Source organism: Uranotaenia lowii, chromosome 1, assembly GCF_029784155.1.
Source record: "Uranotaenia lowii strain MFRU-FL chromosome 1, ASM2978415v1, whole genome shotgun sequence".
Lineage (NCBI taxonomy): Eukaryota > Metazoa > Arthropoda > Insecta > Diptera > Culicidae > Uranotaenia > Uranotaenia lowii.
The window spans coordinates 187,339,705-187,411,793 of NC_073691.1; the positions used below are offsets into that span (position 1 = coordinate 187,339,705).

At 38.4% G+C, this 72,089-nt stretch overlaps 1 protein-coding gene and 1 pseudogene across 1 annotated transcript in view; both read right to left on the reverse strand.

Moving 5' to 3' along the window:
* Positions 1-1,546: 1,546 nt before the first annotated feature.
* Positions 1,547-47,220, reverse strand: LOC129738223 (ATP-binding cassette sub-family C member 4-like; annotated as a pseudogene).
* Positions 47,221-59,751: 12,531 nt separating this feature from the next.
* Positions 59,752-72,089, reverse strand: part of LOC129740421 (ATP-binding cassette sub-family C member 4-like) — a 13,185-nt gene continuing 847 nt past the window's right edge. Inside the window, exons 2-6 of the mRNA XM_055732096.1 lie at positions 66,221-66,795; positions 65,838-66,063; positions 61,398-63,295; positions 60,234-61,333; positions 59,752-60,169 (exon numbers count right to left, since the gene is read on the reverse strand). Of these exons, the coding sequence (XP_055588071.1) occupies positions 59,902-60,169; positions 60,234-61,333; positions 61,398-63,295; positions 65,838-66,063; positions 66,221-66,766 (4,038 nt within the window). The 5' untranslated portion in view covers positions 66,767-66,795 and the 3' untranslated portion in view covers positions 59,752-59,901. The remainder of the gene's footprint in view (positions 60,170-60,233; positions 61,334-61,397; positions 63,296-65,837; positions 66,064-66,220; positions 66,796-72,089) is intronic.

Consider the following 72,089-nt stretch of genomic DNA (forward strand, 5'->3'; position numbering starts at 1 on the left):
TGTCAAAATTGTCAAAATTGTCAAAATTGTCAAAATTGTCAAAATGTCAAATTGTCAAAATTGTCAAAATTGTCAAAATTGTCAAAATTGTCAAAATTGTCAAAATTGTCAAAATTGTCAAAATTGTCAAAATTGTCAAAATTGTCAAAATTGTCAAAATTGTCAAAAATTGTCAAAATTGTCAAAATTGTCAAAATTGTCAAAATTGTCAAAATTGTCAAAATTGTCAAAATTGTCAAAATTATCAAAATTGTCAAAATTGTCAAAATTGTCCAAATTGTCAAAATTGTCAAAATTTTCAAAATTTTCAAAATTGTCAAAATTGTCTAAATTGATATTTTCAAAATTGTCTAAATTGATATTTCAAAATTAAAAAGTTCATCGTATTCACAATTGACAAGAATTGGAGAATTATTTGACAAGAATTGTAGAAATCAAAATTGTCAAAATTGATATTTTCAAAATTTAAAAGTTCATCATAATTACAATTGACAATAATTGTACGAATATTTTATTTTGAGCACATTGTGCTTCGCATTTCTGCGCTGTTTTCTAATAATTTATTTAAATGTACGGGATAATTACTGATTGAGCTGCAATTGGAATTTCTACACGAAAATTATATTAGCGGACACCAGAATCCACCATGAAAGGTGAATTGTAATAATTCGTCTAGACGTTTCGTTACACGTAGTTTGAAAAAAAAAAAAAATCACACGCACAACTTGTGTTTGTTGTTAATTGAACAAGGCACGGAATTCGCACCCGTTTCAGCAAAAATTATGTTCAAAAGATAATTCTGAGTAGAAAAAAGTACGTGATATTACAGTTCATTATCTAAAACTGGAACTTTCAAATAAATTATGTGGTTTCAAAGTCTATGTCTATAATTGATTTTCGTTAAATTACTTTTTTTTTCTTTAAAATTAATTTTTTTTCCAACAAAACAATCCAACGCAATGACGCATGTAAATATTTATCCGGCCGGAGTGTCCAAAGCGAGGGACTGCAAAAAACGACGATTTCACCTTTCGTGCGTTTAAGCCGTTAGTTCTAGCACACCTTGCCGTTCGCAGGACTTTTGCTCTCACTCCTTTTTTTCTCGAACTCTAAGGTCTCCTAGTTGGCTCACTATCATAGGTGGTGCTATCATCTGCATATCTTAACGGGTTTTTTTTCTACCTTCGGGGAATGAAGGGGAAAACCCATTCTACACTATTGGTTGCAAAAATTGTTACATTTAGATAATATTTGTTTCATATTTTATTTTATACTATTCTTCAATATTCATCTTTCCCTAACCTCAATCTGTTGAATTGTCGCACATTTTGAAAAAAAAATTTAGGTTTGTCGTTGTTGAAGTTCTGAATCTAGTAAATTTCACAAACCCGTGAAATGACGGGGAAAAAATTCAAGCTCTATGCACGAAAAATCCAGCCGCATTCACCGTTGAGGTGTCGTGAAAATTAAAACGTTCGAGTTGGCAGCCAGAACGTGAATCAAATGCTGGGGAAAAGCTTGGTTGCATGTATTTTGTTTTCGCCGTTCAAGAGCACGTTCCTGCATTCTTTGGCTCTAGAACGGTTCCGGTTGCAACCATTTCTATCGAAACGAGTTTAAAATTGCTGTCGATCAACCCAAACCGACTGCAACTAACCATCGAAATATTGGCCTAAAAAACGAAATCATGAACACAAAGAGCAGACTCAAAAACAACACCAAATGTCCTTATTATCATTAAACTTATTATGATTTTTTTTTCATTTTCTATAATTTCTAAAAAAAAAATCTCAAAGTCGCTCTCTTAGTTAGGTTTGTTTCGAACCAAAGAATGAGTTATTTTTGAATTCCGTGTAAGCTGATATCAACATTGGCTGTTCATTTTGTCAGTTCCGGTAAATAAGACGGACTAAGGAAGCGCAGATTTGGAAGGTTACTGTTTGTTTGCTTTAATATGATGCCAGTTCCGGTAAATAAGACGGACTGAAGAAGCGCAGATTAGAATGGCTGCTGCTTTGTTTATTTTGAGATAATGCTAGGTCTGGTAAATAAGACGGACTGCAGAAGCAACGATTTGAAATCTACTACTTTGTTTGTTTTCAGATGATGTCAGTTCCGGTAAATAAGACGGACTGACGAAGCGCAGATTTGAAAGGTTGCTGCTTTGTTTTTTTTAAGACGATGTCCGCTCCGGTAAATAAGACGGACTGATGAAGCCCAGATTTGAAAGGTAGCTTATTTATTTGTTTTGAAATGATTCCATTTCCGGTATATAAGACGGACTGAAGAAGGACAGATTTTAAAGGCTGCTACTTTGTTTGTTTTGAGATGATGTCAGTTGCGGTAAATAAGACGGACTAAAGAAACGCAGATTTGAAAGGCTGCTGCTTTTTTTGTTTTGAAATGATGCCAGTTCTGGTAAATAATATAGACTGAAGAAGCGCCGATTTGAAAGACGGCTGCTTTTTTTAATGATGCCTGTTCCGGTAATAAGATGGAATTAAGAAGCGCAGATTTTAAAGGTAGCTGCTTTTTTCGTATCGAAATGATGCCAGTTCTAGTTAATAAGACGGACTGAAAAGCGCGATTTGAAAACGCTGTTACTTTGTTTTTTTTATTATGTCAGTTTCGGTAAATAAGCCGGACTTAAGAAGCTCAGATTTGAAAGATAGCTGCTTTGTTTTTTTTAAGATAATATCAGCTCCGGTAAATAAGACGGACTGAAGAAGAATGATATAAGTTCTGGTAAATAATACAGACTGAAGAAGCGCTGATTTGAAAGGATACTACATTGTTTGTTTTCCGATTATTTCAGACGGACTGAAAAAGCGCAGATTTGAAAGCCTGCTGCTTTATTTGTTTTGAAATGATACCAGTTTCGGTAAATAAGACGGACTGAAAAAGCGCCGATTTGAAAGGCTGTTGCTTTATTTGTTTTGATATGCTTGCTAGTTCCGATAAATAAGACAGATTAAAGAAGCGCAGATTTGAAAGGTTGTAGCTTTGTTTGTTTGAAAAAAAAAGCCAGTTCTGGTAAAAACAGGGACTAAAGAAGCGCAGTTTTGAAAGACGGTTGCTTTTTTTAATGATGCCAGTTCCGGTAAATAAGATGGAATTAAGAAGCGCAGATTGAAATGGCTGCTGCTTTTTTCGTTTCGAAATGATGCCAATTCTAGTTAATAAGACGGACTGAAAAGCGCCGATTTGAAAGGCTGTTACTTTGTTTTTTTTTAGATGATGTCAGTTTCGGTAAAGAAGACGGACCTAAGAAGCGCAGATTTGAAAGATTGCTGCTTTGTTGTTTTTTTAGATGATGTCAGCTCCGGTAAATAAGACGGACTGAAGAAGCACAAATTTGAAAGGCTGCTTCTTTATTTGTTTTAAAATGTCGCCAGTTCCAGTAAATAAGACGGACTGAAGAATCGAAAAAGGTTTCTGCTTTATTTGTTTTGATATGATGTCAGTTCCGGTTTATAAGTCGGACTGAAAAAGCGCAGATAAGAATGGCTGCTGCTTTGTTTGTTTTGAAATGATGCCAGTTCTGGTAAATAAGATGAACTGCAGAAGTGCCGATTTAAAAGGCTGCTCTTTTGTTTTTTAAATTACGTCAGATCCGGTAAATTAGACGGACTGGAGAAGCGCAGATTTGAAAAGTTTCTGCTTTATTAGTTTTGAGATGAGTCAGCTTCGGTAATAAGACGGACTCTATGAAGCGTAGGTTTGAAAGGTTGCTTAATTTATTTGATTTGAATTGATGTCAGTTCCGGTAAATAAGTCGGACTAAAGAAGCGCGGTTAAAATGGCTGCTGATTTGTATGATTTGAAATTATGTTAAATTCTGGTATATAAGACGGACTGAAGAAGCCGCAGATTTGAAAGGCTGCTACTTTGTTGTTTGTTTTTAAATGTTGCCAGTTCCGGTACATTAAACGGACGGAAGAAGCGCAGATTGAATAACTTCAAAACAAACGAAGCTCGGATTAAAAAACAAAAAAAAGATCAAATGAAGTGGAAATGAATGAAAGAAAAACTCAAAAATAAATTGGGTTTGGAAATTGCTTATCGCATTTTTTTTTTATTTTAGATAAGAGGTGAGTAGGAATATGATTGTGGAGATGAGATGAAGTATGTACTGAATAAAAATAAAAGTACAAAAAAGTAATAAAACAAATATATGGCAACACTGATATAGAAGCTCCAAAGTGTAAACAAAAACATAATCAGTTATTGGTAGCATTTTGTGTTTCAATCACAGTTAAGCCTCGTCCACACTCGGCAACTTGAAGTGCGATGGACGATGGGCGCGCTCGCAATCCCGGTATGCGATTTCTCGTGTGTTAAACAGAGAAAGCAATAGCCTTCACTCTAATTTCACTCCGATTAGCTGTCATTCTTATGGAAATCTGTGTAAGAGTAAAGAGCAGGCTTTATTCTTTTTAACAGGCCCAATCCCAATTCCGGTTGATGAGACTTGTTTATGTTTACATATTGGTTGCTGAAAGTCCTCCCATACTTGTCGGGAGACTTGAGACATGCATCTCTTCGTCTAGTTCAAAATGTAAACATAAACAAGTCTCAGCAACCAAAATCGCAGTTCAAGTTGCCGAGTGTGGACTAAGTTTTAAACACTTATTGCTGCAGGAAGCACGACATCCAAAGAGCTAATCTTTTTCCCGAAGCCAAAGAAGGACTAGTAAATGTGTAGTAAATGAGGGTGATAACTATAGGTTAATCCCCCAATGAATAAAGCTTAAAAAAGTTATTGGTCTAATCTTGTGAGAGACGGACGAGTTCGTGCGAGATTCTTGAATTATGATTCAGATTAATCGTTAGTTCACGACAATATCTTAAAATTTATCCGATCTCAGAAGACTGTTCTTGTGGCATCTCTTCATCACCATTTTATTAACAGCTCTAAAAATTCAATAGAAACACAAAACTAATGTTTTTTTTTTCTTCTCTTTTTCAGGTAAGTGATTACCCATCTAATGATAGTGTAAGTGAACATTTCTATCATTTCTAAATATCTACTTTGGGTCAGAGTTAGTGTTTTAGTCAACCTCCATCTCGAGGTTTAAATTATTAAAAAAAAAGTTGACAACGTTGACAAATTTGACACATACCTTCCCTAAACCATCGTCCCTCATTCCATCGGCGAAAAGTCGACTCTGTTGTTCCTGGAGCTCTTCTTCGGCCGCCTTTTGCTGCTCTTCCACCAACGATGCCAGCATCGAGTAGCAGTTGTCCGCCTCCAAGCTTCGATACGACCCTTGGGCCTCAACTCGGCCGGCATTCATCAGCACCACATGTTCCCACCTCTTTGAGATACTGCAGCTGATGAGTCACCAAAATGCAAATTTTATCCTGTTGAATGAAAAAAAAATAGTTAGCCCATCATATCCAGTCTTAAATCTGTCAAAAGTCGAACTTTGAGATATTCCTGAATACACTGTTCAAAGATCAGTTTCCCAACATGAGTATCGACAGCCGAAAGTGGATCATCCAGCAGATAAATGTCCGCTTTCCGGTAGATTGCCCTGGCCAAACTGATGCGAGCCCTCTGGCCGCCACTCAAGCTGATCCCTCTTTCCCCAACTATTGTTCCATCGCCTTCAGGAAGCAGCTGAAAGTCCCTTTCCAAGGCACAAACCCGCACCACCTCCCGGTACCGTTTCTCGTGATAGTCCTCGACGAAGACAATGTTATTCTTCACAGAACCTTCGAAAAGCCAGGGCTCTTGGGAGCGTAGCTGATGTCGCCACTGATGTCCAATCGACCCTCGTCCAGCTCCAGCCTCTCCGAGAATCACCTGAAGCAGGGTAGACTTTCCACTTCCCACCGGACCGACAACGGCACAGAAGCTGGATTTTTCCACCGTTAGAGAAACCGCTTCGATTCCCACGACTGAAATTCGAAAATATCTAATTTACTGATCTCATTATTTGAATCTTCATTGGATACCTTCGATGTGATCCCCACAAATATCTTTATTCCACGAAGCAGTTCCTTTTCTCATAAAAACGCCTCTCCTGGCAAACGACTTCTTATTGACGAAGCGTTTACTTCTGGCTTTTGGAGCAAAAACACCGCTCATAACCATTCCATCTCCATTCACGGACTTCCCCATTGTTCATGAGTTTAGTTTCGACACCCATTCATGGCGCCATTTTCACCCAAACCAGCTTCGATTCTTTCCGAAAACTTCCGCTCCGGTAGCAGCAAGAACTCCTGAACTCGTCTGATCGAAACCAGCCCTTCGGCCACCGAAGTCAACGCCAGGGGCCAAAAGTGCAGCATCGAACTGTACAGCAGATTGAAGTACGACGTCACGATGAACACCTGCTTGGCCGTAAAGACATTCCCGGAGTAACAGTACCCAACCAGGCTCAGAAAAATCGACACTCGCGAAACCAAATTGAACGAGAGCAGCCCGGCCCGGATGAAAAGGCGTAACCCCGGATGCCGCGAACTTCGCGCTTTCGGATCCCATCCACCATCCGCCGGAAGCTGTCCTCCCAGGCATACATCTTGATCACCTGGATTCCCTGGATGATTTCGTTCATGAACCGAACCCGCCGATCGGTCGGGTCGCCGTCTTTATCCGGTAGCTGGCTGCCTTCTTTCCGACCCAGGCTGCAAGTTTGGGAGGGAAATGAAAATTATTGCGAATATATGTACATACATTACACTAGTTCACTTTTCGTCTTTTTTCGCAGATCAAAGCCGGACTCGTATGGATTGTTCCTCATGCATTTTCAAGTATTTCTGCCAAATTTGAGACCTATTGAACTAATTTCTGTTCTGCGCAATGAGTTTTTGTGAAAAAAAAGTCCATTTTTCTTGAAAATTTTCTTATGAGAGTTCTAGCAAGCCCCTGTTGATATTAATTTTTTTTTTTCGATTATAGTCGTTTTACCATTTTTATGGCATTCGCGGACTTTTGTTGATATTAAATGATAATTTTAGAATGCATGGTGGTTGATATTATTAGCTATTTTAGGGGTCTGTTTAAATAATTATGATTTAAAAACTGATGCATAAATATTTGAATAACTTTGCTCCTATTCTTGCGATAATTAAACTTTATACATCAAATGATTGATGATAAACAGCAGTGTTCGGCATCGCTAACTGAAAAATTAGCGCCGCTAATTAAATCGATAACTCATACAAAGTTAGCGATCGCTAATTAAATACGCTAAATGTGCCAAAAAAGTTATCGCTTAAGCTTAAAGGCGCTAATCGCTAATCGCTAACTGTTTTCCAACATTGAGGCCGGAACAAATATTAAATTTTTCTTTAGTTACGCACTTCCCCCTTTAGATTTTTTCAACTCCCCAAGGGGGAATTAATGAAGTTTCAAGTATTTAATTTAAAATTAAATAAATTATATGAGCAAAACCAAAACTGTCAAAGATAGGAGTTTTAACGAGTCTCTATGTTCTAAAAATTAAAACAAACGATTTTAGAACAAATAAAGAAAGAGCAAAAAAACAGAATGTGGAAAATGGGAACTATATCTCTCTTTTTTTTTTATTTAAATTTGTTTAAAAATTTACTCGATTTATTGATTTTATGCAAAGTAGATAGTATGCAATTTTATTGCAAATAATGTTTTGTGCAATTCATTTTTTTTTTGTTTTGGCATTATATTACATAATCCTCATTTAAAATCTTTAACTGTGTTCCCCTTTTTCAAATTTGCAGGAGCAATGTCAAACGTTTATACAATTTCTATTTGAACTTTAAACAAAGGCTTCAATAGTGATTTTATCTTATTTTCATATGAACTGATCTGTAAAATCTCTAGAAAACTGTATTGTGAAAAGTAAATAGCTCAACCACTTAAAAACAAATGCTGATGAAGATTGTTGAAAATAGTTCTATATTTTTTAACATTTTTTATTGTTATTTTCTTCTGTAAAAGTTGCTAAAAAAAAGTTCTTAAAGAGAGAAAAATGATATTAATCGCAACGCACTAAATTGGACTGCGCACTCATGACTGCGACATTTGTGCGAACTTGTACATTCGTGCGACCTGTCAAATCAGTGTAAAATCTGTCGGAGTTCTACACGCTAACCTCTTTTCAGTAAACCTTTGTACGGATAACTGCGACTGCAAAACATTGCATGAAATCCAATTTTTAATGAAAGAGATAATAGTAAATACATCTTTTCTCTAACTCTAGCACGCATCCTCCAATGAATCCAATTAAGTAATCAGAATGGTGCACAATGTCATTTGACTTGAATAATGAAAAAAAGTTTATTCTATCACTAAGAATTCGAGAGATTGAATACAAATATATGGGAGTTAGCGATCTTCAATTAGCGGAACCAAAAAATAGCGGAACTTTTCAATTCGCTAAATCAATCCAAACTTAGCGGCAAAATTAAACCGCTAACAAAAAGTTAGCGGACTAACTAGCGAATAGCGGATTAGCGCTTTTGTGCCAACACTGATAAACAGGCTACATGAACAAGAAAAGATTTTGCGAGAAATTTTTTTTTAATTAACTGTAGATTTTTAACTTTCAACTTGTAAGTAAAATTTCTGTTCAAGTTGGTTATGATTTTTTAAATTTTTTCAGTATGTTTTGAACGGATATCTAAAACAGATCCATTAAAATGCTAATAATATCAACCACCATGCAACCTTAAATTATCGTTTCATATTAAAAGGGGCTTGCTAGAACTCTTATAAGAAAATTTTCAAAAAAAACGGACTTTTTTCCCATCCAATGTCCAGGTCGGCAATGAATGAATGGGAAAATAATCATCATCGGATTTCAAAAACCGACAGTATAAATTTAGTTGGTTGGTCCAAAAAACTGACCTGTGCGAATTTTCAACTCAATCGGACTTGATTTAGAGGTTCCTCCAAAAGCTCAAAACTTCGATTGTTGTACCCTTAAAATTACCAAAAGGGGACTGAAGGAAATCCGAAAAATCAAAATTTTAGTTTTAACCTAAATGACTTAAAATTACATAGAACGTCGAGGTCTGATGTTATCTCGAATAAAATGTTTGACAAAGAAATCGAATTTGTGGGACTCAGTTTTTCGAAAAAAAGATCGGAACCTTTTAATAGTAAATAATTGACAAAAATAACAAAAATGACAAAATTATAAAAAATACAAAAATTACAAAATACAGAAGATACACAAAAAATAACTTAACACATTGAGGATGAAATTCTGCTTAACTATCGCCCAATATTTTTCGAATGGGCGAAGTTCAGGTGCGTTGGGTGGGTTCTTATCCTTAGGCACAACCCTGAATGTTGTTAGTGGCATACCGCTTCATGGCCTTTTTTCATAATGGCAGGTTACCAAATCCGACCTAAACAGCACAGACTAATCATGTTTTTTCAGAAAAGGCAGCAAACGCTTTTGAAAACATTCTTCCACGTGAATTTCCTACGATCCCGGTGGCAATTTCAAGCCACAGCTACAAATAGTTTTTCCAAACGAGATATTTATTGGTGAACTTTGATAATTTAACATGCTAGAAGATATCTGTCACCTTTCCCCTTCCGGTTGCTGTATAAATCATTTTTTTGTCTTTATTTAAAAGGCTGGTTCACCTCTAAATAAATCAATTAAACTTTGCCAACAATGTCGCTTCAGATTCCGACATCTTGTTTTTTCCGTAAGGGTTTGCTTATCGTTGCGATTTTTAATCACTATCTTCTTATAGATAAGTGGACAGCCGAATCGTTTTTTAGCTTCATGCACGGTTTTAGACAATATTCCCAACTTATTTGCGACATTCCGAAATGAGAGTTTCGGGTTGCGCTTAAAAAACGCACTCTCTGCGGCTCCCGGTTTTCGATTTCCTCAGATCCAGGCTTGCTAGTTGCTGACAAAAGTTCCCCGAACACTTTTATTACTTTGGTGACTTGGTCACATTCAACGATTTTGTTATTTCTGCGTGCGTATAGTTGACATTTTCACGACGCATGTACAATATTTTGATTCTAGCTCCTCTTGCTTGGACGCCATTTTGATAACTAAAATTCAAATGTCAAAATCCAAATATAAGCACTATTCTACAATCTACGCACACACGCCTACAAAATAATGGGGTGTTCGGGGTTTTTTATAAGGAATGATTAGTAAAAATACGGCGAATTTAGGTTGATCACTTTTTTCCGAACCTTAGTTTCGAAAGGTGTATTTAAAAATTCGGCTCCTTTGTATAATGCGAACTTCTATGGTTAAAATTTTATGAAGCTTTGCACAACTTTCTTGGGAATCTCACATGTCGCTTCTAACCACATTTTTATCGAATTTCTACACAATGTAACAGGGAGAAGTAGGCGTTCATCGTTTTTTTGGAACAAACGCGTTTTTTTTTGCGCTCTTCAAAATTTTCTAGAAAATAAATCTAATTCATGTGGAAAATAGTAGAAAAAATTAGGAAAATTTACCAGCTAGCTACGGGAACTGATGCGCATTTGATGCAACTGTTTTAAGATGTGTTTGTAGTTCTCGGGTAGGTGTGTACTGAACTGCGAATACGAATTTATTTCCGGTGCTGACAGTGTCAAGTTTTGATTTAATTCAAAAATTCAGTGAAGAAATATAAAAATCTTTGGAAAACAGTTAGTTGTTAAGTGTGATAATTATGATCCCGGACATTGTGATCATCATTCGTACAGAGAAAACATCTTTTATAGTGGAGAACGAAGTTTCTCAAATGAGTGAAGGGTTAAGTGAATTTTTGCAAGGCGTTGAGGGCAGGAATATAAAAGCACTCCACTTTGACTGAATTATGCTTTTCGGGTTATGCAGAGATGAAGGCTGAGGAAGAAATGACGCCATGGCAAAGTGTAAAAGTAGTGCTCGATGGGGTCCCGAAAATGAGTGCTCAAATTTTCTTAAATGATTCCTGGAGGAAGATTTCAGAGATCAATGTTGTTCTCGTGGCTTGAAGCTGACTCGACAGAAATATTCAGGTTTAATATGGAAATAGTTACTTGTGGAAAACTGTTTTCTATGCCTGCTTTGTTATTTTTTTATGATGTAGATTGCAAATGCACTTGAAAGTAGCATTCTAGTGTATTATATTGGATGGATTCTTGGTTTTTGGCATTAGAAATTTGCGGTTAGATTTGATGCACATCGATGCGTCGTGGGCCGCTTAAAAACTCCTGAAATCTTTAGTGGTATATGAATAAGTATCTTTTCACTATAGAAGTGCTGAGGTGAGTACAAAATGGAATTTTGGATGGTGATAAGGTAAGATGTAAAACATGATTAAAAACGTGTTAAAATTGTTTGATTATAAATAGCCAGTGTTCGGCATCGCTAACTGTAAAATTAGCGCCGCTATTTACATCGCTAACTCATACAAAGTTAGCGATCACTAATTAAATACGCTAAATGTGCCGAAAAAGTTATCGCTTTAAGCTTAAAGCGCTAATCGCTAACTGTTGACCAACATTAAGGCCAGAACAAATATCAAATTCTTCTTTAGTCACGCCCTTTACATTTTTACAACTCCGCAAGGGGAAATAAATAAAGTTTCAAATATTTTATTAAAAATTAGATAAATTTATCGAATTTTTATAAAATTATATTAGCAAAACCAAAACTGTCAAAGATAGGAATGTTAAACAAATCTCCGTGTTCTACTAATAAAAACAACCAAATTTTCGAACAATTATAAGAGCAAACGAACAGAATGTGGAAGATGGGAGCTATTTTTTTTTAATTTAAATTTTGGATAAAAATTTACTCGATTTATCGGTTTTCTGCAAAGTAGATAGTATGCAATTTCGCAGCAAACAATCTGTTGTGCAATTCATTCCATTTTGTTGTTTTTGGCATTATTTTATACTATCCTCATTTAAAATCTTCAACCTTTCCCCTTTTTCAAACTTGCAGGAGCATTGTCAAACGTGAACATTTATACAATTTCTATTTGAATTTTAACCGAAGTCTACAATGGTGATTTTATCTTATTTTTATATGAACTGATCTATAAATCTCTATAAAAATGAATTGTGAAAAGTAAATATCTCAGCCACTTGAAAACAAATGCTGATGAGGAGATATTAAAATAGTTTTACTTATACTGTTTAACACCGTTATTGTTATCTTCTTCTGTAAATGATGCGAAAAGAAAGTGCTAATAGAGAGAAAAATGACACTAAATACATCTTTTCTCGAGTACGCGTTCCTCCAATCAATCCAATTTAGCAATCGGAATGCTGTCCAATGTCACCTTAGAATAAAAAAAAGTTTATTCTATCACTAATAATTTGAGAGATTGATACAAATATATGGGAGTTAGCGATCTTCAATTAGCGGAACCAAATAAAAGCGAAACTTTTTAATTCGCTAAACAATCAAAACTTAGCGGCAAAATCAAACCGCTAACGAAAAGTTAGCGGACTAACTAGCGAATAACGGATTAGCGCTTTTTTGCCGAACACTGTAAATAGCTTAACTCTATTATTGGGGATAAAAGGGGGAATGGACAGGACATCAAACGATCGGAAGACTGATATACAATGGATTGTGGGTTCAAGCCAGCCGGAGTATCTCGGCAAATTTGGAATTCCGATGAGGATACTTAGTTACCTTTTCTGGATTCTTTATTTGTTTCAAACAGTTTGAAGGGAGTAAGATGAGTCAAACCTGTTCCAAGCCAGTGGTAACGGACCCCTTGGTTTTAATGCAATTATTGTTGATGAGTTAAGCATGAACAATATTTGAATGTGCGATCGAGACTTCCCGTACCGCCTCGGATCGAAAGACCCATCAGCCACTGGTGGGTCAAACATACATACATACATGCATACATACAATTTCTACACAATGTAACAAAATTTATCAACCGTTAGCCCACAAATCTATTACTAGTCATTTCCAACTTGTTGCTCATTGATACAGACTGAGAGCAGGTGTTGAAATTTAAGCGAAATTCAGGGTTGCTGGCGCACCAGGAAAACTGGGGAAAAACTTCGAAATTTCACTATCTTACTGAGAAAAGCAAGCTCAATGCAACTAGCGGTACCGAAATTATTAAAAACAAAAAAATTGACGTGACGTGACGGGCGAAAAAATAACTTTCCCAAAAACAAATCGCAGAAACCAATTTTCTCGTCTTACATTTTAGCTAAAAACTATATTCTAGAGATTTATAGAAAATAAGTGTTTTGACAAACTTCTCTTACACTAAATCAAAAAGTTGAAGAAAAACTACGTTGAAAATGTGACGTGATGACGAAGGCATTTTCGAAAACAGGGTTTTCGATGGAATGTCACGTCACGTCACGTCACGTTTTCATAGCACTCTAACAGAATTCTCTTTAAAACATGATTTCAACAGTGAAAAGTCACGAAGCATCTACAATAATGTTTTGTACTATGAAGTGTTGCAAACTTTGCGTATTTTGATAAAAAATATCGATTGAAATCGTTTAAAATTACACTAAATGCTTTCTACAGCGCTTCAGCAATTTTAAAACATATCGTAATTTTAGATCTCGGCTTGATTCATCTTTCTGTAGAAGACGGCAAATCGTTTAGTCTTTACCACAGCGTTCCAGATTAAAAAAAAACTGTTTTGTCGAGTTTTTTTTTTATTTTTCCGTATCTTCTTAAAATGAAATTGTTGAACTTTAACATGTTCAGCAGAACTGTGTATTTTGTTAAGATTAACTACTTTGTGGAAGAAATTAAAGACCTTAAATCAGGCATGTCAAACTGGGGGTTCGCGGGCCGCATGCGGCCCGCTGCCTTGGTCAATGCGGCCAGCGTAGCCCCGTCTTAAATTATCACAAAATTCCTTACTACACAGAAGTACACTGGCTCTTCTGCCACAAAATCTTAAAAATATTTTTTTTTGCTACGAGAGGAAATAATATGATTTTTGGAAATTAAAGATTTTTAATGCGGCCCGCACACTTAAACGAGTTTGACATGCCTGCCTTAAATGCGCTATAAAAAAGTAAAGCATTTTGAATATATTCATTTTTCGTGACCTAACGTCGCAAAAAAACGTGCACCAGCACCCCTATATCAACTCGCCCGTGTTCACCAATTTAGATATGAAGCCCTGGAGCCAAAGGGGTATAAGTGACAAAATTGAAAAAATGAGATAAGCATTTATAACGAATCTTTAACTGCCAAACATCATATGTTATTCAACTATTTTCTTATGTTTTGGTCTCTGTGAAAAAACCCTACTAGCCACATTTTGTATGAACGCAAAGAGGTATACAGGGTCCGGCAATTGAAGTGCTACATTGGAACTAACATATAATTTGATCAAAACAAAAACTTTTTCTTTCAAATTTAATACGATTTACATCACAACAGATCATATTTTCAAAATCCATTGGCGCCTTTCGATTTTTTTGTCCTTGAGCTTAACCACTCGCTGCAGAAGCTCAAGGTACATATTTTAAAAAAAAACCGCAGGTGGTTTTTGTGGTATTTTATCCCAGAACTTTCAACCCGTCATGTTTTGTGGAGTAGACTCCGTACTCGAAATTAACCCTAGAAAAAAAACCCACGCAAAAATTGGGACCTCTTTCCTTGGTAAGCCAATGTGAAGTTCTGCTGAAAACCATCAACTAAAACCAAAATTGGGACGTGTCCACAGTTCGAGGACATGCCGTAGAACTATTTTCGATACGTAAATTGATTGATCCACTCCTCTTCAGGGTGCTCGGTTGATCTTCATCAGGAAAGTACGAGCGATTCCGACCCAGACCTTTAATAAGACAGATTTCTGTCGTCTTGTGGCCTTTAATACGTTTGCATAGGTTCGTGATCTCTTTGGCAACCAAAATCTGTAGTTCTGTTTTTTCACGAACCGCTGAACGGCGATGAATTCATCGGCAGAAAACACGATATTCTCCAAATTTTTCATGCGCGGACCGCGTAAGCTGCGCCTTCGCCCTTTCTACCCGCTCTTGCTTCTGTTCAAACGAGAGGTCTTGAAATCTTAGCATCTTGTAAGGCTGGGCCTAAAGATCATCTTCCCAGATCCGACGGCGATTTTGATCCGGTGTATTAAAATCTATCGCCAATTTAGTGTTACTACGCCAAGAAATTCTCTCAGGGTGCATCTTGATGATCTTCACCATGGTAGGTGTCGCCACTGTAGCTTGACGATCCCCACCATACTATACTTGAGTACTTCTGATCTCCAGGTATCTTCCAAGTGCGAGCCAAAATTTAAAAAAATACATACACTCATTGGACAACTCACGAAATATGTCTTTCTACCGTTTCACAGCCTAGGACTAGACAATCAAAGTACTACTTTAAGGTTCCAGGACTATTTTTACAAAAAAACACTTGATTACAAAATTAATAAAAATATCCTCTGACATCTTAGACATAATGTTAACAAGGTGACAAAGTGTCATCTAACTCGGTTTTGTATACTTCGTAATAATCACTCTCAAAGTTTTGTAGCAGTGAGAAGCCCTTGTTTTTAAAATGAATAATTCATTGCAGTGAATAATTTTTTCATGTTAAAACATGCAAGTGTTACTTATTTTAAAAATATCTAAATGAAATTGTTCGAGTTTTGTCGTGTTTTCTAATAATTTTGTAAGGGAGACCCCCGTTTCTATATCGAAAGAGGTTTTTTTTTAAATCAACTTTTGTTTAAAATCATACTTGTGATTGAATTTTTAAGAAAATCACCCGAGTCTTCTTAGAATTGTGTTACAGTTAAAGTACGTTTTGTATGAGAATTTCTGTTCCCTGAAGACGAAGGGCCTTCAAACTGCTATACTAATAATCCTTGGCCATAAAAACTCTCGGATACCAAATTTCCCGTCATTCATGGGTACAAATGGGTACAAAATTTGATCAAAATCGGCCAGCAATAGTTCGAGTTATTTCGTATTTGACATTGATTTATTATGGGAGCCTGCTTATTTAAAAGTGACATTGGCCATTGACTAGAATGAATTTTCTCATTATGTCACAACTTGCATAGTATATGAGAGTCCCGCAATTCATAAGCGGATTCTGCATAGTTAATCAACTTCTTCTGTCGAATTATGCTTTTGAACACATTTTAATGAAAATCATCTAAAAATTGTTCGCGGTATGTCATATTTTACAATGAATTTGAATGGGAGTCTCCATGAAATGTTATACAAAAAATCCTAGGCCCAAAAACTATTGAGTACCAAATTTAACTTCATTCTAACCACCCGTTTTGAGTGATGGTGTCACAAAAATAAGCCTTCATTTTTTATAAATATCAATATAATAAAAACCGAAACAAAAATCATGATTTTTAATCGGGAAATACATTGACATTTCGAAACGAAAAATAGCTAGCAACCCTGGAAATTGGAAATTGTTATGTTTCTGCAAGTAACCCCCACACAACAATTTCTGCGAGTCGCGTGAAGTGGCTCTCGAAATTTAATTTCTTCGTTCTCATTCCAGGAAAGAATTTGAGGGAAGAAACTTATGCTTCGAAAACCGATAATAGCTAATCCGAGCTAACACTTCTAGCTTGAAAGGGTTACTGGACATTAATCACTTAAATATTATAACTGAGATCAAAAACACCAGAAAAGGGTAAATATTTTTCAAAAAACTACTACATACAATCCCATTTACTAAAACTGAACTGAAAGGCTATCAATCAATGCCAACTTAGGTCTCGAATGCACTAAAAATTTAAAAAAATCATTTATCCTGTTGCGTGATTTATCTCAAATCTAAAAATACAATAGAAAAACTACCGTTGTTTCATCCCCAGCACCTGGTCGCGTATCGCTTCATTGTTTAGCATAAACGCCACATCAAATCCTCCATTCTGGCTACAATTTCCGCATGCAATATAAACATCCAATTTATGGAAGCGTCTCACATCCTTCCACAAACACACACTCACTGCTGCACCAAACGCCGGATCCGGAATAACCGAAACACGAAACCACCCCCATCCCACCCTTCTTGGAAGGAGATTTCCCAAAACCATACATAATGCGACTCGCTTCAGCAGCAGGAAGCATATCGGTATAAATAGCTAATTCATAAAATCGAAGAAATTGTATGAACCTTGTGGTCCCTCCCTCCCCAATCATGTTCAATTCTGAGCTACTCCAATTCCATTCACACGCGTCGTGCGAGACTCCATGTGGAATCCATATTTTCCGAATTGCTTCTTAGTTGGTTTGTTGTTGTCGTTTCTTCTTTCACCTGCTGCGGTGGGTCAGGTGTGATGTTATTTTCACCCGCCGCCGTACCACCCACGCTATACTGTTTAGTCCCAGTAGTTCCAGTTCGGTCGACAATTTTCCGGCTGTTCCGCCCTTGGGCTAGAAGTTTATTTTTCGACAGTTTCCCTTCCCTTTTCCTTTCCGATTGGCTGGATATAACGATTCTTTCTTCAATAATCGAGCCTCCGAGCCGAGTGAGAAAAGTTAGTAAACAGTCAAACTTTCCACCGACACGCAACTTTGTATGATTTTGTGTTTTTTTTTTCATCTTTTTTTTCGTGTGGTTATTTCTCGGAGCGGGCGGGATACAAACTAGGTAATATCAATACCCGGAAAGTGGTGAACTTTGAGCTTTCATGTAGTGCGATCAGAATTTCATAGACTCTTTACTGGATTAGTTCAAGCTCTGAATTATACAGTGAGGTCTTTTCGGAATAATAGCGTTAACCGGCCGCTAAATAGTTTCTGAACGCTTTAAACGGGTCTTGGTGAATTCAGTGTTTTTTTAGTGGATGAGATCATATATGCAAACTCAAATTAATCCTCAAGAGTTTTCAGTGTAGTTATTGAATATTTTATAACTGTGATCGGATAACGGAAAAACATGTTGAATTTAATCACCAAACTGTAAACAAATTTTTACCTAGCCCCCGGTAATTTTTTAACGAAACATTGTATAATGTTACCGTATGCTGGTTTTTTTTTAAAGCATTTGTCGACCACTCGGTAATTTTAACCGAACAACCGGTTGAATATTCGTTAATTTTATGCTAATAATCTGGAGGTGTTAACTGAACGACCATGATTTTTTTTATGGATTTCCATCCCGATTTTTTTTGAAAAGCTGTCCCCAAACATGGCGGTAAGCTACTAAAAAATCTCTAAGATGAATTTCGACCGATCTAACATTAGCGTTACATGCTGCTAAAGGAACTCCTAGATTAAATGTTACTGCGTGAAAGAACTAACTATGTACACTGCCGGCCAAAAGTTTGGGATCACCCGCCTAAAAACATGCAAATTTTGATCGTTCATATCTCAGCCGTCTTAGGACATGTTGCAAATCTTCTGAACTCATTTGAAAGATAATGAGCAATAGCTATTTCGGATGTATTTTGCCCAGATATAATGTTTTAGTTTTGCACCTAAAACTTAACCTAAAGTTAGAGCATTTTCAAAAAAACGCACTCAATATTCGAAGCCGATCATCTCGCGATAGGGTGGACCAAATTTCAAAATTTGAGTTGCATTAGAATCCTTATTCTGTACTTCTCAAAACACAATCAAAAAATTTTGTGCAAAAATTTAAGAATGTACTATTAATTAATAAAACAGACACTTAAGTTATCGTCCAAAAGTTTGGGATCACCCCTAGTATGGTGTATCGACCAAAAGTTTGGGATCATTTTTTCAAAAACATGCAAATTTATCTCATTCATATCTTTCTCATCTAACATCGTATTGCAGATCTGAAGGGTGCATTTGAAAGCTTAGGAATTGTTGTTTTTTCATAAATTCATTAAAAAATTATATTTTAAATCCATAACCATAAAAAATTACAATCATATGTGTGAATTTTCAAAAAAACAATAAGTTTCAAGTAAATTGTTTATGGTTATCACTTTAAAATAAATTTTTTGTATGAATTTATGGAAAAACAACAATTCCTAAGCTTTCAAATGCACCCTTCAGATCTGCAATACGATGTTAGATGAGAAAGATATGAATGAGATAAATTTGCATGTTTTTGGCCGATACATCATACTGAGGGGTGATCCCAAACTTTTGGACGATAACTTAAGTGTCTATTTTATTAATTAAAAGTACATTCTTAATTTTTTTCACAAAATTTTTTGATTGTATTTTGAGAAGTATAGAATAAGGATTCTAATGCAACTCAAATTTTGAAATTTGGTCCACCCTATCGCGAGATGATCGGCTTAGAATATTGAGTGCGATTTTTTGAAAATGCTCTAACTTTAGGCTAAGTTTAAGGTGCAAAACTAAAACATTATTTCTGGGCAAAATACATCCGAAATAGCTATTGCTCATTATCTTTCAAATGAGATCAGAAGATTTGCAATATGTCCTAAGACGGCTGAGATATGAACGATCAAAATTTGCATGTTTTTAGGCGGGTGATCCCAAACTTTTGGCCGGCAGTGTATGTAACTTGTAAAAGCAAATAGGAGATTTTTTATCTGTTATAACGAGAAGCCCGACACACTTCCATTTTTAAGTGGGTGGCTTAAGCGTCACTTCCGGATTGAAAACCACCTACCCTGTTTTGATTTGCTCAGCTGATGAGACTTGGTTGTGAGTTCCTTTCGATTCCCTATTTTAGGAAAGAAGCGGAAGGGTCTCCAAAAAGGGTTTCGTACTTTGGCCATTTTGAGGCCGCCCCGAAGGCGAGACGAAACCCTGCAGTAATTCGAGGAAAGGGGAATTAGTTAATGTTCGGCCCAATGATAAACTACCAAGGTTTAAGCCGTTGGACAAGACTCCGCCCTCTAACTCGGTTTAGCGAAAGAATGATCATGATTGGATTCGCGGCCAGCCCCCCCAGTAAAAGATCTAAAGTGGAAAAACGCGAACAAAAATGAAATAACTTGTAACCTCCTTCCCCAATACCTTGATTAATCATGTATTTGAAGTTCTCATTCTCTTCGAGACTTATCGGAGCCGACTTTCATTCCATTTATTGTGCTTTCTACTGAGATGCTTGTTTACATTTATAGAGTAAGGTGGGGTAAAAGTACGAGTCGGGTAAAAGTACGTTTTGGGATTATCACAAACCGAGAACAGTAAAATTCAAAACTCTAGCGTTGATTGATAGTGATTTGGACTGCCAACAACCAGCCATAATTTTTTTTTCGTAGAAATTGAAGATACTCCTAAAAATGAGGTAAAGTAGCATTTTTGCTTGAATGATGTAATATTTCAAATAACGGCAAACATGTTTGTGCAATCAAAAGTCTGGCTTTCATTGAAAGTTTTAATGTGTCTTTTCAGTTGTTTTTAATTACTATTAAATGCCGAAGAAAGAATTTAATTACTATGTCTCTATTCATCACAATAAACTGTGAATCATCAGAAACCTTGAAGGGGCAAAAGTACGAACTGCAAATGGGGCAAAAGTACGAAGGGTGATCGGTACTACACCGATCAGGAATTAGAATAAGTTTGTGTTGTAATGTGTCTTATGTTCACTTGACACTGTAACTCATTTGTTCGTAAAACCAATATTTGTGATCGTACCCTAGTGTATAATCAACTCTCTCGCAACATAGCGATGAACCCAGAGAGAGCTACATACAATAGTTTATTAAGCCATTTTAGTTGTTAGAATAGAAAGTAACATTGAATCGAACGCACGGAATTTTACTTCATCTCCAATAAAGCCTAATTGAATTAAGTCCAACTAAGCGACTTCTCAATAGTGGATCCGAAATCGGCAATTGTGGTAAACAAATCGCAACTATAACGTGCATACTGTGTGGTGCTTACTCGCAAACCTACCCCAAAGAGGAAAACAAATTCTTCCCCCAGCGGGTGAACAGCTGACTAGTGAAGTGCCGAAGACTTACCTGGACATTCTTGCTGCTGGTAGATGCCGTCGACGAGAGACGGGAAGAAATCCCTCGAAATCCGAACCCCCCCATCGGCCGTGCCCGAACATTTGGTCCTTCGAAGCCGGATTCGAGGACAGGAAGCTCATCTGGACCAGCAGAGGAGATCATCAATCGCCATCTTCCGAGCGCCATAGCAGTTGTGGTTTGTAGATTATCCACACCAAGGTAGGCCCTTTTGTGATTTACTCACCGCGGATTAGATTATTTTGGCCTATCTCTCACTTGGCCAACGGATAATTTTGTAAATTAGGCGCAAACAATTAACCGACACCGCAATTATATCCAAACAGTCGATTAATTAATTCGTAGAATCAAAACAAACGGGAAACTTTTACAGTGCCGTTCAAATGTTTAGAAACACAGTTCAGCGCAAAAGTTTCGCAACAAGGAAAAATTAAAAAACTTTTTTAACCAAATTGCATTTTGTGGCCAAAAGTCGGTTTAAGGCGGAAGTGCAAGTGCATTTAGGGTGGTGCACTTTACAGTGCCGTTCAAAAATACATCGACACTTGAAAAATTGAAATTTTTTGAACAAATTGGAATTCACTTCCAGTGGTCACTGAGACACTGAAATATTGCTGAGACGCATTAAAGCAAGTGGCTAGACAACAGTACCGTACAAAAGTATAGCGACTCTTTAAAAATTGGATTTTTGAAAAAAAAAATCAAAATCGCTTTACCTGTTAATTTTGAGTAGCGTTGCTAGGTGGCGTTTATACAAGTTGCTGACTACAGTACCGTTCAAAAGGATAGCAACATACACTAAATAAAAATATTTTGGAGATTTTTATTTCAAATCGCATCCGAAAAGTCAATCGTTGGTGGTATTTACGGTCTTTTTTTGGTGCAATTACGTGTGATTTGAGTGGTGTTGAGTGATGGCTAACAAGGCGGAGAAAAAACTAGCAGCGGACCTTCTTACGAGACGACGAGCGTGTGCTGAGCGAGATGTGGTGGAGAAGTTCATCGCGGACTACACCTATGAACGGGATTGCTGCCAGGTTTCGGTGCGTTTGGAGGCTCTCAACAAATGCAACGAGTTGTTCTTGAACGTGCAGAACGACATCGAGCTGGGTGATCACGAGGATAAGTTTGAAGGTCATCTTGAGTTCCGGGCTGATTTCGAGGATCGATTTTGCAGAGCGAAAGGTTTTTTGCTGTCTAAACTGGAAAGCAGGGAGCATCTTCTGAGTTCGACGATCATGCACGCATCGACTTCTCATAGCATGTCTTCCAGTTTTCATCATCGTCTGCCAAAAATCGATTTGCCGAAGTTTAGTGGAGATGAATCACGCTGGATATCGTTCCGTGACAACTTTCTTTCAATGATTCACTGCAACGAGGATATACCAATCGTCAACAAGCTACAGTACCTGTTGCAGTCGCTGGAAGGAGAGGCAAGAAAACCGTTCGAGTCTGTGGATATCCAGGCCGATAATTATTCGTCGACGTGGGACGCGCTCAAGAAGCGTTACGACAACAAGCGGTTCCTCAGAAAGGAGCTTTTCCGTGGCCTATACAACCTTCCACCGATACAGCACGAGTCCGCACAAGACCTCAACACATTGGTTGATGACTTCCAGCGACACGTTAAGGCTCTGGGAAAACTAGGGGAACCGATCGAGCATTGGGACACTCCGCTTATCTTCATCCTTTCAAAGAAGTTAGATTCGACGACGATTCGTGCATGGGAGCAGGATACTCGACAGAAGGACGAGGTGAAATACGACGAGCTCATCGAGTTTCTAATTCAACAAGTCCGGATGTTGAAATCCGTAGACAGCGATTTACAGCATCGTTCCTCAGGCTTTACCGTTTCCAAGGTGGCCGGACAAATCCCGAAGAAACCAGCTCCCATTCGATCTGTCGTGAACACAGCTACGTCCGAAACTCAATCCAGCACTTCGCCATGCCACTGTTGCCTGAGACAACATCCATTGCATCAATGTCCAGCATTTCAGCACCTGTCAATCTCCCAGCGGCGAGAGATCGTGACAAACAAAGGTCTTTGTTGGAATTGCTTTCGTGCAAACCATCAGGCAAGATCCTGTAAATCGAAGTTTCTGTGTAGGATTTGTCAAGCGAAACACCACACCATGTTGCACGACCACCAAACAGCACATCTAGAGCAACCCACTACTGAGGAACCACATCCCGTACAAGCGAATCCAGGTTTTAGCGGTTCAGTAAACCCACCATCGATAAATCTATCCGTGCATTCAAATTCGACGGTTCTATTGGAAACGGTCACGCTGTTTGTTGTCGACCGATACGGCAGAAAGATTCCTGCTAGAGCTCTGCTAGATTCTGCAGCGATGTCCAACTTCATCACCAAGAAGCTGGCAAACCAACTCGCCACCCGTCAAAGGCCCGTGGACATCTCAGTTGCCGGAATCGGAGAGTCAGTGAAGCGCATCAAACACAAGTTAGCTGCCAAGATCATATCCAAGAACAGCGACTTCTCCACCACACTCGATTTCCTCGTCATGAAGAAACCAACATTCCATCTTCCCACATCCCCGATCGACACAACTGCCTGGAAAATACCAAAGGTTCCATTGGCGGATCCTCATTTCAACGTTCCAGCAACAATCGACATGATCATCGGTGGAGAATGTTACCACGAGTTCCACACAGGCGTACGCCAATCTCTTGGTTGGACAGTTTCCGGCAAAGTGGATTCCAGCTCCACCACCGCACCGCAAGCGTGCTACCTCTCCACCGTTGATCAAACCCGAGAAACGAAATCTAGGAAGTTCCGGCCAATGGAAACCACCGATGGGATCCAGAGAATGGAAGCTGAACCCTCCACCACTCAAATTCACGAAGGAGGATACATCGCCCGTCATTCCAGACTCAATTATCCGCAAATCACTCTTGGAGATTCTCGAACGAAAGCCACATATCGAAACTCCACCAGAAATGCACAACACAAAATCCTTGGAAGTCACGCTCAACCCGGAAATAAGCACCACATCGATCCTGTTGACGACAAACCACACTGCTATCTGACACATCACCCGGTGCTCAAGGAAACCAGCAAAACCACCAATGAACGCGTGGTATTCGACGGATCCTGTGAGCCCAATTCAGGGTACGCGCTCAACGATACGCTGCTCGTCGGTCCCGTCGCTCAACACAGTCAGCTGTACAACACTCGCTCAAGCGCCGCTAAGGTCAACGACGAAGGAGAAGACGCTGCCTATGGATCTTGCTGCCACGTTGTCCCTTTGGTCAAGCAGCCGTCTGTTACCTGTCTGGAGTTATGCGCACCTGTTCTGCCAGAGGAGGATACTGATGGACTCAGTAGGAGACGCGTTCCGGAAGTGCACATCACAGCTAGTGAACTGTTCAGGAATCTACATTCCTCCAACTTCCCCGAAAACTCTGGTTGGTATTACGACCATGCATGGCAATCCTCATCCTTGGAAAGCTGGCCTTATTCTGCCGCCTCGCGGCTTCATCCAGGTCGAGATGGAGTCATTAAGCCAGCCAAGCGAGATTGTCATCTAACTCACCGCCAGCAGTCAACAGGTCAACGCGACAACCCCGACAACTAGAAAGCTACAAAGACCGGTAGAGCACGCCGAACGTGCTCAACGCGCTATTGGAGCGCTAACAGGTGATTAGCGTTCCTATCATTCCATCCATATCGTTCGATCTACCGGTTCTTTGTCGATTGCAGATCCTTTCCTATATTATTTCTATATCGTCACCGAGCATTCATCGCCATGCACCGAGCCACGTCAGAAGCCGAATCTTCTAAGACCGGTAGAGCACGCCGAACGTTGCTCAACGCGCTAAAGGAGCGCTAACAGGTGATTAGCGTTCCTATTACTTTAATCCAAATCGTTCGATCTACCGGGTCTTTTATTCGATTCCAGATCGCCCACTGTCTTACATCGTCGCAGATTCGCTTCGTTTACCAGCGAGATCGCCCACATACATCCACATGGTAGCAGAATCTTCAAAGATCGGTAGAGCACGCCGAACGTTGCTCAACGCGCTAATGGGGCGCTAACAGGTGATTAGCGTTCCTATAACCTTACCCTACGCCGTTCGGTCTACCGGGTCTCTTTTGTATTCACAGATTCTGCACCAGTGCCGAAGCAGATTCCTCGATGTGCGACGTGTCAGCTGTGTCTTGATCCAACCGCCCGCGCCGTGTCTCCTGGTCCACCCGTGTACCCTGCCCAACCGTGTCGCATGGTCCAACCGACTGAGGAGGCCGCAATCAATTGGTCCGAAATTCGTTGAAACAGCAGTTTCAAGGTGGCCGGAATGATCGGTACTACACCGATCAGGAATTAGAATAAGTTTGTGTTGTAATGTGTCTTATGTTCACTTGACACTGTAACTCATTTGTTCGTAAAACCAATATTTGTGATCGTACCCTAGTGTATAATCAACTCTCTCGCAACATAGCGATGAACCCAGAGAGAGCTACATACAATAGTTTATTAAGCCATTTTAGTTGTTAGAATAGAAAGTAACATTGAATCGAACGCACGGAATTTTACTTCATCTCCAATAAAGCCTAATTGAATTAAGTCCAACTAAGCGACTTCTCAATAGTGGATCCGAAATCGGCAATTGTGGTAAACAAATCGCAACTATAACGTGCATACTGTGTGGTGCTTACTCGCAAACCTACCCCAAAGAGGAAAACAAATTCTTCCCCCAGCGGGTGAACAGCTGACTAGTGAAGTGCCGAAGACTTACCTGGACATTCTTGCTGCTGGTAGATGCCGTCGACGAGAGACGGGAAGAAATCCCTCGAAATCCGAACCCCCCCATCGGCCGTGCCCGAACAAAGGGTCTACTGAAGTAAATCTGAACGGAAAATTTTAACTTCTTTTTTAAATCCTCTGGAAACATCAGCGCATATTTTTGTTTCTACGAGACTTGCTCGCCCGAAAAATTGCTCAAACACGATGAGAACTCGATTTCGAAAACCTGCTAAATACGGACAGTTAGTGGAGAACTCCAAACTCGCGCAGGTTATTTGCCCATGTATAGGATTTGTTCCAGAAGTGAACAAAGAAGCTGCTGCTGTAAGCAGAGATTAATGCAAAATAATTTTCCTGTTGACTTCATGCAGAATTGTGGATTTTTGAATGGTCGTACTTTTACCCCACATCTTTCGAACTTTTGCCCCAGAGGTGGGGTAAGAGTACGTTTCGATAGCAGTTAAGCATTTTCACTACTGCTATCAAATGCGTCGATCGATTATCTTCGTAATTTTGTAGAAGAGAGATAAAAGGCTAAAGAATCAAATGCTGTTCTTGGCTTTTTGGAAAACAACCGGCAAAATTTTCTAAAAATAGGATAGCACTAAGGTCGTACTTTTACCCCACCATACGTGTGTTAGGCCTACACAGCAAGAAAAATTCGTGTAATTTTAGATGGAAAACGATGCACGAAATCGGAACATCGATTTTGATCTAAAGTTCTATCACTGTGTATTTTTAACAAGAATGTAATTTTTGGAGCGTGTAAATTTAGATCGCTAAGACCAAGCCCACCGGGCGTTCCTATTTCGGTCGGTATTTTAGATGGTTTAATTGGTTGCCTTTTTATCTACTTACTGATTTTCGCACCCATTGTAGCCATCCAGGTTGGTATTTTTATTTGTTTATTTTCTCATAGCGATGACCGGTTGTGTTGCTACCGGGTTGCTACATAAACGCATCCAGTAACAACCTACTGCTCGAATGGTATTTCTCGAATCAAGTTAGTGACTGTTGGTGCGATGGTGGGTTGATAGATATGTTGCTAAATGTACTCGATTCGAGGTTTAGCAACCATTGGTGGGCTTGGTCTAACAAAGCATGTCAATGGAACCGCCTTTTGTCGTACACAGCGATGTTTATGGTATAATTGATAAATAATAACACACTGATAACTTTTACTGAACATATTTATTTTTAAAACGAAGCATAAAAAAAGTTCACCCACCATCATGAGCAGTGCCAGGTTGGGATAACGGACTTCGTACAGCCTATTTTTACCGGTCAGCGTCGTCATCAGTATTCTCGAATGCTTGACATTTGTTTCCGGACAATCAATTTTCTTGCCGAACTGTAGGATCGCAAACTGATTCGAACTTTTATGGCTGCTCGGACAAAAACAAACACAAATGGCACAAGTTGGGAATTTCCATTTAATTTTAAACAAACATATATAATTTTACACTGTTTGTGATATACATTTCATTGGCCGCTTGATTTTTACATCACAGAATGTAAAATTATAGCAAAACAATTTATTTCTATTCGTTTTTTGGAAAAAGGCTAAAATTACATCAAAAGGAGTTGAAATTTATATCTTTCGTGAATTACACTTGTAAAAAAATAGATCTCTCGTGTTTTAGATTCCGTATACCTTTAGAAATTTTTTGCTGTTTAGCTTAGCTTTCCCTTCTATCTCAAACTTTACTGGATGTGTTCCTGGTGGAGACGTTAGGTGTTTTGTACGATGTACACGCTAGAAACTATTAAACCATTTACGATTCAAAAATAACTATTTTTAACCTTTTCCCAGGAAATGCATAAAGAACTCATAAAATGACTTTTCGGGGAGAAGTTGAAATATGGTTATTTTTTAACCGTAAGAAAGATACCATAGCAATTAGAAAATGGTTATTTTTTAACCGTAAGTGCAGTTTTCAGAATATTTATTCCATTTCTTTTACGTTACACTTATGAATTATAGCCCATTATAATGTTTTATTTGCCTTTTACTATAATATTGCAGTTTGGGCAAATACTAAAAGCAGCCAAATCACCCGGTAGAGAAGTTCCCCCAACGAGCGCTGCGGATGGCCAATGCCATAATTAATAGTTTGCAATCCGTTAACGAGAGGGGGATCCATTCATCCACGCCCGGTGGGAGATTTTTTCGAACATTCCGGCCCGTTCCAGATTCTTCCGGATGGTGAGAAAAACGATCCCTAGTCTGAATAGTCTGAAAACTTGGTATCGCGAATTCTCGCATCAATAGCCTTTGTCTTTCCCTTCCAAATCCGAGATTAGAAACCAATCTTTTTCTTTCCAAATCAAGGTTCACAAACGCGTCCCGAAGGGGGTTGTGCAAACTTGGCTTCGTATTCTACTGGCTGAACGGGCGACCCGTGTCCTGCCGCAATGAATGTCGCTAGCTGACTGATGACACATCCACTTGTATGAATAGACAAGAGCTCAAGGAGAGAGAGATGGCATCTACGCGGGAAGATCCATCGGCCGATAGAGCTATGGGTGATAGTGTGTGTAGCAAAGTCAATCATCGGCTACACATCTCCCCCTTACACCAAACATAAAAAAACAAATTTTTTTTTTTGGTTGATGACAGTTCTATTGTTGTTGTTATTGTTTGATGACAGTTCTATTAAACGCTCTTTTTTAATTGGCCTTTCTTCTCGAGGTGCTATATAACATAAAATTCTCATCTCCTCTAGAAAGCAAAACAGTATATACTGATTTTTATGTTGTGCCGTTTCGGTAGTCGGATTTTCGAATCGACAAATTCCCTTTTCTTGTTTGTAGTTTAACGACAAGTTAAACAAATTGAGCATCTTCTACATGATTTCAATAATTGATCAATTTCTGTTGAATCATGTTTCATCACGTAGATCGTATTTATGAAATCACAAGTCTCTCGAATTGCTTCCAGAATATTACGGTCAATTCCGGCCTAATATATTAAGCGTCTTTGGACTTCTCATTCCAACTTACTAATATAAAGTCTGCTTCATTTAATATTGGAACAAATTCTTTTGCTCATTGTGGCGCTCCTAGTGGACGGATTTGGAAACTTTTTTCACCCACGTGTCGGGAAATTCATTACCTTTCACCATGTATTTATGTCATAACACCAAACGATAGCATTTTGTAAACAACTGCCATGGAAGCCGAACGGAGAGATCAAATTGTGCACAATTTTTTTACGAGTACGAGTACGAGAATTTATTCGAAACAGCCATAAATAATTTTTTTAATTTTTTTTTTATGAAAGAGTAAAGAAAATGCTACATTTGTATGAAAAACAAATTATGAATTCGTTAATAAATGACTGAACTACACGCAATTGTTTGTGTTCCAATATTAAATGAAGCAGACTTTACATCCGTCGAACTTGGTCAGCACTTGGTCGTACAGCTTTCGAGCACGGATTCTGGCCACATTGTTCTGCTTCAGCGTCCGATTTGGCTGTTTGCTGGCTCGGAATGACCTTATTCCTTCCCGGAGACGAATTCGTCGCACCGTACTGTGAGCGGCCTGGAACTTATAGGCCAAATCGCGGTCTGAAAGATTGGGATTCCTCTTGACGGCCTTGATGACTTTCCCACGCAGTTTCCGGTCGACAGTTCCACTCCGACGCTTCGAATGCGGCTTCCGAGCCGTCGTCAATGTTTCCTTGTACTGCTCGATAACACGCCATACGGTATTTCTGGGCATTTTAAGCTGTTTAGCTAGCTTCGATGCCGACAACAATGGATTTTCAAGAAAACTGTGCACAATTTGATCTCTCCGTTCGGCTTCCATGGCGGTTGTTTACAAAATGCTATCGTTTGGTGTTATGACATAAATACATGGAGAAAGGTAATGAATTTCCCGACACGTGGGTGAAAAAAGTTTCCAAATCCATCCACTAGGAGCGCCACAATGAGCAAAAGAATTTGTTCCAATATTAAATGAAGCAGACTTTAAGTAAGTATCATTATTTCTGTTGAACGTCTCGTCACAATTTCCTTCTTGTTGGACCTCCTATCTATCCATTTCTATGTTGAAAATCTTTCGTCTCAACTTTTTCTGTTGGACTTCCCGCTTCAATATTTGCTAAGTTCAAGACCTTCTGTCTCGAATTGAGACAGATTAGATTCTCTGATAACATTCAAATATCGTAGTATTTTTAAGTCTCTTGGCAGACGTGAATTTTCTTACATTCTTGATTCAGCCATTCTTCTAGACCACGTTCCACGGGTGTCTGAATCTAACCAAACCGCTTTCAATATCAGACTCCTTTAACGCATAAACTATTACATATGTCGTCTGGATGCATAACCCATTTTTCATCATTAATGAAAAACTAAAGAATTTCCATTGTATCTTCCTTTTCACACTATCATGGTAAAGATTCAATTTAATTTCAATACTATCACTAATTATACGGCTACTCGGAAGAATGAAGTCTCACCCAAAGTATTCTTTATCTTTCTTTATAAAAGATTCATAAATTAAAGGATTAATTAAAGGATAATTTTCAAACCAATCTTTTGTACTAAATTCTACAAACTAGAGATTCGGAACCAACTTTCCTCATACTTAAATTACCGTTTTTCTGCATGAAATGCATGACTGCATGAAAGACTGGTTATTCAAACACGGTATACCATAAAAAAATTCACCATGTTTGCCATCTCGAGCTAACGTAAATTCGTAGAAAACCTTCTTGTTGGTCCTCCCGATCCAACGAAATTCGTAAAGTGAACCTTGAGAACACTCCTCATGTTGGTCCTCCCGATCCAACGAAATTCGTAAAGTGAACCTTCAGAACACTCCTCATGTTGGTCCTCCCGACCCAACGAAAATTCGTAAAGTGAACCTTTAGAACACTCTTCATGTTGGTCCTCCCGATCCAACGAAAATCGCAAAGTGAACCTTCAGAGCACTCTCCATGTTGGTCCTCCCGATCCAACGAAAATTCGTAAAGTGAACCTTCAGAACACTCTTCATGTTGGTCCTCCCGATCCAACGAAAATTCGTAAAGTGAACCTTCAGAACACTCTCCATGTTGGTCCTCCCGATCCAACGAAATTCGTAAAGTGAACCTTCAGAACACTCCTCATGTTGGTCCTCCCGATCCAACGAGAATTCGTAAAGTGAACCTTCAGAACACTCTTCATGTTGGTCCTCCCGATCCAACGAAATTCGTAAAGTGAACCTTTAGAACACTCTTCATGTTGGTCCTCCCGATCCAACGAAAATCGCAAAGTGAACCTTCAGAACACTCTTCATGTTGGTCCTCCCGATCCAACGAAAATTGTAAAGTGGACCTTCAGAACACTCTCTATGTTGGTCCTCCCGATCCAACGAAATTCGTTAAGTGAACCTTCAGAACACTCCTCATGTTGGTCCTCCCAATCCAACGAAAATTCGTAAAGTGAACCTTCAGAACACTCTTCATGTTGGTCCTCCCGATCCAACGAAAATCGTAAAGTGAACCTTCAGAACACTCTCCATGTTGGTCCTCCCGATCCAACGAAATTCGTAAAGTGAACCTTCAGAACACTCCTCATGTTGGTCCTCCCGATCCAACGAAAATTCGTAAAGTGAACCTTCAGAACACTCTTCATGTTGGTCCTCCCGATCCAACGAAATTCGTAAAGTGAACCTTGAGAACACTCCTCATGTTGGTCCTCCCGAACCAACGAGATTCGTAAAGTGAACCTTCAGAACACTCTTCATGTTGGTCCTCCCGATCCAACGAAAATCGTAAAGTGAACCTTCAGAACACGCTTCATGTTGGTCCTCCCGATCCAACGAAATTCGAATACTACATAAACTGAACTCTACAAACAAAAAAACTTCAGTTGGAACTCTTATCGCAACGGGAACTTAAGCCTTTTGTGATACTGACAAATAATAAAAGATACATTCGAGCCTAAAAGCTCAGACTCTAACCAGAAATTAAAAGATAAGTTCAACGAAAGTACGAATCTTTCTTTGAAGAGTGATATTAAGCTCACAGAGTTATTAAAGGAAGATTCTGCGCAGACAAAAAAAATCCTGTTCTCAGCTCTGTCTCAATGAATCATCTAAATTTCGGTTTTGATTACCCATTCTATCGCAGAGCACTATTAAAGGGTTTTTTTTTATTTTTAAAGTCATTTTAAATTTTTTTTAATCGAAAAATTTCATCAAACGATCATAAACTTATCTTAAATTCACATTACTATCAGGTTTTTCAGCTGTCCAAACTTTAAAATGTAATTTACATTTAAAACTACATAAGCTTCGTAATCAGTAAAACAATTATCTTCAATTGCCTCGATGTACCTTATTCGAAATTCTCGTACTTCAAAATAAAACAAACAAAGCATATAAGATTAAATTATTCTTACCTTCCCTTCATTGTACACATTTCAAACAGACATGTTGAAATCGCGCATCTCTATATTAACAAATACATATGTATTGCGATTCTGGCAGAACGATTTCACCACATTTGCTATGAAAATATCAAGAGCATAAGAACGTTAGCTTGCGATGAATTTAGCGAAGCTTACGGCAATGAGAGGAAACGATTAAATCTGCGAATTTTATGGTCATGTTCGCCAGCCAAACACATTTCTCGGAGAACGCAAAGAAAACGGTGGAAGAGCGAGAGGGTGGCGTGTGGTAATGTTCGTTCAGTTTCTCAATCGAGTTAGCATGTATGCGTATGCGAAGGTACTCGCATACTACCTGGCACTGACCAGAAGAATGAGTGCTAGTGAGAAAAAATTACGGTATGTGTGAAATCTATTATCAAACTGTGACTACGAACCGAACGGTTTTCAATAATGGACTGGAAAAAAGAAATCGAAGAAGAATATGTCTGTTTCTTTCCCCACCATTTGAAACTACAAGCAAACGAGCTGTTAATCAAACAGTGGATCTTTTTGTTAGAAAAAATCTTTTTAAAATCAGACATCCAGCTGTCTAATTTCAACAATCTGATAAAACAAAATGCTCCTGCCACATCAATCAGATCTCCAGCTTCTTTCAAATTTTATTAAAAGTCAAAACTTACCACTCCAACCGGGGCACCAAATCACACACACTATGTTTCACAACTCGCTCATAAACACACAAAATAAAAAAATCAGCCCCCCGTTCAGCCTGACTTAAAAAATTCTCCTGGCGGGATTCGCCATTGTGCAAACTTGGCTTCGTATTCTACTGGCTGAACGGGCGACCCGTGTCCTGCCGCAATGAATGTCGCTAGCTGACTGATGACACATCCACTTGTATGAATAGACAAGAGCTCAAGGAGAGAGAGATGGCATCTACGCGGGAAGATCCATCGGCCGATAGAGCTATGGGTGATAGTGTGTGTAGCAAAGTCAATCATCGGCTACACAGGGGTCATTCAGCTGATACAAAAAAAGTGTGTGGTCTACGAAATACGGCGTCTCAAGCCACATGTTTGAAGTTGGAAGTGTGTTGGTTGGTCTAACGCCTTCAACAGCGTGTTTATGGTTTTTAAGATTGATCGCCAAGGATGGCGCTTTAAATATGAAAGTCGAAATGTTTTCGCCTTAAAAAAATTAATTGACGCTTATTTATTTTGGTTAAACTATTAAGGTTAGAATTATGTGAATATTTACAGTCGTTTAAATTTCAAATTAATGTGCTTTTGATATAAGTCTTACAAAGAAAATGTTTTGCTTTATTAACACGTTACACTGTGACTTTGCACTCCCTTCTGTGAAATATGAGCAACTGCTTGCTTTACATTAAAGAAGTACACTATTTTTTGCGCGATGCTTCGTTATAAACACGGTATCAGAGATAAAATATTTTAACATTTTTTAAATGAGAATTTCTGAACTTAGGGATTTTCGACAGGGACTTCTGGTTTGGAATGAGCCGTAAAATAAATTGAAGTGGCATGAAATCTCTACATTTTGGATACAAGGAAAAGGACTTAACGAGTAGAAATAGATAACTTGATCCGATGCAATCACAAGTCGAAATCTAAATTTGCGAGTTGTCTGTACATAATCCGCCTCCACACTCCGTTCCCCAGCACGCCACTATAGATGGTTCTTCACACTCGTCGCTCGAATATTCCGAGTGTGCGCAGGTTCTACTCGAGCAATATCCATGTCTCGTGCCCGTAGAGGACAACCGGTCTAATGAGCGTCGCGTACAGGTTACACTTAGTGCGAAGTTGCTTGTGGAGTCCGTAACTAAGTTTTAGCGTTTCAAATCTCTCGTAACTCAATCTTACGTCTCAAGCCTTATTTTTGTCGTCTCATGTTTTATCTCAGTTAATCACGATCAACCAAATCATTTTCCGGCCCCAAAAAAACCCATTGTATCAACTTTCACGAAAATCGAAAATCAACGATACGAAAACTCCTCTGCATATGGGAAATCACGTCAGCTGGCTTCCTACAGATAATGGCTCCTATCCAAAATTCAGTGGAGAACTGCCATTTGAAAAGATGCGAAAAACAATCAAATTAAATTATTCAACTTTGAAATCGTCCTAACTTTTGATTGACGCATCTTAGAGGTTCGGAAAAGTTGCTTATAAAATCTTTTGCAAAAAGTTGCAGCTTGGAGAATTTTAGTTTAGTGCAACAGTGAGGCTGTATGATTTTTTGAACAAAACAGTCCCTTTCTATATTAATTTCCATACAAACTTCGAATTTTTCACATCCTTTTTCGTCAAATCATATAACCTCGCTTTTTGGCCAGATTCTGACCAGTCTATTGTACATATTTGCTTTTTTTTATTTATTTTTTGCTAACTGTAATCAACAGAAACAAATTTTAGAAAAAAAAAATCAGTTGTATAAATGTTTATTTAGAGATCATTGAACGATTTAGTGAATAATTTTATAGGTATTGAGAAATTCACTTAGTCCAGAAGATTAGACTTGCTATTAAAAAAAAAATGACTTGTTTACTGTAGCAATCAAAAACTTTCGAACAAATATTTAAAAAAATCAATATTGAAAAGTTTTATTAAGAAATGATAGGCCTTAGGGACAATACCTCGGTCCTAAAACGGGAAATTTTTATTCTGCCATTCCTTTATCTCAATTTCAAACTATCTTTTGACTACTAGGACGTGGCCGGCGCCGTTTTTTGTGTTATTTATCCACCTTAAGTGCACGGATTCACCGCAATTTCTGCCCAAGTTTGTGCTCACATGCATTCTTAGATTGTTGAGTTCGATAAATCTCCAATGCAGCGTTCTCTATATCCGGACCCCATGGCTTCGTATGAATTGTTATGGTGTGAATGTATTGCGTGTGAGGATGTAGGTATATTCTGGAAGAACATCGAGTGGGCTAGTTTTCTTACAGGCATCCGTGTATATGCCTGGCCAGCTGGCAACTGATTGAACATTTTCGTTTATATAAGAGAAAACCACATCTCAGCTGTCACCTACTTATGGGATTCGATGCTAATCTGAGGCTATAGATCAAGCTATTGATGGTGCTAATAAATATTATCCAGTTCGAAGGACCAAGTACAGGAGATCTTTATAATTGAATGTCGAGTAAAATGATTTGAAGCAGCTCTATTTTTTTCGAATGCCGATTTAGTAAATGACGCTGGCTATTTGATGCATAGGATGCGTTTCTTCTGGATGGTAATAAAATGGCTGTATAGTCTGTTTTAATTTATCATTTCTAGAAAAGCAAATAATGCGACAATAATTCATAACTGAATCATTCTACAAATGGGGGCGATGTTACACACGCAAACAATGGCTTTCCACCCGGCACGTTTCTAACTGGCAACGTGAAACCAAAACATTTTGTGTCGGAAAAATGGACAGGTCGTAAATTTGGGACAAACCGTAGTACAATATTTTGTTTTCCAACCTGTGAAAAATTGTACCCGCTGCTATTTAGTTTTTGCTTCCAATATGCCTCGGCTTGATAAGACGAATAGGTACATCCGATTGATTTATATGCAAATTTCTTTGAAATGATACCGTGGATAGATCATAACCGGAATCTGTTGTTTCGAATTTGTATCATCTAAACTTCTAAATAGTTCATTATAAATAATGGTTTTGAACATGAGAAAGAACTTTGAGAAAGTTTGAAAAACTTTCAAATCGAAAGGACAATAATTCAACCATCAATCAAACTTACCTTGCAGCGGGATGAAGCTCAGCAGGAACACGATGCCAATCAAGCCGGGCAGTCCGATTTCCCGGTAGATGAAATAGCCCAGCACGGCCATTTCGATTGGACCCTTCCAGATGTCGTGCAGGAAGCTGGTTGCGGTATCAAACTTCGCCACATCGTTTGACATCAAATTAATCACCTGCCCGATGAGGCCGTCCGTTCCGGCCGCCTTGGTGATGCGCAGGGCCTGTGCCGAGGACGAAATCCCCCGGTGCCGCAATGTGCAAAGGGAAGGAAAATGATGGACGTGAGCTTGCATTTCAAAAAGGCTAACAGATCGGTCGCTGTTGTGGGTGGATGTTATATGTGGATGCTACGTCATTCATGATTTTATCGCAATTATGACTATTAAACGAGAACATCTACCTCTTATTGTGTGTCATGATGTGGTCTATCAAACGCTGCTTAATTCTCAATTCTAATCGTCTGTTGACTGACGATGAAGACTTCATTCTCACAACTCGAATTCTAATGTCTGTTGAAAGTGATTTGCATCGAGCTGATCTGATGGGAAACGTGTCCTAATGTCCGTACTAGAACGTTCTTGTGGAATTCTGTGTGATGTTAATTGATTGTTTCGAGAAAGACGCCTAAATGTATACAACCGATAAGATACCGAATGTTTTTTCGGATATTTTTAATTTGGGTATCACTCAACAAACATTTTCTCTGTGATTTTGAATCCGCAAAATCTGATTTTCGACAACCAGCTACCGACCTGCCGCGCTGATCAAAGTTTAATTTATGGCAGCTATTTTATTGCTCCAAGGATCCTATTAACAAAAAAAGCCGGAAATTCCAGCCCAGTTGGCCCAAACTATTTTCGTAGCATTTCCCGACGGATCCGAGCCGGCATTTGCCAGAGAGTGTGACTTTCGGTTGACAGTATCAGCAGAGAAGCACCGAAAGGCGCCAGCTAGTTACTTATTCAAAAGAGATCCGAGGCGTTCCTTTCTAATGTCCGCCCCATTCTCGAGTTAGCTCACCGGGATGGCCGCTGGGTGGGACATTTCGGAACCACACCGTTCATTCTCGAAAACGGATTAAATTCCCCAAAGAACAAACCAAAACTACGTAAGCACTATCTATAGGTACAGAGCTACCGGCTCCGGTGAAAACTGAACGTACGTGTGCATCTCCCGTGAACATGTTCCGGTGCGAATTGTCAACTTTTGGGTTCTCTTTTTTTGCATTCGACTCACACAGAGGCCATCGAGTGAATAATTCAGCCAATCACAAACACACACTCGCTACAAAATGGGACATTAAATTCCACCCAATTGGGCATTTCTAGGGAATAATTTATCAATCGGAAATTATTTAAACGAAAGTTATCCCTGTAGAATGACGTTTCTGGCAGATTTTTGTTTCCCCTAGCATCGGATTTCTGTCATGTTGTGTGATGTAATGGATTCATTGCTTTCAATCCTGTAAAAGATTCCCATCCGACTTACCTTCTTATATAACAGCGAACAACATGCTACTCGAATTTTCATCCCGATTTGGAAAATATACAGAATAAAATGATGGAAAATGGCCACCGGAATCAAGGAACAAAGAACAATTCCAGTGGCGTAGTAGAACGCCTCCTCTCGGCTGATCGTCGTTTGACCTGGAGCAAAGTAAGACACCAACCCACCGAGGCAGAGCGGCTGGAATATTCTATAGAGAAAACAATATTTCATTATAACAAATTTGTTCAGATAGAAACTCAAATTTACCTGGCAAACGAATCCACCGATGTGTAGATCAACCCATTGAGTAGGATTGTACTTCCATAAATTCCGAGGATCACCCTCAGAAAGCTAGGGCGGTCCTTCTTTAGCTCCAATCGCCACCGGTCTTCGAACTGATAGCTCAGCTGCTCGCTCTGGTGCCCCGATAGGGTCTCGTAGATGTCGGACTCTTCGATCGGACGCTCGAGACCGGTCCGGAACAGGGGTTTCAGCCACCAGAAGGTGTAGCGTGAGATTGAGCCCGCCTTGATGACCGGATTTTCCTCCCGGCGCATCTGGTGGATGCTGGGATCTTTGGAGTATTTCGTTGGGTTCATAATTGTTGGTCCGTTTCAGGCAATTTTATGTGGATTGTCAACAAATGGAAAACTTTTTCAAAACATGATGGTTGCACCTGAATTTGCCCTACGAAATCAATTTAAAAAAAATGGAAAAAATGTACAATTTCAGAATCGATTAGAACTTTGAACTTAGAACTTGAATAAAACCTAAATACAAAATAATGGTTCAAATTCAATGTTTTCAATTAAAGTAGGATAACAGAAATATTATGCTAATTACATTTTTAAACACACATTTTTAAGTTCAAATTGATTAGTGATTTTAGGGGTAAACAAAATTTAAAAAAAAAGTGACCTTCATTCACCTTTTCATATTTCTAATGTAAATTGGTCGCTGAATCCAAAAATTATTGAAAAAAAAATCAGTAGAACAGAATTTGATTTTTTTTTATTCTGAAGGTATATTTATTCATGAGTTTGCTCTTTACATTATTTCTTTAATACTAAACTGGCCAAGCCGCTTGAGGAGTACCTAAATCCTATACTACCTACTTATAAATTTTTGTTGTTGTTATGGTCGTTTTCACGCGAAGAACAACAAAAAGGAGAGATGATTCCAAAAATTTTGTAGTTTTTTTTTTTTGCGGACTCCCCAACTTGCTTGGTTGTCTTCTCAATACGCTGTTCATTTATCTTTGCGATCTTCCCAACACGCAATGAGCTTGTCCTCTAATCTAGCATTTTTCCATACAGCTGTCCTCTCAACTCGACTTTTTCTCTACATCTGTTCTGTTAACATGCTGATTAACTTTGCGTTCCTCTCAACAAGCTATAATGCTATCCTCGCAATTAACCTTTTTATCTTACAGCTGTCCTCTCAATACGCTGTTCGTTTATTGGTTCGGTTTTCCCACGCACATAAGGATGTCCTCCTCATTTGTGCGGTTCCCCACCACGCATAAGGCTGCCCTCTCAAATCGCCTTTTTTTTAACAGCTAGCCTTTTAGCACACTGTTCATTTAAGCGGTCTTCTCAACACGAAATAAGGCTGTCCTCTAAATTCGCCTTATTCTTTACAGCTGGCCTCCCAATACACTGTTCTTTTATTTGTGCGGTCCTCCCGTCACGCATAAGGCAGTCCTCTCAACTCACCTTTTTCTTTACAGCTGTTCTCTCAACACGCTGTTCATTTGCTTGCGGTCCTCCCAACACGCTATAAAGCTGTCCACTCAACTCGCCTTTTTCTTCACAGCTGTCCTCTTAGCACGCTGTTCATTTATTGGTTCGATCCTCTCGACACGCGATAAGGCTGTCCTCTCAACTCGCCTTATTCTTTACAGCTGTCTTCTCAACACGCTGTTTATCTGTGCGGTCCTTCCAACATGCAATTAGGCTGTCTTCTTAGCTCGCGTTTTTTTTACAGCTGTCCTCTCAACACGCTGTTTATTTATTTGGTCTTCCCAACACGTATAGGTCTGTCCTCTCAACTCGCCTTTTTCTCTACAGTTGTCCTCTCAGCATGCTGTTTATTTATTTGAACAGTCCTCTCGACACGTGTAAGTCTGTCCTCTCAACACGTGGTTTATTTTTGCAGTCTTCCCAACACGCAATTAGGCTGTCCTCTAAACTCGCCTTTTTCTTCGCAGCTGTCCTCTCAACACGCTTTTCATTTATTCGGTCCTCTTGGCTCAACAGGCTGTTCTCCCAACTCGCCTTATTCTTTACAGCTGTCCTCTCAACACGCCGTTCATTCGTCTTTGCGGTCCTTACAACACGCAATAAGGCGGTTCTCTCAACTCATCTTCATCTTCATAGCTGTCAGCGTGTTGACAGCTGCTCATTTTTGCGGTCCTCCCAGCACGCAATAAGGCTGTCCTCTAAACTCGCCTTTTTCTTCACAGCTGCCCTCTCCTTTCTTCCCAGCTGTCCTCTCAACACGCTGTTCATTTATTGGTTCGGTCCTCTCACGCACATAAGGCTGTCCTCACAACTCGCCTTTTACTTTACAGCTAGCCTCTCAACACGCTGTTAATTTATTTGTACGGTCCTCCTAGCACGCATAGGGCCATCTTCTCAATTCGCCTTTTCTTTATAGTTATCCTCTCAACACGGTTTTTAACTTTTCGGTCCTCCAACTCGAAATAATGCTGTCCTCTCAACTCGACTTATTCTTCACAGATGTCCTTACAACACGCTATTTATTTATTTGCCCTTGGATTTTATCGACTTTTTTCGGCGAGTTTTAATATCAAAAACCAAAATTTACCAGTTGGCCAGACGCTTCGAGCTACTATGGCATTCGTGTGGACAAAACTACTGACCATCGTCAAAACTACTTTGATTTTGGATATTTATATATTTTTGCGGTCCTCCCAACACGCATGAAGCTGTCCTCTCAACACGCTGTTAATTTTTGATACATAAATCTGTTTTAATCTTTTACCATCAAGCTGTATCTATATTTTCTGTCAATCCAGCAGCACTGTTCTGTAGTCACTTACTGTATCTGCTAATTCCTCTTTTTTTTCTATTTTTCCCCGGTGGATGATCTCTGTATCAGGTTCATTTGAATTTTTTTTAAAGGAATCTTTAAAGCAACATCAAACAAGAAATACACACTTTTTCACTGATATATGACACAATATTAAAGAAATTAAGGTCTAGGCAATTTTTAAATTCTTTGGAGTGCCAAATCTACTCTATAGCTTATTTGGGCATTTGACTGACCCACAAATGCAGATCCAGATACGAAAAGCTTTAGCAGGACATTTTTACGGCAGTTTCAGGCCTTGCTCAGAACTTCGATTTTCATCGAACAATGCTTATTTATCTAATTTTTTAGACGCCTTTAAAACTATACAAAGCCAAAAAAAAAAATATACCACCTAGTAAGACGATTTCAAAATGACTCTATTTTTAAATCCGTCTAGTATTTTTGCAGCTGGAGCCAAAACTGTAAACCGTAAATGGAAATTGTAAATTTTGTGTTCATAAAAACTAACTAAACATCTATTTTGACTGTATTTATTTATTCTTCATTTCAATACTAAGAGCTCCAAAACATTTGATTACAAAACTCGCCGTTAACTGTATTATTTCAAGTTGTTTTGCAACATATCGAGAAAAAATGAAAAAAAAAAATCCGATTTTTTGTCAAAATAAACTTGCATTGTCGGTCTTTGAGTGACGCCATTATTCCAGCTTTCAAAAATTCAACAATTGAAAAAATCCAGTGTCAACAATGCATTTCAAACTATAGGTTTTTTTTTCTACAGCGATTTTCCCGTGAAGCAATTTGAGTCAGGACAGGCCTCATACCGATTTTTGAGATAATTTTTGACCAAGTGTTGGTATATACCGATTACCGATTTTGAGCAAAACATAAGGATTTCCTACCGATTTTTAAGATTTTGACTCCGAACTCAAAACTTGTTTTTTTAAGTCTGAACAAGACTTCCGAAGATATTTGATTTTCTGTTAAATAGATGTCGAATAAATGATAATTGGTGTTAGCTTATAAAGCACACCTGAAAATTGGCCAAGCTCAATGGTATCAAACTGTTTTTAGAAAAGTGAGAAGGTAACGAAACTTAAAATTTGCGCTCACGCTTGGTCGATTTGAGAGTCTCTGATCTAAAAACTTGCTATGATTTCATATGATGAGTAAACGTTGTGTGTCAAATAACAAATATACTTAAAAAAAGAAATTTTTTATTTTCTTCTTTTGGAAATTGTATTCGTGAAGAGGAACCCACGACCTTAGAAATTGAGAAACATTTTTAGAAAAAAAATTGAAAACTGTTGTCTTCGATAGAATAATCCAAAACATAATAACTTATTTTTCAAAAACTTTTTTTTAAGATTTAGGCATTCTGAATTCAAATCATTTTTCAGAATTTGCCTAATTCCTCTTGTTTTGGTTGGCATGTGGAAATTTAAAAATTGATCAATCTAGAGAAAAATCGATCTTTGATAACCGATAAATAAAAACAAACATAAAAACTAAAAACTTATTTTTATTATTCTTCATTCAATCAAGGATTCTGATCTTGCCTAGTTTCAGAGATACAGCACTTTTAAAAAAAAATTTAAGTTTTAAAAATTTTAAAACTATTCCTGATATCATTAACGAAAATTTTTGAATATTTAATATTATAATTCTAACTCATTAAACAATTTAATAAAAATAAAAACCAACTCTTGTATCAGAAGCCCAACTTAGTCGCGGTCTTCAGGAAAGTTGATCATAGAATTTGAACTTTATTTTAAAAATCTTTGTGCACAAATAAATTAAATAAGTATTCAACAGTTTTCAAAAGTTTTCTCGAAAACAACACTGATAGAAACAAAACTATTACATATTTGGAATCAGCTTACTCAAATAAGCCAAATGAGCTGTTAAATTCTTTGCTCCTCGAAAATGTGAATTTCGCAGCCTTGTGTAAAAACATTGGCCTAGGAAGTAAGCTAATCTCTTCATGGTCTATAAGCTTTCTCAGAATTTTTGACAAAAAAAAGAAAATATTTCATAAGGTATGATGAAAATAAATACTATACGTTAAAACTTTAAGGACTGAAGGGGAAGTCGATTACATGAAGGTAAAATTATTTGAATAAGAACATTAACAATATCAATATTGACCAGAAAGCTTCGGTAGTCTTTCGTGAACTTTCAGCACAGAATCTTTTGAATACTTGAAATTTACAAACACTTCCTAACCAAAAATATTAGAATTTTAACGATTTTGGAAATCTTTGTAAACCTGGATCGAGATTTTCTAAGAATCGGCAATTGTGAGTAGAAAACAGTAGATATGCTGGATGAAACAATTCGAAGAACTTCTTAAAGAAATTGAGTCAACAATACAGAAAATTTCAGTATTTTAAATCTATACATCATGCATATGAGGAGGCATTAATAACAGGAATTCGCTAAATAGGTTTTGGAACCACTTAAATAGCCAATTTCGAATTAATTTAAAATACCGAAATTCCGATTTTTATATTTCCATACCGATAAAAGATTTTTATGGGTTTGAAAATACTGAGAAAATGTGGTGGAATCACTGTACATGAGTACGCGCTCCACATAGATCTCACGAGTTCTTTAAGCGATTGGTGGTTTTATTTTAAATCTCCAAAGTTTTCTTCGGGATTTTGTCATTTCGATTTGCGTTTTTCATACTTTTCTGATGTTTCATATTTATTTGATTATTTTTTGACTAAAGGCCAATATTTTTATTTTGCAGATGAAGGTTAACTGTCTATGTTCATTTGACTTTTTAAATTTGTCCATGAAAATAAAAATGTTAAACTTGTTCGCTCTAAGGACTGTATTTGAAAAAAAAAAATGCAACACTTTCATTTGTGATAAACTTTTGAGCAGATTAATAGAAAAGGTTCAAATGTGCAAAATTTTGTGGCGATCTGTCAAGTAATTTTTGAGGTAGCGTCTAATGAATAAGTTTAAAGACTAAAATGTTAGGGCAACTTATGTGCCATCTATATTGCACACTATGAACTACTTTTTTTTAATCAAGGCTGTGTTTGTTGACGTTCTTCATTTCCTGGAGTTTGACTTTCAAAATAATTCATTTTTTTCTATTTTACCGAATCTATGACAAGTTTAGCAGATTATCCATCTTCTGCAAGAAAACAACATTATTAACTTTTTATCACTCCATCACAGTTTCGCTTAATGGCTAGAATCCAGATCCAACCAAAACAGAGTATGACCTTTAAGAAACCTTTGAAAGTGCCATGGAAGGAAAACGGTCGACTTTAGTAGGTTTTTTTTATATATATTTGGCTGTTTAGTTTGCCAATCGTTATGTATCATCGATTTGCATCTTCCACAGATCGTCAGCCAAATTTAGAACTGCATATAGTTTTTTTTTCAAACATTTGCTATCATTTTTCTCTGGGACATTTGGGCGTGATTTTTCAATAAAAAAAAATTACTGACAGGAGATTCGCCAGGTATCCGCTAGAAAGTTTGTATCGATTTCCTACACGAAATTTTTCAAAGTTTCACCCCGCTAACGGGTCTACCATTTCGCGCACGATTTAACCACCGTATTTTGTTTATTCTATCGATGGACAACTTTCTTATCATTAAGACGCGATGATTGGCCAGTTTTTTTTTGTTTTTTGGGCGAATCGGACAGCAAAATTGACCTGCTTCACCACTTCCCCAATTGAAAGATTCGGATTGCGCTTCGTTAAACCCCTCAATTCCTATAACTTTGTGAAATTAATCATTCTTACTTTTATTCAAATTTTAACTCACTGTTAGATCCTTCAGGACTTCCAGAACGATTCACCTCATGAATTTTGATCGCATAGTTGATTTCCAGCTGTTTTGGGATCTATCAATGGGGCTTTCCTAGATTTTTTACGACCCTGCCCAAATATTTTGTTCAATGAATTTATTCATTAGGGGAGGAGCGGGCTATATGCGCCTTTTAAGTAGAACACTGATTTAATCAAATATCACATCGAATATGTGTACAAAAACTATATACACGTGTGCAGGCATCAGTTTTATATACATTGGAGTAATTTTTATGTTAAAATTTTCTTCTGTTTCCAAGAAAACGATTTTATTATAAGTGTTGTCTAAAATGCCGAACCTCAAACCGTGCGGGCTAAATGCGCCTATTTATGTTTTGTACAAAATTTCTGTTTTTGGGCAATATTTCCGTATAATTTCATTGAAACTGCTAGAAAGTAATAATTTCCGTACGACAAAGTTGGAATTTTATAAAAATCTATGTATATTACAATTTTATGGAATAAAACAAAAGTAAGGGTTGCCATACAATGGAGGCAGTTCATCCATGAGAAAAACTTTATCAAATCTGATTTTAGATCTTCAATTCTCTTTTAAGATGTTATTCAGAGCTTAGATTTAAAGGTTCAATGATAAAAATCATTTATTTATCATGTTTAACCTGTTATTTTAGGATAGAAGCATTTTACAAACATGATGGGGGCATACAAAAACACTCTATTATTCCACTATATAATCATTATTAAACCTCCACAAAAGCTGAAATATGTTTTATTTCTTAAGTTCATTTGAGTGAGAAACAAAAACCATCCTAGTTTTTGTTTTAACCTTTTTAACGTATAATTTTTAAAAGTCGAAATATTTCATCAAAATGTATCAAAACTTTGTATGATTTTTTAAATTTTTTTGAGTTAGTAAATTCATAAAATTCTTTCTTGCCTTATGTTCTAAGCGTATTACCCTCAAAATGCATTGGTCAGATAAGCTGTCTAGTCAGCCATTTCATCAAACAGCCGTAGGGTCATTTAACCCGATAGGCCCATTTTGGAAACCTTTCCCCTAGACGCTATCTCAAAAACTACTTGACAGATCGCCACAAAATTTTGCACATGTCAGCATTATATTACTAGGTAGTATCACTGAAAATTTTATCAATTTTCATCCATTCGTTTAAAAATTCACAAATAAAAATGTAGCATTTTGTTCGAAAACAGTTCTTACTTTCGGCTTTACATGGGTTTTTAAATGAAATTTATTTCATTTGTTATTCACCTATCAGAAAGCATTGTGTAGTAGAACTATTACTTGTATTTTCATCAAAAAATACTGTTTTATAAAATTGCTAATAATATATCAATAAGGAAAAGAATAAAATTGTAGCCCCTCTATAAAAATTGCTCCGGCCCCCGAAGGCTTTATTCGGCCTTGAATGAGAAGTTGCAATCTTCTAAAATTGTGCATAGGTACTTAAGAGCCCAACAATTTTTCACATGTGAACATTTGCTTTGAATTAGCTCTTATATTCTCCAATTCAGACGGTTCGCTGTTTTTTTTAAGTGAGATAGAAGAAAGTTGTAATCTTGCCAACATTTCTTAGCTTAATAAGTCAGTTGGACTTGCGGCAAGTTGTTTTGATTAAACTAGACATCGTTAACTAAATTCCTTAAATTCATCGATACTCGTCAATCACTTCACAGCGTGGTCTACATCTAATTACCCTCTTGAGATTGACAAATGTCCAGTATCTGCGTGGTAACGTGTTAGATAATTTATTGGTTGTCACATTACAATGTTGATCGACTAATTTATCCACTTGACTTCACGCTACTTGATATATGAAATTGCAAACAACCCAAACTCCAAGTGGTTCGGATCAAGGGACGGTTTGGTTGAGTTTGGTTTCTAGTTCGTTAGAGTTAGATAGCTTCGACAATTTCAGCTGTCGGCATGAAGACGATTTGTCAAGACGATTGAGATTATGTTAAATTTCTGTGCATCAGTTGAAAATTCATAAAGGTAATTTTAATTTAGTCTGCACTAGCGCCGTCATGATAAGTGAAAGTTGCTTATAACCACAACAATCGTGTCGATGTACCAATCGAATCGATCGGCTTCACCTTTCCGTTGTGAATGAAATAAACGCTAGCAGCAGTTCGACGCTTATAGTTAAGTAGCGTAACCATATTGTTCTAACGTTGCCAAACACCCACATCGCTCGCAAATCTTTTGCTCGTCATTCTACGAGACTCAACGCAAGGCACGTTCATTGACCTCCGAAACGACGTTGCACGTGCATTTTGTTTCTTATTTTTGAAGTACTCTTTTTGTAATATTTTGGTTTTCACTATAACTTCCCAGACATACTGGCGCAAAAAAAAATTACGTCATTTGTATTGATAATGTACTGCACAAGCACACACCTCACTATCACCGGCTCTCTAACCTTCACACGGTTCAAACAATTGATAAGCCGGCAAAACTGGCGTTTTTTTTTTTAAAGTCGTTAGATCACAAACGACATCCCTCGATCACTTATTTTCTGGACACGAACAAATGTTTCCGCGAACTAGTGCCGAACTTGCAGTTTGGTTATTCAAATTTGGAAATATTTCAACACTCGTAAAAACTTTCGAAATCAAACGACAAACGGCACGACAATTAACTTTGTATAGCAGTTCTATTGATCTTAATTGGAAAGCGTTTCATCACTCGTGCTGCTATCAATTTAGTCAATTAATCTTGAAAGTTTGTGTTTTGGAACAACAACTTTTGTGTGTTTTTTTTTTTTGGTAGAGAGGGAACGATGCACTTTTCAATCTTCTGAGACTGACACTGGTTACTATCTTATGATTAAATAGTCTCACTGGTTCCGTCTGGCTGTAATAAGTTGATAACAATCCTGTCCAGCTCTGACGAGCCAATAGATTTAAGGTTCCCTTAAAACGCCCCGATGCAGCAACTGACTCGAGATAAACCGTAAATGATAACGAGACACTTTCGGTGTTTGAGGGTTTGTTGATTGAGATTACGCGCAGATTCCTGTCGCCACGCGGACAAACACTTATCCCCGTACCTCGTACTCGCGGAAAACACGCGGAATCGCCTTCGATTATTAATCGCAACTAACCACCGCTTTGTGTAAATAGCGGCCGCTAGCTAATGTCTTAGCGCTCTCCCTCTCACCCAGAAACCATCTTACATGCCCCTAAAAAAATGCATCCAAACACAAGCCACTAACTGGCGCCTCTTGCCGCTAGCTAGGAGCCAGGGGCTGACTGATCATCACCACTCACCAAACAGAGAAGTAGCAACCAAAAAAAAACCCTCCGAGAAACGAGCTTGCTCTTTCGGACTAAACATGAACAGTGGGAGATTTAAATGTGCCGAAAAGTTCTCACCCTCATGGTGGCAGGGCAGTCGGGGTGACAAATAAGTAATAATCGTAATAAATACGAAACCAACAGCTGATTTAGGGACTGCTGTTCCCTTTCAGAACTACAACGGGTGCTCGTACCTAAATACATTAATTTGTGATTTCTTGCTTACGGGCTACTAGCTACTGGCATAGGCGAATGTGAGAAACAAGCGATACGTCACTCCGCGACGATAGACGTCGGCGGCGGCGGCGTCGTTCGTCTGTCTGTAGATTCGTAATCGCGACTTTTGATCAATGGCGACCGTCATTCTACTGACTGCCTTAGATCAAGTCATCATTCGTTGAATTAACATGTATTCTTCGAAGGTTTTTTCGGATTAAGGTATTGTTATGTGTTCATGGCGGGCTTGTAGATCTTAAAGTATTCAGCTTCTCAACTCAACGATATTCCAAATGGGTTTGCTGAAACCCACGATTGGCAATTTACGTATTGACGATTGCTGGTGGAACTAGCAATCGCTAATGTAGAGTGAAGCTATGCACTGTGGTAGGTAAGGTGGCCAAAAATCGGAAAAGTTATTGTCACTACTTTTTTTTATATTTTTCCTGGAAAGTGGAGACACTTTAATTAAGAGAAGTTCGAAATTTTGAGCATGATCAAGAAATTGAAAAATAAAGATAAAAAATGGCATTGTCATGCCCCAAGAATATTCAAAAAATGATTTCTTGAGATTCGGTTGGGCCATTTTGAAGGAGAAGTCATACGAACACCGTTACACGACAATTTTATTTATTAGATTTGTGTCCACTTGCTTGTATGAGGATTTCTCCGGAGAGCAAAGACTGAGAATCTGCCAACCAGGGGAGCCAACCTTCGCAGAGGGACCAGCCAGCGCAGATACGAGCCAACGCTAAAGATCGCTAGATTAGAGTCCATGAGATGGTTCAGCTCCACCAGAAGGTGTCGCTGGAAATCGAAGCCGGGAAGGTAGGGTCCGAGAGAGGTACGAAACCAGGTTTGGTCAGTGCAGAGATCGAACGTTCGAGCTGGTGGTTTAGCCAGGAACGGTGATTGGATGCAGCTGATCACCGAGAGAGTCATCCTCGTAGACGCTGTGGTCAGCATGCGTGAGCTCTTATTCAACTGCTGGGAGGGGCAACCTTCCTCTGGCACTTTGAGGAAAGTTGTTTAGGCTACGGTCTGTAGCCAGCTTCACGTCACCAGCAACTCTGGACAACGACTTCTACCGTTTTTTTTTTCTTTCCTTTTTCTGGAATTTTCATCCTGTGCGGATGATTCATATCAGATTAAGATTGGAAGGAGTAGTTCGCTAAAAGAGTTCATCTTGCGATATACAGCTTTTCTGTGGTTATCATGCGTCTGCTGATTTCCGACGGCTGGAAGAAGTTTTGATGTTGCGGAAAGCTTGACAGTCGACGATGCTTTTCAACATTCCCAATTTGCAAATTGAGGGGAGGTGTTGAAACCCACGATTAGCATTTCGCGTAGCAATCGCTAGTTTTTTTTTACAAGATGGAAATTTGACTTCAAACCAGATGTGCCCCTTGGTTTCACCCTATGATACTACATCAAGGGGTAGGCTGTGCTCATGCACTTATACATCTCACCCTTTTCCTCTTTCTCAATTTTTCCTCAATTTCTCCTTGATCATCGTTCTGCTTTATCTTTTTTTTCCTTCTCCTTTTCCTCTATCGCCAACTTCAGATTGGTACGGAAGACCCCGAAACGTGTGCCGGTTAGGTAACGCTTTCATAATAACTCACGCCCGTCACAGTATCCACTATCCCGGGGACCTCGAAACGTGTGCTGGTTAGTTAACGCTTTCAAAGTAACTCGCGCCCGTCGCAGCAACCACTTCCGCAGGATTTCTAACCACCAAGGCATGGCCGATTGAGAAACTACCAAGCTAGAATCCCGACACGACCACCCCGAATAGTATCTCCGCTTCCTTTTGCTGCAGGGAAGATCGTAGCTGAGCACGTGAGACCTCTTAAGTCCCACCACACGTATGAGTCCAGATTAGGGTTATACCGCGCTCTAAGATCGCGTTGCTTTTGAATTGAAGAGTCATACGAGGCGCAAGACCTTCCATTAGCTTGTCAAATTTGGTTGTCTATCTCGCTCTCTCCGTTTATCATCTTTCCTGATTCTTATCAGATCGCGCATGATTTGCGAGATTTCGTCGACTATAGCACGCCACCACTGCTCGTCGCGACACATTTCACTCACTATGTTTTCAGCGTTCAAATTTTGAAGTTGTTGACGCCTTGAATTGAACCTGGGGCAGACAAAGATAGCATGTTCTGCCGATTCCTCCATCTCTACGCATTCCGAGCAATAAGGCGAGCTGATAAGCTTAAACCGATGAAGGTATTGCTTAAAGCACCCATGACCCGAAAGGAACTGCGTCAGGTAGAAGTTGACCTCTTCATACTTCTGATTTACCCAGTCTGAAAGTCTCGGGATTAGCCTATGCGTCCATCTTGCGTTGTCCGACGCGTCCCATTGCTCCTGCCACTTGAGCATTGACGCTGCTTGTTGAATTTTATGCACTCCTCTAACAGCTCTTGCTTTGTAACATTCCATATCCTCCGCCAGAGTTATGTCGATGGGAATCATGCCCGCGATGACAAAAGCTGCATCTGCTGATATGGTCCTGTACGCACAGGAAACTCGCATGGCTATCAACCGATGTGTGCTCCGTAATTTGGATCTGTTGCGCTCTACCTCTAACGCGGAGCTCCAGGCCGCTCCTCCGTATCGTAGTTTCGACAGTGCTACGCTCGCAAAGAGACGTCTCTTGCTACTCTTTGGACCATGGCAGTTCGGCATAATCCAGGCCAATGAATCTATGACTTTCGATGCACTTTCACAACAGTATTTGACATGCGCACCAAAACTTAAGCGATGGTCGACCATTACTCTACGGTATTTCAGCTGCTGTTTCGAAGATGTCGTGTGCCCTCCAACAGTAATCTCCATGTGCGGCACAACTCTTTTATTGGTCACGAGCAGAACTTCAGTTTTATGGTGAGCTATCTGAAGCTTAACTCCCTCCATCCAGATGCCAACCCTTTCTACGGACACCGTTGCAAGGTCTTCTACCTCCTCGATTGTTTCGCCGGTAATCATGAGCACGATATCGTCAGCAAATCCGACTATCTGCACGCCTGCTGGTAGTTTCAGCGTTAACACCTCATTATACAAGGCATTCCAAAGCACAGGTCCGAGTATGGAACCCTGTGGAACACCCGCTGTCAGGGCAGTAGATCGTAACCCAGTTTCGGTTTCGTACGTCAGGATTCGATTTTCGAAGAAGCTTCCTATTATCCTGTAGAGAGTATTGGGAACAAGCATCCTGTGAAGCGCTTTGGCAATCGCTTCCCAGCTGGCATTGTTGAAGGCATTCTTAACGTCGATCGTCACAATGGCGCAGTGACGAACACCTGTCCGCTTCTTTTTATATGCGTGCTTCGCGTACTCTGTCACCATACGGATGGCGTCCACCGTAGATCTCCCTTTCCGAAAACCGAACTGTCTGTCCGACAGTCCACTTCCGCCTTCTGTGTAGAAAATAAGTCTGTTCAATATTATCCTCTCCAGTAGCTTACCAAGGGTGTCCAGCAGACAAATGGGTCTATATGATGATGGATGCCCTGGGGGTTTCCCAGGTTTCGGTAGTAGCTCCAACTTCGCCGTTTTCCACGAATTGGGAAAAGATCCCTCGTCGAGACACTTTTGTAGCACCACTCTGAAGGTATCCGGAATGGTCTGTACCGCCACCTTCAGCACTGCATTTGGGATTCCATCCGGACCAGGGGCCTTATTCACCGCTAGTTTCTTAGCGATAGCCACAAGTTCTTCGTTCGCTACTGGCTCGATGTCGTGGGCACCCGCGTCGTACGGGGTAAGTGACCACTGCGTCGGGCCATGCTGCGGGAAAAGATGTGCAACGATCCCTCTCAGTTTTTCCGGACACTTTTCGGTCGACGACCTTGGGCCACCGAATGTCGCCAGCGCACAACAGCAATCGCTAGTGTAGAGTGTAGCTATGTAAGGGACCTTTCTGAAAAAGTGAATAAAAGAATAAAAAAAAAAGAAAAAAAAACCAAAATAAAACCAAAATAAAAACAAAAAAATAACAAAAAAACAAAAAAACAAATAGTACAGAAATACGTGAAACGATACCGCCAATGGGGATGAATAAACCAATTGGTTTAAATTCCCAAAAAAAAAAAATCTATTTCATTACTCCATATCCTTTGAAGATCATGATTTCCTCAGTGTAAGCGACGCTTCTTGACCTATTTAAGATTGAGAGGGCGTCCTTAAAGCGCAATGGCTAACTTAGGGATGGTCGAATACGACCACCAAAAAATGCTTAAACTACTCACGCGTCTTTTTTGCATTGTCTGGGCATTGGGTTTGAAGAAAAACCCCTGAAGAAGGGCGGTGGGAAAAGTTTTCCTGGAAGGTGACAAAAACCTTTTTATGAGACGGATGTTGATAAAGAGTCGTAACGGAAGTAGAAAAATCGCCGTGGTTTGAATTGCCGCCGTAGTATATTAAGAGTTGAAAATCGAGAGCCTTCGAATGAGTCTGAGGTGTTTGGAGACTAATCCCCTGTGCGACTGAAGAAGTAATCAAACGGCCTATGTTTGGACACCCGGAACACGTAGTTGGCAATTCGTTGGTACAATGACTTCACTTTATTGATTCTTTCGAGATCTTTGGGATTGAAATGCGCTTGTATTGATTTTTAAAGGGCCGATCTATATTCCCAACGATATTGCCAATTTGCTTCTTCCCTTAGTAGAGCACGAAAAAAAAATAGTGATTTTTTTTATCACATAAAGAACGGCAAAAAATACGACAGATTTTAGTAATTCACTGAACCGTATTTCACGATAAAATTGATTAAATGTGCAGATTTCAGATTCTTGAGTTATTTAAAATGTCGTATTTGAATTCTTAAAATATTATTTAAGAATTAAATTTTACATTTCAGAGAAGTTGTGCTCAGAGTAACAAAAAGCGTAAAGTAAAAGTCGATAAACCTAAGATTTGGTCATCAATATGTTGAAATTTCATGATTTAATACTAGAATTGGTCACCCGATCAGTCTATTCATTATTCATTTATCACTATCGGTTGGATTAGGATGTAATATAACAGAAAGAAATGTTTTTCATTAAATTCCTTGATCCTCATTGAAATTTTGTTATAAAATCATTGAAACTTTTTCATGAACTATTCAAATAAACAGCTGTGGACTGTAAAACCAAGCCCTTTTATTATTTCAATATGAGCTCTCAATCTATTTGAATTCATAACAATCAAAAAATTTTCAATACGACTTCAACAAAATGTTTTATCTTTGATGCAAAACATCCATTTTTAGGGACTTTTTAGCTTTAAGGTAGTTTTCTGAAGACCATAAAACTCAATACTGAAATTTTTAAAAAGCATCTGATATTTAGCAGTCATTTGGACGATTTACAAATGGTAGTGTTTATGAAAATCGGTTCGGTAGTTTTGATTTTATAACCAAAACAATAATCTGGATCTATATAAGCCTTACTAGATGATTTTCCTTTTTTGCTGGGTGACTTTGGTAACCCGATTCAAAAATCTAAAATTGAAAAATTGTAGAGCTCTTCATTATTGGAAAAGTCAGAGAATTGCATGTATCTATCTGTATCTAGAACCTTTGTGTCACCATTTCACGTTATTTTGATGTTCGTTATGAAAAAATCTTTGTAAAAAAATCTAACCTACAGTTTTGCCAGAAAAGTGCAAAAAATTTGAAATGAACTTTTATCTATTTTCAATAGTTATTCAAAAAACAACAGCTGCCAGATAAATATAATTACATGTTATTGCACATATAAAAATCAGTTCCTAAATTTTTTGCACCTTGGAAAAATGTGAAGCCTGGTGCCATATATTATCTTCTGACCATGAGCTGTGGTTGATTTGGTGTCAAAAAATATGAATTTCACCGGGGATTTACTATTAAATATATTGTAAATGTAAAAATGTAAAAAAGCTAAACATATTGTTTCCAGAATTTGTTCAAGAAAATAGATGGAATTTAGTGGTTATCAAATGTTTCTTTAAAATTTACCTAATTTTATCTTGACGTGCTACTTATAATCAAAGTTTTAAAAGTTTTTTCGTCTCTCTGAACGTGACATCTATTTATATTCTAAAGTCGGAATCGTACCTAATGATGGCTATTTGGAGTTTATTTATATATAAGTTTAGAATACATAAACAAATCATGTGTATATAAATCGATTATAAATTCTGGATAAGCTAAGCGTTTTGGATAATAGTTTAAACAGAAATCAATAGGAACAAATGTGCATGTTCTTCCTAACTTATACCAAAACAACATCCGTACAAGTTTCTTTAAAATTTATTCAAGAACAAGCTACCCACCAGTATCGAGAAGTGAAGTAGATGAACGGATGTCGCAATGCAGCTTTTTTTCCTCTACCCATGAGTAGTGCGGTGGGATGGGGATTTTCCACCGGTTTTTTTTTTGGTTTTTCTTCGTTCAACTACTACCGAAAGCCAAGAAAATGTTATGTACGTTCTTCAGTTAGCAGCCACGCATATAAGATGCTTTGTTTGGTTTGCCGATTCTGTTGGCCTCTTCCTCTGCATGGGTAAAGACTCCGTTGACCAGACAGTTTGGCACAACTACTCCTTTTTCTTCGAGCAAATTTGCTAGCTAGTTCCATGAATGTGTAAATGTTCACCATAGTCATCGCCGCCATCATCATCGTCGTCGAACAGGGTTCAACAAAACGCACTCTTTTAGACGCGCGCGGCACACGCAAACCATTTCTCTCGAGCGAAACACTTCTTCGTTTGCGTTCTGGCCGTTGACGCGCTCTCGCTCGAAACAAAAACACGCTCGCTCAATCTTTTCCGCTCGTTCTCGTCGACGAGATACACTATCCGAAATCTGCGCGAGCGGTCGAGTCAAACAGGCACGGCTAGCTCTCGCGCGTCCTTATCGAGCGGCGGGTGAGGCCTCTCTTTTGGCTCAAAGAACACCACGCAGCGGCCCACAATGCAGCGCGCGGCGGCTCTCCGAATGGTCCGAGGCGGCCCTCTTTTCGTCACCGGGCGGCGCGCACGGGCTCGAGTGAGGGCCTTGTGTTTCGTTCGTGTTACTGTTTGCAGTGCCGATTGAGAAATCTGTGTGTATGATTTCATCAACAGGATAGTTAAAATATATGTAAGCGCGCAATGGGATTTGGCGGAGGGTTATAAGAATTAATGTAGGAGGTTAACATTACCCATTAGTAACAGTTACCAGCACTAGTAACTATGAAAAATTTACCATGAACTAGTAAAATTTCGCGAAAAACGCCAAATCAAAGAGCTTTACACAAGGATTGTTAAAATGAATGTTGAAAATATTCTAGCCACTAGTAATAGTTACCAGCACTAGTAACTATGAAAAATTTACCATGAAAGAGTAAAATTTCGCAAAAAAAACGCCAAATCAAAGAGCTTTACACAAGGATTGTTAAAATGAATGTTAAAAATATTCTAGCCACTAATATTAGTTACCAGCACTAGTAACTGTGAAAAATTTACCATGCAATAGTAAAATTTCGCAAAAAATGCCTAATGAAAGAGCTTTTTACAAGGATTGTTAAAATGAATGTTAAAAATGTTCTAGCCACTAGTAATAGTTACCAGCACTAGTAACTATGAAAAATTTACCATGCAATAGTAAAATTTCGCAAAAAATGCCTAATGAAAGAGCTTTTTACAAGGATTGTTAAAATGAATGTTAAAAATGTTCTAGCCACTAGTAATAGTTACCAGCACTAGTAACTATGAAAAATTTACCATGCAAAAGTAAAATTTCGCAAAAAATGCCTTATGAAAGAGCTTTTTACAAGGATTGTTAAAATGAATGTTAAAAATGTTTTAGCCACTAGTAATAGTTACCAGCACTAGTAACTATGAAAAATTTACCATGAAATAGTAAAATTTCGTGAAAAACGCCGAATGAAAGAGCTTTACACAAGGATTGTTAAAATGAATGTTAAAAATATTCTAGCCACTAGTAATAGTTACCAGCACTAGTAACTATGAAAAATTTACCATGAAAGAGTAAAATTTCGCGAAAAACGCCGAATGAAAGAGCTTTACACAAGGATTGTTAAAATGAATGTTGAAAATGCCACTAGTAATAGTTGCCAGCACTAGTAACTATGAAAAATTTACCATGCAATAGTAAAATTTCGCAAAAAATGCCTAATGAAAGGGCTTTTTACAAGGATTGTTAAAATGAATGTTAAAAATGTTTAAGCCACTAGTAATAGTTACCAGCACTAGTAACTAAGAAAAATTTACCATTTACATTTTTCATAGTTATTGATGCTGGTAACTACCCAGACAACCAGAAGTCGTATATTATTTAACAGATTATATCGCATGAATGTTATTTAAACTCATTTTCGTATATCTGCACCTACAATGTGTGGCCCATGCATACCCTTTATCGTATTTAAATGCATTGCATGTTTTTATTACGACAATTCGTATATATGCACCTACAATGTGCGTCCCATGCATATTCTTTATCGTATTTAAATACATTGCATGATTTTATTACGACAAAATAAACCAAATCAAGAATATGTGTGCTTATGTACCTATATGGCCTCCAAAATGATACGTATATACTGGTTTTGCTGCATTATATACGAATTGTTAACATGTATATTTGCACGTATATTTGTGTTGCAAATTTGATATACCCACCAAATGGTTGTCTACTAGCGGCTAAACATATTTTTAACATTCATTTTAACAATCCTTGTGTAAAGCTCTTTGATTTGGCGTTTTTTGCGAAATTTTACTATTTCATGGTAAATTTTTCATAGTTACTAGTGCTGGTAACTATTACTAGTGGCTAGAATATTTTTAACATTCAATTTTACAATCCTTGTGTAACGCTCTTTCATAAGGCATTTTTTGCGAAATTTTACTATTGCATGGTAAATTTTTCATAGTTACTAGTGCTGGTAACTATTACTAGTGGCTAAAACATTTTTAACATTCATTTTAACAATCCTTGTGTAACGCTCTTTCATAAGGCATTTTTTGCGAAATTTTACTATTGCATGGTAAATTTTTCATAGTTACTAATACAGGTAACTATTACTAGTGGCTAGAACATTTTTAACATTCATTTTAACAATCCTTGTGTAACGCTCTTTCATAAGGCATTTTTTGCGAAATTTTACTATTGCATGGTAAATTTTTCATGGTTACTAGTGCTGGTAACTATTACTAGTGGCTAGAACATTTTTAACATTCAATTTAACAATCCTTGTGTAAAGCTCTTTGATTTGGCGTTTTTTGCGAAATTTTACTATTGCATGGTAAATTTTTCATAGTTACTAGTGCTGGTAACTATTATTAGTGGCTAGAATATTTTTAACATTCATTTTAGCAATCCTTGTGCAAAGCTCTTTGATTTGGCGTTTTTCGCGAAATTTTACTATTTCATGGTACATTTTTCATAGTTACTAGTGCTGGTAACTATTACTAGTGGCTAAAACATTTTTAACATTCATTTTAACAATCCTTGTGTAAAGCTCTTTGATTTGGCGTTTTTTGCGAAATTTTACTATTGCATGGTAATTTTTTCATAGTTACTAGTGCTGGTAACTATTACTAGTGGCTAGAATATTTTTAACATACATTTTAACAATCCTTGTGTAAAGCTCTTTCATTCGGCGTTTTTCGCGAAATTTTACTATTTTATGGTAAATTTTTCATAGTTACTAGTGCTGGTAACTATTACTAGTGGCTAGAATATTTTTAACATTCAATTGAACAATCCTTGTGTAACGCTCTTTCATAAGGCATTTTTTGCGAAATTTTACTATTGCATGGTAAATTTTTCATAGTTACTAGTGCTGGTAACTATTACTAGTGGCTAGAATATTTTTAACATTCAATTTAACAATCCTTGTGTAACGCTCTTTCATAAGGCATTTTTTGCGAAATTTTACTATTGCATGGTAAATTTTTCATAGTTACTAGTGCTGGTAACTATTACTAGTGGCTAGAACATTTTTAACATTCATTTTTACAATCCTTGTGTAAAGCTCTTTGATTTGGCGTTTTTTGCGAAATTTTACTATTTCATGGTAAATTTTTCATAGTTACTAGTGCTGGTAACTATTACTAGTGGCTAGAATATTTTTGACATTCAATTGAACAATCCTTGTGTAACACTCTTTCATAAGGCATTTTTTGCGAAATTTTACTATTGCATGGTAAATTTTTCATAGTTACTAGTGCTGGTAACTATTACTAGTGGCTAGAACATTTTTAACATTCATTTTAACAATCCTTGTGTAAAGCTCTTTGATTTGGCGTTTTTCGCGAAATTTTACTATTTCATGGTAAATTTTTCATAGTTACTAGTGCTGGTAACTATTACTAGTGCCTAGAACATTTTTAACATTCATTTTAACAATCCTGGTGTAACGCTCTTTCAAAAGGCATTTTTTGCGAAATTTTACTATTGCATGGTAAATTTTTCATAGTTACTAGTGCTGGTAACTATTATTAGTGGCTAGAAAATTTTTAACATTCAATTTTACAATCCTTGTGTAACGCTCTTTCATAAGGCATTTTTTGCGAAATTTTACTATTGCATGGTAAATTTTTCATAGTTACTAGTGCTGGTAACTTTTACTAGTGGCTAGAATATTTTTAACATTCATTTTAACAATCCTTGTGTAAAGCTCTTTGATTTGGCGTTTCTCGCGAAATTTTCCTATTTCATGGTAAATTTTTCATAGTTACTAGTACTAGTTATTATTTCTAGTATGTATTTTAAAACTTCTAACATGGATTGTTATAAACCTCCTCCCAAGGCTATTGCTTGCTTCTATCTGTTTTACCATATCTATTGATTTAATTATTCGCACAGATTATTCCGTCGGCCCTTAAAACACGGCGAACACTCCGTGTGCTAAAGAGAGCCGCGCGCGCCGTCCGGTGAGCCGCCGTGTCCTCTCGGTAGATGCTCGGTGTTCCTACACGCACGCGGCAGAAAAACGCAAACGCAGTTTCCGAACCGCTCGCGCTCTCGAATAGGCGCGCGCGAATTCGCTCTGCTCAAAAATTTTCAATCTGCGTTTTGGTCGCAAATTTCTCGAGAGAATTTCGAGCAATCAAATGTGCCCGTGAACCGAGAACGAAAGAGCTGCGTTTTATTTGCTCTTTCTCATTCGACGCACTCCTGCGTGTTGAACCCTGTCGTCGAATAAAGGAAAATTTGTGCGCTTCATCCATCGGGAGCAAATTGGAGTGAGCTTCAGAAGACCATGCTGCACAGCACACTCAGCACGTAATTTTCTTTCTCGGTCGGTCGGGCCGGCATTCGCAGTCCATTTGATCGGAGATTTCTGGCTTGTTCAAACCAACCGGAAATCGTCAAAAATTCGTGCACGCAATGCTGGAAGGCCCGGTTTTTGCTATGCGCTCCGCAACTAAATAGGTATTCCGGGTAGCTTGCAAATGCTTGGGAAAATTAACTGGGAGCATTTTTTTTCTAAACTAAATACAAATTTGGAACCAGTAGTCTGACTTAGAATTTTTTTTTATTACATTTCACCTGAAACACAGTTAGTCAATTCAGTATTTAATACAGACAGTATAAACGTTTACAAGCCTCGATATCATACTCCGGATCACAAACAAAAACTTGCTCCATCCATGATATCAATCTATTGTTACCTACATATATTGTTGGTCTACATTTGGATGCTCTTCAGTGGTACTCTGCATCTGAAGGTATATTTATAGAACACCCGGTCTTATCATGTCTACTTACAGCTCTATCATCGCGCCCTTGACTGTGTATGGATTTTTTTTTCGGGGAAACTAGAAGCGTATAGCATGGGTGTTCGGTTTGTTTATTTCCAGCGACGAGGTGCGTCGCGCCATATAGTTGGAAAATGCCGGAAAAACAAACCTCGAAAAGCTCATTTCCATACGATTAGAACTGGAGTCGGAGCCTTCAAACTAGACTCGAGGCTGCTAATGAACTCGGACAAGGTCAACGGCAGACAACTTTTTTATGAGTTGGAGCATTGTATAGTTGTTGGTTGCGCTGTGTTAGTACATACTATGTATATACTTGTCATAATTTTTTAACTGAGAAATTTTTCTTAGTATAATTATTGAAGTTTGGGAGTTTCTTTTGGGGTATTATAAACGATTTTTGAAGTTTGCGGTTTATTTCATTTGTTAGTCATTTTGTTCCTATGTTTTATATAAGGCTAACAGCCTAGCCTAATTTGTTGTCGGAGAATGGTTTAAAAGAAAAATTAAGCACTTTCGTTTTCCTCATAAAAAGCTCCTCTAAGTACTATTGATTCTTGAGTTTCTTGTGGTTTTCGTCAGCTATTCGCATTAGCGTTGCTGCTGTTGCTACTCCCGTTTGCTCGACCAATCGTCTCAGGTATCCTATCGGGCCATGCAAAAGCTCGTGAGGGTGTCCGAACTCTACAACCCGGCCTGCATCCATCACCAGCACCCGATCGCTATCCATAACCGTATGTAGTCGATGAGCAATAGTCAACACCGTACAGTCAGAGAACTTTTGCCGAATTGTGTTCTGGATCAGTTTATCCGTTCTGAAAGGAGAAATTTGGAAATCATTATCGTCATTCGTTCCGAAACTCGTCCAAGAAAACTTACTCAGGATCAACGTTGGCAGTTGCTTCATCTAGAACCAAGATTTTATTATTCCTGAGAATCGCTCTCGCAAGACAAACCAGTTGACGTTGTCCCATACTGAAGTTACTTCCACCATCGGACATTTTACACTCCAAACCACCTGCCAGCGATGAAACTGGTTCCTTCAATTCGACCTGCTCCAAAGCGTTCCAAAGTTCTTCGTCGCTCTTCTCTTCAAACGGATCCAGGTTGCTGCGGAGCGTACCGGAAAACAATATCGGATCCTGTGGAATGATCGATATCTTGCTCCTCAAATCCTTCAGCCCCAATGTCTTGGTGTCGATATCATCGATCTCAATCGCTCCCTCGAAGGGAGCTAATCGAAACAGAGCTTGAATCAGTGAAGATTTTCCTGCTCCCGTTCTACCGACAACGCCAATCTTTTCGTTCGACTGTATGACGAAGCTCAGATCCTTCAACACTCGATCACCATCCTCTGTGTATCTCAGGTCCACGTTGTTGTACTTGATAACTCCATTCTCCGGCCAATTTCGCTGTGGCCTATACTTGGGAGCAGTTTCCATAGGAGGCTCAGCTGGAAGATTCGTGTACTCATTTACTCGTTCCACGGACACCATTTGGTTCTCGAGTTCAGCCGATTGTCGCATACCCCACTGGCACATTCCGATCAAACTTATGGTCTGAGTGATGGCCAAACCAACGCTTCCGCCCAGAGCGTCTTGACCCATAACCAAAAAGCTTAACGTTACGACGGCTATGTATATTACACATATGAAATCCAACCACAGAGCAAAGGCACGCGTAGTTGTGATAAAAATGTACCACGCGGCAGTATTCATATCCATATGCTGCGAGAACTCCCAACACAGAACTTTCTGAGCTTGGAAGGCTCGAATCGTCGACAATCCTTGTAGGGTTGCATTCGTGTGCGAGAATATTGGCGAACGATTCACCGACTCAATCCGCTTCACCGGCCGAGAAGCGTTTAAATAAACCCGACGAATGAAGAACATTAGAACAGCAATTATCGACGTTGGTAGAAGAAACCAATAGTTGACGATCGAAACCAGTGCTACTACTGCAATCATCTCCAGGAAAAACTGAAACAAGGAAAAAACGATTAGTATTACAATGTTCCATACAGGTCATATGAATGGGATTTACCTTCAGGCAGTCGATCAGTGACATTGGAAGCGTGGAATCTATTGCTCCGATATCTTTGGAAAATCGATTCAGGATCCGCCCCGAGGGATTGTTGTTGAAGAAAGACATCGTAGCATGTGTCAAACCTCGGAACATACGATCATGCAAATTGATCGATATTCTCAAGCACACGTAAAAGAACGAAAATGTCCTTTGTAAAGTCAGATAAATGAACACTCCTATCAGTATGGAATATATCACAATATACTGCTGCCGTTCTTCGTCATGATTTGACTCAGCCATTGCTTGACGCAACAAGTTGAAATCCAAGAGATCTTCTATAGTTTGATTTTCTTTCAAGAACACTACGCTGTTGTTGTGGCTGAGCGATTCTTCCCAATTGACCCATTGTGCCACGAAGAAATCTACACTGCTGACGGCCACTTGGGTTAATACTATGAGCGCCGAGATGAAAAAGACCCAACCACAGCTGTTGATCGCTGCAATGTAAGTCTTATACACCGAAAAACTGACCTGCCCTTCCCCTTGAGTTTCCTGTTCTTCTTCTTGCTTCTCATTGAACAGATCAACCTGTTCGGTTTGTGCAGTTTGCTTTTCGAATTCCTTATCAAATTTGTTTTCGGATGGCGATTCGTCTGGAGTTAAAGCTAGAATCGAATCCAGTTTAGTTCTCTTGATTTCATGATAACTACCCTGTGCGTCTATTGCCCCAGTATTCATAAGAATTATGTGTTGCACGTCTTTCAAATACTGCAGTTGATGTGTTACCAGAACACATACCTTATCAGCTAAAAAGTCTCGTATGCACATTTCGTAAATGTGCTTTCCTACATGGGCGTCTACTGCCGATAATGGATCATCCAGTAGGTAGATATCGCTTTTCTTGTAAATGGCTCGTGCCAAATTCACTCTGGCTTTCTGGCCTCCACTAAGGCTTATACCACGCTCCCCAACGATAGTTTGGTCCCCATGTGGGAATAGCTGGAAGTCCCGTTCTAAGGCACACACTCGGACAACTTCTAAGTAACGTTGCTCATCATACTCTTCCACAAATAGGATATTGTTTCTCACGCTACCCTCAAACAACCACGGCTCTTGGGCCGCATAACTCAGATTTCCATTCACCAGTAAAGATCCTTCATCGATATCCAGCTCTCCAAGTATTACGTTCAACAGTGTTGTTTTCCCCGATCCCACCGGACCAATCACTACGCACAATCGACCCTGTTCAACTGTAGTACTCACATTGGCTATACCAACGTTAGATTCGTCTTCACTAACCACCCATCTAGCCGTCACTCCATCCATCACTATTCCCTTCTTTTCACTATTCTCATTAACTATCCTTTTTGCAACAAGCATTTGCTCAGTATCATTCACCACAGCACCATTGCTCTTTTCCTTCTTTTCCTCGTCCTTCTCTGGCTCCACTGTTGATTTATAGCTTCCAGAGTCTCCTAATCGCTCTTTCCCTTCTGGAGTTAGTAAAAATTCTTGAACCCTCTTCACTGAGATGAAACCTTCCGTACAGAAGGTGATGGCCATCGGCCAAAAGTGCACCATCGAATCGTTTAGAATCGCATAGAAGCTGCTCACGATGAACACCTTCCGGGCGGTGATAAACTCCCCAGACAGAGTGTAAGCTAGCAGACTGAGGAATAGCGACACCCTTGAAACGATCGAGAACGAAATCAGCGTGGCCCGAACGTACGCTCCCCCTCGAATGGCGTTGATCTCCTTGCGCCGTACCTTTTCGACCATTTTGGCAAACGAGTTCTCCCAGGTGTACATCTTGATCACCTGGATGCCCTGGATGATTTCGTTCATGAAGCGAATCCGTAAGTCTGTTCGTTTCGCTGCTCGCAACCGATAGGTTGCCGTCTTTTTGCCGATGTAAGCTGCAAGAGATAAAAGTATGAAATTGAAATTTCAGTCGATTAACCAACGGTTTCTTAGAACTATTCGTTCTAGGAAGGAGCTCTGGGAATATATATTTATTCAATATTTGGAATATCAGTTGCCTCTTAGGATATTTGTACATTTGAAACCACATGCGGTCCTTCGAACCGGATTCTTACCCAAAACATTCTGTGGATTTCAAGGTGTTAGTTTCTACTATTTGTTAGAATTTTTCAAAAAAGAAACAAACAGTTAAGTGGTCTGATTATCAGCTCAACGAGAGATAACTAGAAAGTATGATCATGTTCTAAGGCTAAGGCTATTCGTTTGATCGAAAGACTTTCTATGACTTTATTATTTTTAACAAAGAATCAGAACCTTTGCAAAATCATGACATTTTACACGAATTCATCTGGAAAAACCAACTCGAAACCGACTGGAACCTTTTCATGAGCGAGTATTTTGAAGAATTTGATTTGATTTTTTTTTTACATAAATTTCTTTGTCCATCTTAAAATATCTGTCACATTTGAGTTTAAATCGGTTGCACAGATTGCGATCCATGCAACTGCCCTCTATAGACTGTTCCGAAAATTACAAATACACTTTCTTTCTTGAATAAAATAAATAATCATTTAAAAAAAATGCAATGTAAACATACTGCAAAGTTGTGTTCTCCTTCAATTCAAAATTCATTTAGTATTAGTTTTTGTTTTTTCTTAACACTACTCATCAGCTTCTGCACAGTACTTTCTCGAGCCATTTTCACCACTAATCTTTCAAAATTTTCCAACACTGTCCGCTGATTTCATGTACACATTTCCTCAGATTTGCCTTCGTCAAAACCCAAAAGCTTTGGATTTGACAAATCTCTGGACAGTTTGGTGGGTTCGTGTCTTTCGATAAAAATGTGACTTTTTGACCTATGTAGTTTATGTAGTACTCTTGCACGAGTGTGAGAATCAGTTTTTTTAAATGTTTTGTTTGTTACGTCACAAAAGTTCATGAGCGTCTCGAAGTTGAAGTCGCTGTTCACCAACGGCATACAATGTTTCATGTAATTTAAAAAATCACAATCAAAGCACCCTTTTATTTATGCTTTTTCTTCGGGACGCTCAGCACGGCGCGGCGACCCGATTTGTTCTAAATAATAAACAACTTTATTTGCGTCCCAAACATTCCTCCTAATAAGTTTCCATGGCTACATTTGGGCGCTTAACACTTGACTACGTGATGGCGTCGCGTTACATCACTATCGTTCATAAACAACTAGGTATATGGATACAACGAATAAATACTAAAGTTTTTGATTGGCCCACCTATAGATATGAGGTGAGGTATATTTAGAATTGTGGTCCAGACGGAGTTTAATAGTCGAGTTTAAGCCCGATTTCATGGTCAGAAGTTTGTCGTAGAGTTTCCGAGCTATCGGTTTCACGGATTCAGCCTGTTTGGTACTTCTTTTTGACTGCTTCTGCTTCCGATGGGTTCGAAGTCCAATTCTCTTTTTGGCACGCAGAACGTTAGTCGGCGAGGTACCAAATTTCTTAGACACATCCCGTGTTAATGCCGAAGGATGTCGTTTACAGTAATAATGTAGGGTTAGCAGGGTCAGGTTTCCTGCCACGTCTCGAGGAATTTGCGAAAGTACACTGTTCTCCATACTTCCTCAACGCAGTTTGAACTGCTCCAACACTCACATCTTCATTCTTAGCTAGTTTTCTGATTAAAAAACCACTCTTAGTGCCCCATTTGTGCACAATCCGTTTTCTTTTCTCGGGAGTTAAGCCACGCATTTTCAGATTTCTTCGCCAAGAACGACTTTTACTTCCCTTGGATGTAACAACAGTACGCAGCCAAAATTTGGTTGAACACAGCACGATATTTGAAATGACGGTTATTTTATAGTGTATTTATGATTATCGAAACAGTCTATATAAGATATTTGTCGGTTGTCTACTATTCAGGCAACACTTTTTGCCTCCCGAAGACGGATTTGCTACTTAATTTAGAGGTCTTTTAAGTTACGCGCAATAACCATGAGCGTTTAACCACAATTTGCGATCGAGGGTTCAACTCCGATGCTTGGTTTGAATTTCGTGTGCGTTCTAGAGAGTCTCCTTATACTTCGTAAACATTTTGTCCGAAAAAAAATTCGGAGAAAATAACAGTTCATGAATTTTTAAGTTAACAGTGAAGGATTTCCGAGATGATTGTGCCAAATTATTATTGCCATGTCTTTTGTATCGTAAATATCTCTAAAACACGGGAACTTAAATTTCTAAAAAAATAGGCAATGTTGTCGATTTTATAACCAACACAACGCTGTCAAAATTGTTCATATTCAAACCTTAGGAATGTAGCAATTACCGAAATGATTCTTGATGATCATAGCTTTATAGCACAGAACCAATCTTTTCAACATTTATGGAGTATGTTATTTTTTATGCTTGACATATTTCTTGTACAGTTTCAATTTGACAACTCTGTAAATTTTTGGAGCTTCATAACTTATCAAAAAACAAACGAAACGTAACTTACCCTGCAGTGGGATGAAACCGAGCAAGAACGACATGCCAATTATTCCGGAAATGCCGATCTCCCTGTATATTAAATAGCCCAGCAGAATCGACTCCATGGGACCCTTCCATAGATCGTGCACAAAGGCCAAAGCCACATCGAACTTCCCGACGTCATTGGACAGTAGATTCAGAACCTTCCCGCTCAAACCTTCGGCCCCGGTTGCTGACTTGGTGAGCCGCAAACACTGGAAATAATATTGAAACATTAAACACCTAACCAGATGGAGTGGAGCACTCAATTAGCACCAGTGCTCTAATGAAAAGCAGTTCATCATTCACCAACGAGCTGAATAAGCTATTAATCTTCGTGGGAATGACACGCGTCGTCACATTTTTTCTCACCTTGTTGTAGATAAGACAGGAGCATCCAATTCTGGCCTTCATGCCTATTTCAAAAATAAACAGAATGAACGGATGAAATGTGAGCACCGGAATGAGCGAGCAAATGATGACTCCTGCCGCAAAGTAGTAAGCTTCCTGTTCGCTGATTTCGGTTTGTCCAGGGGAAAAGTACGACAGCAACCCTCCGAGGAGCAGTGGCTGGGCCACACGATTGGCCGTTTCGATGACGGAAAACAGCAATCCCCAGAAAAGGGTTCTATTCCCGTAGGCTCGGTACAGTGTTCGAAAAAGGCTGGGCTGCTGTCGGTTGGGTTCTTTGTTAGGATCCTGAGCCCGTTCTTCGGCCCAGAGGCGCTCGAACATATCTGACAGCTCGTGGCTGCGGTGCTCCGGAAGGGTTGCGTACAGTAACTCTTCGGTGATTTGTTTCTGCTGACCGGCGCGGAAAATTTCCTTAAGCCACCAGAACGTCCTCCGGGATAGGAACGATGCATTGCAGATCGGGTTTTCGTGCTTGTTTTTACTGAAGTCTTTGTCCCGGTTCATTGTGCGTTGCTATGTATAGTTGAGTTCGGCTGCAGAGAAATTGAGAAAAATAATAAAATAAATTGAATTGAATTAATTAAAAAATTAAAACCAGAAACAGTTTGACGGTTGGAGTTGAAGTTTGATTTCAGATTACATGGACCAGACGTTTCTGAGCCTGTCTATCACCTTTAAGGAACCGGAACATAAAAATCATCTGGGCAGCCTTGGAAGCAACTTCTGAATACTGATGTCGTAATTATTCGACATTTTTTGACAATGGTAGAGAATAGTGCAGTTAAATAGCAGAAGGTCAGTTTCGCTATTTCACAATAACTCATAATTGTTTGCAATGTCCAAAAACAAGGAAAGAACGAACATTGATAACGACCAGTAAACGTCACCTACAGTGATGGATGATAACAATTTCAGCATCAGTATGCATTCACTTTGAGATTCTGATTCAATGTGTGCTCTTCGTTTGATCGGAATACTTTCTGAGATGAAAATGAAATATCTTTTTTTGTAAGAATTTATTTTTTAAATCTTGGTATCTGCCATCGCCCAGTGGTTCAAAGGGCCTAAAGTGGAACTTTTTTCCTAGTGCTTTTGTCTTTTATTTTAGCTGTTAGGTGTCTTCAAAACATTTACGAGTACGACCGTTCTCTATGCGTGAAAGTATAAAAAAAAAATAGTCACAGCCTACTAGAAGTTTCTGGTTAAGTTTGTAGTACTTGAATCAATTTATGATGTAGTATTTTGTTTAAGTATCCACTTGCCCCTTTTTACTCTAGAAGTTCGCAAAATTAAGGAAAAATAAGGAAAGGTCGTAGAGACTTAAAATCTACTGAGTGCAAAATGCGGGTATTGACTGTCTCAATAAATATTGTTATCATCATATTTATTCAAAACTAACAATAATTAAGTATCAAAACTAGCTCTAAGTTTGTTTCCAGCTATTATAAGCTTTATAACTCTGATCTGAATAAATTTTTTTTTTTATTCCAGTTAAGTTTCATATTGATGATATCTACTATTTTTTGAACAAATTATGTCTGTAGCTCCTTTTATTTTTATCTTAGACCAGGCCCATCAATGGTTGCTAAACCTCGAATCGAGTACATTCAGCAACATATCTATCAACCCATCATCGCACCAACAGTCGCTAACTTGATTCGAGATATAACATTCGAGCAGTAGGTTGTTACAGAATGCGTTTATGTAGCAACCCGTTAGCAACCCAGTCGGTCGTCGCTATCAGAAAATAAACAAACACAAATACCAACCTGGATGGCAACAATGGGTGCGAAAATCAGTAAATAGATAAAAACGCAACCAATCAAATCATCTAAAATACCGACCGAAATAGCAAAGCCCGGTGGATTTGGTAGGGTGTGACAAATTTTTTATACTTTCACTTTATGGAGAACGGTCTTACTAGTAAATGTTTTGAAGATACTTAACAGCTAAAATGAAAGAAAATAGCACTAGGAAAAAAGCTCCACTTTAGGCCCTTTTGGACCACTGTGCATCGGCCAGCGCACACTTTATTCCTTTTATTCAGTATTGATATGGATCAGTTTTTTCTCTAAGAGCAAGTTCACTGGTGTTGGGAAAAAGTGGTAGAAATTTCAACACTTACGGCACATTTTGAAAAATTTTGCCATGCATAAACATTTTCAAGATCTGTGGCCTTCTAGTTTTTTAACAACACGTGTTGTATTTTCGCATGCTCTGATGCAAAAATAGCAATATTTCTATCACATACGGCTGAAATAGAAAGAGTGTTGTAAAAAAATACAACGCCCCAAGATCTTGAAAACATTTTTGCATGGTAAAATTTTCAAAATGTCAAATTTCTACCACTTTTTCCCAACACCAGTGAACTTGCTCTAATACTTTGTCTAATGAAGGTGACAACAACCTTCTTCTTAAATTTCCGCTACATTTTTGTCCAAAACTTCTCTTTTAATACATAGAGGACCAAATACGAGATATCTCGTTTTTTTCACTCGCTGCTACACTCGCACGCGTTAGACTTGGAAGCATAACTCAAATGTAATAAATTTAACAATTAAGCTTTGTTCGACAAAATTGAACACAACCCTTCCGGTAACTCAAAAATGCTAAAAAAACTAAAATTTGGCTCAGTGCTACCTTAGATATACAATGCCGAGATTCGGTGTTCTAAGGCTTAGATTTTCTTTTTTCGTGGTCTTTTATGTGTTAAGAGAACCTGAGAGAAATTTGGTATACTTTATCCGCTTTATAACACGTTTTTACTGGGAAATTAGCTAGCAAAATAAGACAAAAAAATTACAGATTAATCATGGAACTCAACAAAAAAAAATTGGTTTTTTGAGATCGTAGGCTGCGAAGCATGCAAACAAGAGATCTTTTCTGACTTTTAAAAAACAGCAAAACCCAAAGTTTTTCTCACGAAAATTGTTTTTTTTTCTCCACACGGCAGAGTACTGGCATATCATTTTTTATTTGCAAAAGAATCCGCAAATACATACTAAAGTTTGCTAGGGACTTTGCCACGAGCAGGAACATTGCAGGATTCAACCGATGCCATTTGTTTGAAGTTGATTTTTTCGCAAGTTTTGTTATCCATCAGAACTCATCTGACGCATTGCATCGGCACCGGCTACACAGCTTATGAGCTCTGCAACTAGCAAAATTTGTTGCTTGACGCTCAGTTTAAGTGACTGACAGCTAGGCAACATCTTCAGCCACTCGGAGACATATTTCTACACTTAGCTTTCATTCATTCATAATTTGAAATGAATCATTGACTTCCCTGATGACCCTTTACTGTAGTTGCCGATCATGTGCTTCACTTCTACACCTGATTTGAAATTTGTTGACATTCTTTTTCTAAAACAATGATATTGGCAATTTTAAATAATTTGACGAACCGCAGTGAATGATACAGTTACTTGTCTTAGTATAGGAATATAAATATCGATCCTCAGCTGGTTTCCGAAAATTTTTGAGAGTCTCGCTTATGATGCGCTGTACCAAACTGTGCGACATACAATCTCTGAAGATCAACATGGGTTCATGAAAAGAAGATCGACGACCACCAACCTCATGACGTAAATACGTATCGAAATTAGTTGACAGGCTTGATAAACGTAAACAAGTTGACGCCGTGTACGTAGACCTGAGTAAGGCTTTCGACAAGGTACCGCATGATTTGGCTGTTGAAAAATTGCGGCGATTGGGGTTTCCTGATTGGCTCTGCAATTGGATAACCTCGGTATCTTGTAAGCCGAACTGCTTTCGTAAGACTGAGCTCTGTTTACTCGACACCTTTCAAAATTAACTCGGGAGGGAAAGGGAAGTCACCTGGGACCTCTGATATTCCTTCTCTTTATCAACGATTTGACTGCTACTCTTGAGTCAGAAAAACTGCTGTACGCCGACGACCTCAAAATTTTCCAAACTATTTCTTCGTTAGTCGACTGCTGCGCTCTCCAAAAGGACATTGACAGTCTGCTAGATTGGTGCCATCAAAACGGCATGACTCCGAATATTACCAAATGTACTACCATCACGTTCACTCGACAACGAAGTCCCATCACTTTCGAGTACAAAATGTCAACGACTAACTTGAATCGCACATCGGTCGTCAAAGACCTTGGCATCACTTTAGACAACAAGCTCAACTTCTCCCAGCATATTTCCACGACAGTAGTCAAAAGTTTCGCAGTTCTTGGCTTCATACGACGGAACACGCAGTTTTTTAGTGACTTCTACAGTCTGAAATCACTGTATTGTGCTCTTGTGCGTAGCATTATCGAGTTTGGAGTACAAATTTGGGCACCATATCAGGCGGTGCAATCGAAAAAAATAGAGAGAGTACAACGATGCTTCGTCAGATACTCTCTACGCCAGCTACCTTGGAACGACGCCCTTGAAGGCGGAAGCCTTACGAACAACGTTGCTTGCTACTTAATCTACCGACGCTGGCATCAAGGCGCGTATTCTTACAATGACTCTTCATTTTCGACATCTTGCAAGTAACGTGGATTGTCCAGAATTGTTATCACTTCTACCGTTTAATGCTCCTCTGAGGACTACCCGATTCCAGGAATTGCTGAGACTCTCTCATCGTCGAACTCAATACGGTCAAAACAACCCTTTAGATGTATGTTGTGTTAGATTTAATGAAGTTGCCAGTGAATTTGATTTTAATATTTCGAAATCTGTTTTCAAATCTAGAATAGGATAGTTTAATTTCTGTAAATAATTGGAAGCATCTGCAAAGATTGTTGAATAAATAAATAAAAATAAAATAAATAAATAAAAATACTATTTTTTCGCTACTCCCGTGCCAAATACCTTAAAATCTCATTCACGCTTGAGACTCAAAAAACCCCTCCATAAGGTCAGATCCTACTGAAATTTGGTATGTGACCTTCTGGTAAGTTAATGACTAATTTTAGCTTGGAGCTAGAGAGATTTATCATGTTTTATCCTTCCTATAGTACACTGCGGTTCGTTAAATTAATCAAAAATGCCAATATTACTGTTTAAGTAAAATAACCATAACTTCTTCAATTTTCAACCGATTTTGATAAATAACCACATATGAAATCATTGTTTCAACTTAACATTTATGGTCCATAGAAAATTATATTTTCAAAATGTTTCCATCGAGTCTAAAACTGTCGATAAAAAAAAATTTTCTCTAAAAAATGCATTTTTATTATTTTTTCTACCACAACCTCACTTATATCAACAATACTATTGATCATACGCTGAAATGAAGTGGTTCCAATGTAATGTCAAGCAGTCCGAGATATTTGTACTAAAGTACAAGTACTTTTTTAGTTTTAAAAAAAATTTATATTTTAAGCATACCTCAAAAAGCCCGAGGCTGAAAGTCTCTATAATAAAGATAAAAAAAAAAAAAAAAAAAAAAAAGATACCTCAAAAACTTTTCTACAGAGATTTTTTTCGAATTTCATTTTCCAATTCAGCGTCTGATTTTACGTTAAAAATTTGGGTAAGTCGATAAAGTTATCTTTTTTTAATTTTGTAAAGAAGTGTAATTTATTCCCCAGAATTCGTTCACATATAGATAACCGTTTATAAGCGAAGACTAAATTTCCACCTGGAATAGCAAAGTTACCACTAAATCTCTTTTACTAATCTACTAATGAGTTTTCAATCAAACAAATCAACGAGCATAAACATTTTAAATCAAGTATTCGAGACATTTTTCGGCTGAGTTAAATTTCGTGAATTCTTTCATTCAGAAGACTTCCTATCATGGCTGTTTCTTCAGTCATTTGTCGGTCCCATTCAACTATTTCAAACAAACATCGCCATT